The 70,983-nt window shown below is 44.1% G+C and overlaps 7 protein-coding genes across 11 annotated transcripts; 2 read left to right on the top strand and 5 right to left on the bottom strand.

Annotated features, from left to right (window-relative positions):
• Positions 1–689: 689 nt before the first annotated feature.
• Positions 690–1,275, top strand: LOC117847574 (uncharacterized). The gene has a single exon (XM_034728797.2). The coding sequence runs from the start codon at positions 804–806 to the stop codon at positions 1,059–1,061; it is 258 nt and encodes an 85-aa protein (XP_034584688.1). The 5' UTR covers positions 690–803; the 3' UTR covers positions 1,062–1,275.
• Positions 1,276–5,540: 4,265 nt separating this feature from the next.
• Positions 5,541–16,424, top strand: LOC117849955 (metal tolerance protein 5). Of its 5 annotated transcripts, none has more exons than XR_011897774.1 (8): positions 5,562–6,147; positions 7,291–7,406; positions 7,549–7,794; positions 8,407–8,487; positions 8,688–8,921; positions 11,704–12,229; positions 12,356–12,922; positions 15,968–16,424. XR_011897774.1 is itself a non-coding variant. In XM_034731708.2 (6 exons), exons 1-6 carry the CDS (start codon positions 5,952–5,954, stop codon positions 11,834–11,836), a joined length of 1,029 nt encoding a protein of 342 aa, XP_034587599.1. In that variant the 5' UTR covers positions 5,541–5,951; the 3' UTR covers positions 11,837–11,986. The 5 variants fall into 5 exon arrangements, 3 of the variants coding, with proteins under 3 accessions (XP_034587599.1, XP_034587598.1, XP_034587597.1); XR_011897775.1 differs by having other exon boundaries at positions 12,356–15,171; XM_034731708.2 differs by lacking the exons at positions 12,356–12,922; positions 15,968–16,424 and having other exon boundaries at positions 5,541–6,147; positions 11,681–11,986.
• On the bottom strand, positions 9,145–9,984 carry LOC117849958 (uncharacterized). The gene has a single exon (XM_034731711.2). It carries the CDS (start codon positions 9,940–9,942, stop codon positions 9,364–9,366), a length of 579 nt encoding a protein of 192 aa, XP_034587602.1. The 5' UTR covers positions 9,943–9,984; the 3' UTR covers positions 9,145–9,363.
• LOC117849957 (uncharacterized) lies at positions 13,246–14,003 on the bottom strand. Its single transcript, XM_034731709.2, has one exon. It carries the CDS (start codon positions 13,959–13,961, stop codon positions 13,383–13,385), a length of 579 nt encoding a protein of 192 aa, XP_034587600.1. The 5' UTR covers positions 13,962–14,003; the 3' UTR covers positions 13,246–13,382.
• Positions 16,425–17,358: 934 nt separating the features above from the next.
• On the bottom strand, positions 17,359–18,151 carry LOC117850134 (uncharacterized). The gene has a single exon (XM_034731939.2). The coding sequence runs from the start codon at positions 18,106–18,108 to the stop codon at positions 17,530–17,532; it is 579 nt and encodes a 192-aa protein (XP_034587830.1). The 5' UTR covers positions 18,109–18,151; the 3' UTR covers positions 17,359–17,529.
• Positions 18,152–24,083: 5,932 nt separating this feature from the next.
• Positions 24,084–24,912, bottom strand: LOC117850142 (uncharacterized). The gene has a single exon (XM_034731945.2). It carries the CDS (start codon positions 24,863–24,865, stop codon positions 24,287–24,289), a length of 579 nt encoding a protein of 192 aa, XP_034587836.1. The 5' UTR covers positions 24,866–24,912; the 3' UTR covers positions 24,084–24,286.
• A 27,766-nt stretch (positions 24,913–52,678) lies between these two features.
• On the bottom strand, positions 52,679–57,751 carry LOC117850483 (uncharacterized). The gene is made up of 3 exons (XM_034732303.2): positions 53,461–57,751; positions 53,267–53,372; positions 52,679–53,147 (listed from the first exon to the last, which is right to left on the bottom strand). Exons 1-3 carry the CDS (start codon positions 53,500–53,502, stop codon positions 52,993–52,995), a joined length of 303 nt encoding a protein of 100 aa, XP_034588194.1. The 5' UTR covers positions 53,503–57,751; the 3' UTR covers positions 52,679–52,992.
• Between the last annotated feature and the right edge of the window lie 13,232 nt (positions 57,752–70,983).

The raw sequence follows: 70,983 nt of genomic DNA, 5'->3' as shown, positions 1-70,983 counted from the left end.
ACGTCTGTCAGTCCATGCACGAAATTAAAGATGCTGGCATTTGTTCGATTCCTGCAGCAATATCTCTTTGCGCACCAAATTCCTCCTTTTTCTCTTCGTTGTGATAATTCTTCATGTTTTTCGGGCTACTTTTGTGAACCGTAGGTTTAGCTTTCATGCTAGTGATTCTCGATCAGTTTCTCACTAGAGTGGACTGGAACGTTATCTCTAATTTGAGTTGGTGGTAATGGTGTGTGTCATCACCGCAACTCTATCTACTTCTAAGCTTTGCTATGTTTACAACACTGTAACCTCTTCCACAACTTAGATTCCGTTTAGGAGAGCTTCTTTCAAAATAGCTTCACTCGGTGAAACTAAAAATATTGACTTCTATTTTATTTTAGCATCGGCTTAAAAATAATTTCACGCTATTATGTTTCGTTTTGCATAAAACAGATGAAGCTGAAGTCAACATAAATTCTACACCACGGATCTTATCCTAACCTAAGAGGGTGAAACCGGCGCCATTCCGTCCATTTTTCACATCAATGCATGCCGTAAATTGTGCCGTTGCGCGTTGCAGCACAGATCCATTTAACTGGTGTTAAAAATGATCCTTAACTTGAAAAGATATTGAAAAGTAATGCAGGCCGGCTGGCCACAGCACAGCAGAGCGTAAGACCCGTCCTATATAAAGCCGTGACTCTTCCAGCTCTCTTCTCAAACCAGACACACACCACCGAAGCCCAAGTGACCAGCCTCTGCTCACTCACTCGTCACTCCGTACCCACCCCGTCTGCCCGCGACCCCCCGAGCAAAGGCCGATGTCGTCGCAGCGGCCGGGCCGGCACCAGCGCCGGGCGTCGCAGAGCGTGTTCGTGCTCCCGGAGAACCTCGCCACCCTAGACGTCGACGCGGCGGCCGAGGCCGGCGGGAAGGCCGGTTCCGACGGCGCCGGTGCCGAGCAGCAGGCAGCGAGGCCGCCGGCGGGGCGCCACCGCAGGGCGATGTCGGTGGCCGTGGCGTCCAGGGACCTTGAGCTGATCAAGGAGGACCTCGGCAGCTACAAGCTCGGCGCTTGATGAGCATGCCATGGGTCATGGGTGTGGGTTCTCGTTGCGTCATGTGTATATAGCCCTGTGGGTTAACCGTACCCGAAGCTGGCTTTGATCGACGCTTAATAGAGGCTCAAGTTTAAGGTCGTCTCAGTTGCTCTCTTTTTTTCCCGCTCACGCATGTAAAATATTACTACTGTGTAACTTTTCATCACGAAGAAGAAAGTATTTGAACTTTTAATCGCGTACGGAGATCGGTGCCTCTGCTCCGTGACAGCAGGACTGCAGGAGAACTTGTCTTCCTTGTAGATTGTAGTTTGATAGCCGGAACGGCCGTGATGATCACCAGCTATCATTTTTCGCATAAAAAGAGATGGTATCTGTGTTGAGTTGCAAATGGGCTTCAGATTTTAGATGCAGTAATCGATCTTGTCCTGCTTGCTAAAACTCGTGTCAGTTCTTCAAAATCTGCTAGCTGAAGCTTGTGTTATTTCTGGTACTCCTTTTCTCTTTGAAATTAATTTTTGTGTTCCTCTTTTTTCTGATGACGAGAGCTGGCAACACGCCCGGCATAAGCTCCGTACCTCGAGCACATTCGTGTCGCTTTGCAAAAGCGGCCAGTGCATGTCGTTGTATACTTGGACAGCGGCGTCTGCAACCGCATCGAAATCTCGAGAGGTTCTCGCCTTCTCGGAGCAATCTCCTCGGCCGTGCTACTCTCCCATTATCCCATATCGATACGTACGAGCAAGAGCAAAGAAAGATTAAAGTAGCGTGCCCTGTCCCTCCCTCGAGAAACAGGGGCACGTTCGTGGCATTTTGGCTCTTTCCTCTCGCCCATGCCGTGCATGTCGTTCCAGCTTCTCCTCATCACAATTATACAGGTAAACTGCAAGCGTTGTTGGGTTCAGTACGTATGTTGTTCGCGACGGACGCATTGTGGCTACGGAATATTGAATATCGCTAGTACCACAGGGGCAAGTACCTAACCGGACGGATCGTCTGTACGTACGTACCTGCACTCGGGGCTGCACGTACGATCGATTATTGTAACAGGCCATATGAATCCTATAATTGCGCTGCGCCCTCGGAAATTATTGCTTCTCGTGTCTCGCTGTCGATTTCGGGTGGTTTTCCTGCCGTATCTGGGCGCCCAGATCTCGATCTGGACTGGAGCAGGAGCACCTCCACATGACGGAGCATGCACGCAGCGACGGCTTGATAGCTAAGCTAACCATCCTGATTTGACAGCACGGCCTTGGATCGACGCTCGTGTGTCGTGTCCGCGCTCCGCCGGACGCCTGTACGGTACGGTGGCAAACCGCTTTGATGCCGTGGTGGCGACTGGTCACGCGTAGCATCTTGGAGGAGGATATATAGGTTGCTGCTGAACAGCTGTGTGGAGTGTGGGCTCTGCAAGTTTAGAAACCAACTCAAATGGGGGCTTTAAAAGAACTGAAATGGGCCTCCTAACAATGAGCTTGGAATGCACATGGGCCTCCTTATTTGCTCCTTTCTTCGTACAGGCTTTCGCTTCCTTCGTGGGCCTTAAACGGGGTCCATGTTGGCCGTTTGGCCAGCCCATCCAGCGACTGCAATCTCCAATTGGCCCAGTCCAACAACTTGCAAACCACGCTTAAGCAAAAATAGCCCGGTAGGTCACAGATTAAGCCTGGAACCTGGAAAACATGGCTGCAGCACTGGAGTTCTGATGGGTGTTTGATCCTTGAGGTAAAGTCTAGTCCATGTTATATCGAATCTTTGGAGGCTAATTAGGAGGACTAAACATGAGTTAATTATAAAACTAATTATATAGATGGAAGCTAATTTGCAAGATGAATTTATTAAGCCTAATTAATTCATGATTAGCACATGTTTACTATAAGATCACATTGTAAAATTATGGATTAATTAGGTTTAATAGATTCGTCTCACAAATTAGCCTCCATCTGTGCAATTGGTTTTGTAATTAGTTTATATTTAATACTCCATATAAATATTCGATGTGACAGGAACTTTAGTCTAAACTAAATAATCAAACACTCCCTGAGTTTCTTCGCCTACAACTCTACATGTTCCTTTCGTGCCCGTGCTCTTGGTTCGATGACATAAAACAATATAAAATCTTTTTCATGCAATCGGATAATTGTTTCAATCAATCTTGTACTGTTTGGTTTGGGTTCAGTCAATCCGAAGCCTACGAAACTGAATGAGTACCTTACCATAGTTTTCGATACCTTCTGTTAAGTTGCTCAAGTTTTTGACTTTTGAGACCCGAGGATTGTTCTTGCCATCTTTGCCACCCACAAGATATGCTCCTTTTTTCAGAAAAAGCTGAACATTTCTTTGTAATTTTGGTTTTCAATAAAACTGCATCTAAAGAAATCGGAAATTCTCGCGATCCATGACTTTTTTTTATACGCTGCCTCTCGTACTTTTTTTAAGGCAAACTGTGGGGGAGTTCCCCACAACACTTCGATTTTATATAAAAAAAGTAAAAAATGGACATACTTACGGATGATAACAGATGATAGAGATGGGGGGATCAGGGAGAAATTACAAAAAATGAGTATAGCCATTGTATAAATAGCAATCTACGGTCTTCACGAAAGCGCAAGACTCGGAGAAGGCATTGCTCCCTAAACTTCATTGCCCATATTCTGATGCTGGGCCTTGCTTGCTCAAAAATGACTGCATTGCGCATCTTCCGTAATTCCCAGGATGCTATAATGAAGACTTCAATGAAAATGTTACGCTGGGCTGAGTGTCCTCTCGTCATAGATTACCTATTGTGTATGCCAGCCTCATTTGACCAATCGATTTGAGGTTTGGACCAGCATTGAGTATGAAAGCATCTAGGCCCCATACTTGTGTTTTGGTAATTAATGACGGTCTTAGTGGACTAACAATTTCTTTGAGAATATGAATATAGGTTAGTCCCGGAGTTGAAGTGAGCGTCAAAGAATGCTATGGTGATAACTTGGATGGTTTGTACGTCGGAAAGCTCAAGGCAAAGGTATACGATAGGGTTTTCTATTTTACCGGTCAAGAGGTGCTTAGCGGATGTAAATTGACCAGATTAATAGGCTAGATAGCCATACTATCAAGAGGGGGCAATTCATTTACTTGACGGTTCTATAGTGCTACTTTGCTCAAATAATTGCATTGCATGCATATGGACTAACATAGTTTGAGAAAGTGAAAGAAATAAGAAGAAAAACAAGTTCTAAAAGAATGTTGACTGCATAAAGGCGGACGGTCAGTCTAACTTAGACAGAAACATGTTTGGAACACTAGTGGAATCGAGGTTTGGAGAGGTTCTTTGTTTCAAGCCGGCTCAAACATCAAGTGGTATCTTGATAGAGGAGCGGTTGAAGCATTGAATCCACCTCAACGTGGATTAGGGGTGACCGGCAAGTCAACGATACCACGGGAAAAATTCGTCTCTTGTGTTCGGTTATTTCTTTGCTTAATTTCATTATTGCAATTTACTTTGAACAATTACATTCTTAGAGATTGAATTATTTCTTGTCACCCTAGGTGGCAAACCCTTACATAGTTGTAAAGTAGCTAGAAATAGTTTTCATCTTGTGTTACTAATTAAATTTATTTAGTGCTGTGATTTTAGTTGAAACCGCCTATTCACCCCCGTCTAGTTGGTATCCTAGATCCTACAAGTGGTATTAGAGCCGTGGTCTCCATGATTTAACCATCTCGGAGTAGGATAAATGGCTAATGATAGCAATGTTCATGTGAGAAACCACCATTCTTTGATGGGAACAATTATGATTATTGGAAGATAAGAATGATGGTTCATCTTAAGGCAATGGGCAAGAAGATATGGGGGATTGTGAATGAGGGATTTATTATTCTTGATGAGAAGAATATAAGTGAAACCGATGAAACAAATGAGCTACTCAATGATCAAGTCATGAATGTGCTATATGGTGCTCTTGACATTAGTAAGTTCAATCGGGTCAAGAATCTCACAACCGCATATAATATTTGGAATAAGCTTATGGAAATTCATAAGAGGACATTCACCGTGAAGGAAACTAAACTTTATGTATACAAGGGAAAGTTTAGTGATTTCTTAATGAAGAAGGAAGAAAATATTTTCTCGATGTTCAACCGGTTGAATGATACAGTGAATGAGCTCAAGGATCTTCTAATGAAATTCCATTCTGTACTGTATAAAGGTCTACATTCTTCTAATGAATCCAGGAAGAAGATGCCCTAGGATTACAACCGTTTCTATTTGTTTACTACGAACAATATTTAATTTGTCACCTGAACTGTCACCGACGTGACCCACCAGTACTCCTCCTTTTAGAACTTTACCACAGTATGCTCGGTTCATCTTTTTGGTAGTGTTGCCGAAAAGCAGGCGAGCACCAGATTCGGATGGGCACGCACGTCGACTTCACACACCTGGGATTAGATGCAGAGCACACCATTCTTCAGCTAGTCAACAATGCCCACGCCACGCTCGGCGCATCGCCTTGGCTCCGCGCCCTCCTGCGCAGGATCAAATCCGTCTCGATTCCCAGGCCCCCGGCTCCCCGCGCCGCTCGCTGCACCGTCTAGGGAACCGGTGCACGGTGCACCGGCTCCCCGCACCGCTCGCTGCACCGAGTCCAGCGACGCCCGCGCCATCCCGCGCGTCCACCGCGATCCCGACGCCGCAGCCGCCCCCGGCTCACCGCGAGTGTTCGCACCCCTCCTTCCTCTATTCTTACGGCGGCGGCGGCGGAGGAAGACGAGGCGAAGATGCAAAGGCCCGCCGCCCGGCGCCCATTTCCATCATCGCGGCTGCTCCTCTAGCTCTACTCCTCATCGCTCTTCCTTGTCGCGGCTTGCGGGAGGCCCGTGTCGTCGACCACGAGGGTTCGGGAGAGAGGGGCAGGCGCGGAGGGAATGGCGGCGGCTGGAGCGAGGGGTGGCGAAGAGGGCGAGGAGCTGCTCCTCCGTGCCGTGGATGCCGGGGACGACGTGAGCGGCGGCTTGTGCTTGGGGGAGAGGCCCTGGCGGCTCAACTTCGACCGGTTCCGCCGCCCGGAGGCGGAGCAGGAGAAGCCGGCGCGCGGGCTCCACGACTGCCTCGGCGTGCTAGGTCTGTCTTGCCTCTCCGATGAACGCTCTCGCTAGCGATGGCTACTAGTTCTGTCACGGTTTTGTATGCACGTGTGTTTGGAGTAGGACTTTTGTTTGTTTGTTGATCTGGAGTTGTGTTTGACTAACAGCTCACTAGTCACTGTCAATTTGTCATATTTGGCACGGCGATTTATTAAAGTAATCGAGGAGATAGTGTACGAATAGATGGTTTGCAGCAGTGTTTTTTACTTTGTCCGTGCAGCAGCGCACTCCACGTGTTTTTCTGTTGAAATGGTAGAATTTTCATCGAGTAGTTCACTGATAAGAGCCATTAGATTTGGTCAGGAGAGTAATTATGGGATGATGTATGCTCGTTGGAGTTGGTAATTTGGTATCTTAGTGTGTGTTTTTTTCTCATGTTCAGATGCCATGAACCTGTTTGAAAATGTTGGTGAATTTTATTAGTCCGTGGTTGTGTTCCAGATTCAAAATTGAGTTTCTTTTTTATTTGGAAATCAGTAAGAGAGATCCATCAAATCTCGGAACCACTGCATGCTGATTTTTCTTTAATCGTATTCTTTTGCGCATTGACTTCTAGTTGAAAAACATCATGGTTCTATTTTCTGTTGAAATTGCTTTACCTTTTTGTAATTGGTTCAGTAAGTCAAAGGTTTTATTATGAACTATTGAACTGAAGATCCTACTGCCACTTTTTCCATTTTGCATTTGAATCTGTCCACTAGATTTATCTTTGTTCCATTTGATTATATGTTTTCTTGTCACCTGTCTATTGTTTGTCTCTTTGAGGATTTCCTGATGTAGAAGGTTTGGGAACTTGTATTTTCTAAAATACTATACATTCCATGCAGAGATGAAATCTGGAAACCATTAATCAGAACTTCAAAGTTCTCATTGTTCATAAGGATAAAGATTCTGTATGGATGGTGGAAGTTCACATTTTGTGCATGCAAGATGTCTGACACACAAACGATGAAACGAAATCCAACAAATTGGATCCTTTGATATAGTTGCATATATTTCTATCTGCTCCACAAATATTATTCTTGTGGATTGAGTTCCTCTGAGAGTAATGCATACAATTGTTTGGATCCTGTTGATATAGTTCAGTCTCCTAATGCACCATTTTTAACTATATCTGCAGCTCAAGGCTCTGCTGATGATGTTGCAGAATACTACCAACAACAGTTGGAAATGCTGGAAGGTTTTAATGAAATGGATACACTGGCAGATCGTGGTTTCCTTCCTGGAATGTCTAAGGTTTGTTGTGTACTCTTCCTCTGAGTCATGAAAAAAGGGAAAGAGAAAACACTTCCTTGCAGATAAAATGTCCAGCATTTTTTTCTTTCCAATATGAAGCAATTCTTTTTTACCTGTAGATTATCCTACTTTATACTTGCAGGAAGAGCGAGAGACGGTTGCCCAAAAAGAGACATGGGCCATCCGATTATCTAACATTGCAAACATGGTTCTTTTTGCGGCAAAAGTTTATGCCTCAGTAAGGAGTGGCTCCCTAGCTATTGTTGCTTCCACCTTGGATTCTCTACTCGACTTGTTATCTGGTTTTATATTGTGGTTTACTGCCTTTTCTATGCAAACACCAAACCCATACAGATACCCAATTGGTAAAAGGCGCATGCAACCTCTGGTGAGTTCCACATCAATTAGAATATGCTTGTTATTTACTTTTATTTCTTGCATTCAATTCAGTTTGAATAGAATGATCGAAGCATTTTCATTTTACATTTCTTTCTTCAATAGTCCTTGTCTATTGTTACTAGAAATGATGTGTTGTCTCCTAGATATTAATTCAGCAAAGCAAATTAGCACAAAACGTAAAAGGAAAAAAAGGATAGAAGAAATGGCCTTCTGTTCCTCTTTCTGGTCTTTAACTGTTCTTGAGAGACTGGATGTTAGGGCACAATTATGCTCACATGTGATGTTATTTATGCAAACTCGAATTACAATAGGTCCTATTACTTGCAAAGCTGCAAGTTTTAAAACCGAAATTGACACCTCTAGCAAAATTTTGCAAAACTACACATTGAACGATCGCGGACAATACCAGAATTTCAGCATGAAAGCTCATCTGACAGTTTGAGGCCTTGAGCCTTGTAACCAAAATCACAGTTTAACTCTGTTTCATGAATTTTTTTTTACCTTTTTGCTTTTTTTTCAGATTAAGTGTACAAATGATTTTTTAATTGTCCTTAGTTTCCAATTTATCTTTTTGACTAGTTTACCACAATCTGTGATGCAGGGAATACTAGTTTTCGCTTCTGTCATGGCTACGCTTGGTCTTCAAATTATCATAGAATCTACACACTCACTGGTATCCGATGTAAGTTCACTTCTCGTGTTTATCCTATTGGTGCAATTCTGCTTGACGCAGACTTATCCTCCCTGCCTATCTGGCACAGTTGACATAGCGAATGGATCAAGCAATCAGTTTCATGAAAAGTGATTTTGTAAAAGCAACTTCTACTTCTGAATATTTTCTGTAACTTGTACTGCCGATATTGAATACTTTTGCTTTATCAGGGCGATGAATTCCGCTTGACAAAAGAGCAGGAAAAGTGGGTTGTCGATATTATGCTCTCAGTGACACTGGTGAAGCTTCTCCTGGTTATATATTGCCGAACATTCACCAATGAAATAGTGAAGGCCTGTGCACAGGATCACTTTTTTGATGTCATCACCAATGTTATTGGGCTTGTGGCTGCACTTCTTGCTAATTATGTTCAAGGCTGGATTGACCCAGTTGGAGCTATCATTGTAAGTAACACTAATCCAATCTCTATTTACTTCTGTATAATATGACGTAAACTACTCTAGTAATTTCATTGATATATATATCATAATAACCAAGTTGCTTAGAGACTTTAATATGTTTTAGTTAGTAACTTAGATATGTGAATGTACATGGTGTAGGTATCTAAACTAAATAATTCCAAAGACAAAACAGTTCCTTATGAAATTTCTTCAGACAGTGACCAAATGACAAAGGAGTATTTATTTTGTAAACTGACATGGTTACAACATCTTTTCATTAGCTGCACCTTACACTAGACTGCTACTGTTACCAGAACAGGTGGACCCTTTATTAATTTGATTCTAACAAAAGCATAACACAAGTACAGAGAAACCAAAATAATCCTACTGACATCAAACAAGAAAGGAAGGTGGGCTCCAACTTTGGATTGAGTTGATACAGAAATCAGGGGTTGGCATTGCCGTACCCAGATCCAGCACCTTGACCGCCGCCACCCCCACCGTTTTGACTGCTCCCGCTGCCACCACCATTGCCATTAGCATTTGCACCTGCATAACTAGGTCCGTACCAATACCTATTAGAATAGCTAGAGCCAGATCCAGTGCCGCTACCAGATCCCTGTGCACTAGATCCCCAATGGCCTCCAGCTTGTCCACCACCACCACCGCCACCGGAACCACCAGCATTGGAAAATTCTCCATAGCCTGAATACGGTCCTTGACTGTATGTACCAGACCCTGAACCTGACCCAGACCCTCCACCGTAACCAGACCCACCGTATTGGCTAGTCCCACCACCTCCACCACCCCCTCCAGCAGTTGCATGGACACCGTTTGAACCGCTCTCACCTGCGCCAGTGCCGGACCCTGACCCTGATCCTGCACCATTCACATATCCACCACCCCCTCCCCCTCCAGTGCCCGTCCCATCAGCACTAGAGTATCTAGCTACCCTCACAGCATTGGCTAATCCCATGCTCATGAGGACAATGAACCCCAGTGATATTAGCTTTGTGCCTGCCATTGTGAGCTACTACTAGGGAGTATTTTAGTTGAGATGAGTTCTCAGTGAATGCTGCATGGGTATTTATAGACTTATAGTGCTTGAGGCCATGCAGTGGTTCTTTATCGTAATAGCATGCATGTTAACGGTAGTGGTGTTTCGATATGAGACCAAGTGGAGGCTTTTAAAAGCCATTGGAGTTAATGGAGCTTCTTGACTTGACCATTGAGTACATGCAAGAAGAGAAGTGGCCACAATCTACGAATTTTCTTCTCACTAGTACTCGCTATGCTCTCCTCTCTAGATGATCTCCTAAGTGCTAGCTTCTTAAAGTCATCTCCATATATTATTGATGGCACGAAGTTTTAGCATTTGACATGGTCATTGGTGTTTGGAAGACCCATTCAAACTAAACCTAGCTGCTTGCTCCATTCTAAGTGTTAATAGTGAAGTTATTTATCAAGTTTTTTCAGTTTTTTGTACTTGTCACTGCTACTAAATCAGCAAAAGATTTTGGCACCAGACTGATTTGTCTAATAGGTGAAGCTAGGTCCCGTTCCATAAACTATCGCTTGCAATTTACTTACATGTTGTGTCTCTCCTTGATCTGTGCATTTATAGGGTTCTTGGATAAGGACCATACAGATCTGTATTTTTTTTCGAGAATACGCAGGAGAGCTGCGTATCTTTGTATTAAGAAGATATAACGAAGAATGTTTAGTTACAACGCGGGCCAACCGGGCACACGTATACGGATCAAAGGCTCACAAGACTGTTCCTAGTAAGAAACAACAACAACCAGATAGGAAGGAGGAGAGACCAGAGAGACTAAACGTGTAGCAAGCTTCCTGCCGTTGGCCATCCAAGCAGACACAAGTGCTTGGCGCCAGCAGAGCTCCAAAGATAGACCATACAGATCTGTAAAGTATATACTAGAAACTTCCAAACTCTTAACACATACTCTATTTTACCCGACCTGAGAACAAAAGCAAGTGTCTTACTTTCGCAAGGATTTTGTGCTCCCTTTGGAACATGAGATTTTGTCTTTGCTTTCTCTTGGAATAAATTGTTTGGTTGAAAAACCTGCAAAATTTATGCCAATACACTTAAATATGTATGCTCATGCCATGTCATTCCTTACACTGTATGCATTTGACCATTCTCTCCAGCACTGTGAAACATGTACAGCTGGTGAGACAACAATCAAAAGATAACGAGATCGCCCATAGTAATTAAACCCAGGGTTTATCTTTTGTTGTCAGATACTAGCATTATACTAACAGTGAAGCTAGTAAATGACAACCTGCATTAAGTCTGAACTGCTTGTTTGAAGATCAGCACAGGCATACGCTGAGCACCCAAACAATTCTTATTCCTCTTGCAGTGGTTGACATTGCAGAGGCGACCTCGAGATTTTCGTAACGACTTTGACAAATTCGGGCATGGACTAATCACTATGTGCACGTGGTGATCATGATAAGGGAGACAGATCACAAGGTTAATTAATTAGTACAATGCAAGCTGTATTAGTAGCAAAAGCAATAGACCGAGCTTCTCTTCTTGGCAGAAAGGATTTACCGATGACATTTTACTTCAGGCTCAGTAAAGGAACTATCTACTAGAAGTTTATTTTTCCTTAGCATGGCTTAATGCCCTTCGTTAATTTTTTCCTCTCCCTTTTGGACAACTTTCTTTACCGCAGTAGGGTTTCCCCTACTGTTCTTGCTAAAAAAAGAAGGAAAAGATGACATGTTTGAAGTTATCTCCCTTGTTCCTTTGCAGCTCGCGATCTACACAATCAGGATGTGGTCGATCACGGTGCTGGACAATGTCCACTCTCTGGTCGGCCAGTCGGCACCACCAGCATTTCTCCAGAAGCTCACCTACCTATGCTGGAACCACCACAAGGCCGTGAGGCACATTGACACGGTGCGGGCGTACACATTTGGTTCCCACTACTTCGTGGAGGTGGATATCGTCCTTCCCTGCGCCATGCCCCTGCGAGAGGCCCATGACATCGGCGAGGCCCTGCAGGAGAAGCTGGAGCGCCTGCCTGAGATTGAGCGGGCCTTCGTCCACCTCGACTATGAGTTCACCCACCAGCCCGAGCATGCTCGGTCGCATGACACATAGCTGACTGAAATCCAACACGGTTCAGAATGATCTGAAACTAATGGGATCAGCACAACTTGAGAATCCTGTTTGGGTGCCAAAGCAGATTGCATGTGAGTACGTGACAGCAGGCTGTGATTATGTTGTGCATATTTTATTTGATTGCCTGCTGAACTGTAGCAGGCAGTTACTACTGGTGGGTAATCTTCTAAAGAATAGATAGCTGTTGTATACGTGTTGTATACGTATATGAATCTTGTGCCTTAAGTTATTATTACTGCATCTTCAGTGCTTACAATTTTAGATTCATGTATGCTGCCAGATCCTCTGAGCCTTGCTCTATCGTCATTCCACAGAAGCCTACAGGCCACAGCGATCAACAATGGCCATTCTGCTTGATATTTGTCACTCTTGGACGTACTTCTGTTCGTACCTGCATTAAACTTGACTTGATTTTTCTATAGTGCTTTATAGAAGCCAGATGAACTGTGGGTCACACCAAAAAAGCTAACATGGCATATATTTATGAAATGTTGACATTGGAATTGGAACTGTTTCTTTTGAAATATTTTTGGTTCCTAGTACACTACCGATATTGATTATTTATTTTTGGTTCATAGTACACCACCATTATGGATAGTTTTTGCTCCAGGGAGATGAATTCTGCTTGACAAAAAGAGCAGGAAATGTGGGTTGTGGACATTATGCTCTGTGACATTGGTGAAGCTTCTCCTGGTCATATATTGCCGCTCATTCACCAATGAAATTGTGAAGGCCTATGCACAGGAACTGTTTTGACACCATCACTAATGTTATTGGGCTTGTGGCAGCACTTTTTGCCAACTAGGTCCAAGTCCAAGGCTTGATCGATCCAGTTGGTGCTATCATTGTAAGTAAAAATAATCCGATCTCTGCTTACTTCTGTAATATGCCATGAGCCCATGAACCACTCTAGTACTTCCATTGATGTTAGATTACAATAACCGAGTTGCTTAGAACCTTTAATTAATGTCTTTAATTAGTACTGTTGGTAGAACACAACCATGTGATAAGCACCGTGTAGGCATCTGAACTTAATAACTCCCAAGACAAAACAGTTTCTAATGAAATTTCTCCAGATATAGTGACAAAATGACAGGAGTATTATTTTATCGATAAACTGACATGGTCAGTATATTTCTCATAAGCTGCACCTTAAATCAGGCTGCTGCATTTACTAGAATAGTTGGGCCCTTTATTAATTTGATTCTAACAAAAGCATAACACAAGCACAAAGAAACCAAAATAATCCGAAGACTTCTAACAACAAAGGATGATGGGCACCAACTTAGATTGAGTTGATGCAGAAATTAGGGGTTGGCATTGCCGTATCCGGATCCAGCACCTGAACCGCCGCCACCCCCACCGTTTTGACTGCTCCCAGTGCCACCACCATTGCCATTAGCATTTGCACCTGCATAACTAGGTCCGTACCAATACCTGTTAGAATAGCTAGAGCCAGATCCAGTGCCACTGCCAGACCCCTGTGCACTAGATCCCCAATGACCTCCAGCTTGTCCACCACCACCACCGCCACCGGAACCACCAGCATTGGAAGATTCTCCATAGCCTGAATACGGTCCTTGACTGTATGTACCAGACCCTGAACCTGACCCAGACCCTCCACCGTAACCAGACCCACCGTATTGGCTGGTCCCACCACCTCCACCACCCCCTCCAGCAGTTGCATGGACACCGTTTGAACCGCTCTCACCTGCGCCAGTGCCGGACCCTGATCCTGATCCTGCACCATTCACATATCCACCACCCCCTCCCCCTCCGGTGCCCGTCCCATCAGCACTAGAGTATCTAGCTACCCTCACAGCATTGGCTAATCCCATGCTCATGAGGACAATGAACCCCAGTGATATTAGCTTTGTGCCTGCCATTGCGAGTTACTACTGGTGAGTATGGGTTGTGATGAGTTCCAAGTGAAGGCTGCATGGGTATTTATAGTGCTTGAGGCCACGTAGTGGTTCTTTATCTTAATATCATGCAAGTTAACGGCAGTGTGTTCCCATAGGAGACCAAGTGGAGGCTTTTAAAGCCAATGGAATTAATGGAGCTTCTTGACTTGACCATTAGCCACATGCAAGTAGCGAAGTGGTTGCAATTTACAACTTGTCTTCACGCTAGTGCTTGGTATGCTCTCCTGTCTGGATGGTCTGCTAAGTCCTAGGCTCCTAGCTTCTGAAAAGTCATCTCCATGACTCCATAGATTATCACTGCGGCAAGAGTTTAGCATTTGATATGATCATTTGTGTCTAGAAGGCCCATTGAAACCAAACCTAACTGTTTGCTCTGTTCTAAGTAGGCAGTTAATTTGTATTCTTCGTCTCAAAGGTGAAGTTATGCATACTACTGTTTTTTGTACTTGCCGCTGCTACTAAATATGTGAAAGGCTTTGGTGGCTGAACTGCTTTGTCTAATTGTTGAGAGCGGGTTCGGGTCCATAACCTGTCGCTTTAAATGCTGTCTCTCCTTGATGTGTGCATAAATCTATAGGGTTCTTGTACAAGTATGACTGAACTGACAAGGATAGTGCTAGTAACTTCCAATCTGTGACAAATACTCCAATTTCATCCGGCCTGAGAACAAAGTGTCTTACTTTTAAGGATTATATGCCCTCTTTGGAACATGAACAATTTTATTGACTTCTGCATGAGATAAATTGTTTTGGGTGAAATACCTGCAAATTCATGTGTTCTACAATAGATAGATTCCATATATGAATGCATATGACTCTGCATGGCTTACATATACATTTGACCAGACTCCAAAGCTGTAAAACGTGAACAACTGGTGACACAACAATCCAAAGATAATGAGATCACCCGCTGTAATTAAACTTAGGGTTTATTTTATTATTGATCAGGCTTTAGTATTATAATAACAGCAAAGCTAGTAAACGATGACCCGTATTAATTCTTAACTGCATGTTTGAAGATCAACGCAGCTCAGGCATCCACTGATCACTCGAACAATTCTATTCCTCTTGCAATGGTTGACATTGCAGAGGCGACCTCAAGGTTTTCATAACGACTTTGACAAAATCAGATGTGGCCTTAAGAACTATATGCATGTGGTGATCATGATAAGGTAGGCACCTTACAAGGTTAATTAATACAGTGCAAGCTGTATTAGTAGCAAAATAGATTTTGAACCTAAGTATCCACTTGCAGTAGTTGGATCAAAGTCGACCCAAGGCAGGCAGATCGTCTGGTTTACCATAGCAGCAACATTTAACAGAGTGTTATGTCTTGCAGTCACTTCGTAGCTGTCAGATAGTATTGTAAAAGAAAATGCTTATACCACGTCCTTGCTAATGTAACGAAACTTTACTACTACCTCCCTTCCGAAATTGATATAATCTTGGAATGCTGGGATCCTGCTTATAGTTTTTTTTTTGCGTACATGCATTGCTGGTTGCTTAATTACTATGAAATGACACTGGGTGAGTTGATTTCATTGGTCTAAATCAATTGCAACACACAGCATTGATAACTTAACATAAAACATTGGGCGGATCAATGTGAGGCCATGGGCCCATTACCCATAATTTGCCTGCTTTGATGCAAATGGCATAGCACAGACCATAGATTGATTTCAGGATCAATTTAACCGTAGGTTCTCTTTTCTGGATTTAGAATCTAGGATTGGTAAATGAAGGTAGATAGTAGAAACAGGGGCTACCTACATTGAGAACAACTGTAACAAATAAAAGACGAGATGTTTCATTTGGAAGTAACGAAAATAGTTGACCCAGCTGCTCTCATTGGAGGAAAATGATTTACTGATGTCATTCTACTTCAGTGTCATAGAGTAAAGGCACCAGCTAGGAGTTTTTCTTAGCAATGGCTCAATCTGCTTGGTTAATTTTCCTTTCCTTGTGCAGCTTCCCTTTTAGGTGGCTTTAAGCCCCTGTACACCAGCCTGAGCACACCTCCATGCGGTTTGCAGAACTTCAGAGCGATCTGAGACTAGCGGGATCAGCACAGCATGAGAATCCTGGGAGTAACGTGTTTTGGGTGCCGAGGCAGATCGAAGCGTGAGTACCTGACAGCAGGCTGGAATTATGTTGTGCATGATTGCCTGCTGAGCTTTAGCAGGAAGTTACTAATGGTGGGTATAAGTCTACTACAGAGAGTCGATAGGCTTTGTCTACGTATATGAATCTTGCGCCTTAAGTTATCATTACTGCCTCTTATGTGCTTGCAATTTTAGATTCGTGTTAGTGTGTACGCCGCTGCTTCTGTCATCATTCCAGTGAAGCCTACACTCAACCAGGCCATTCAGATTGACACTTGTCACTCGTATTCCCCTTTGAAATGTGAGATCTGGTAGTAACTCCACTAGGAGATTGACTGACACAAGTTACAATTACAACTAGAGCAGGTCAAAGCAAATCAGCCGCACCGGGAGCAAGTAACAAAGCTTCAGTAATTTGTGATGGACATTATCCGGACATCCTGTCTCACTTCTGCATGGGTGAAAATTCTGATGCTCTTCGTTGGGCAAGATTACCGTAACGGACGAGTCGTCTGTATGCAAAATTGTACTAAACCTTCCCCTACCTGTTTGGTGTACTTGTTCATACCTGCATCAGACTTGACTATTGATTTTTCTATAGCGCTTTATAGAAGCCAGATGAACTGTGTGTCACACCAAAAGAACTAACATATCATATAAACATGAAAAGTTGACATTGGAATTGCAACTGTTCATTGTGAAATGTTTTTGGTTCCTAATACACTCCAGGGTTATGAATTCCGCGTGACAAAAAAAAGCAGGAAATGTGGGCTATGGATATTATGCTGTCAGTGACATTGGTGAAGCTTCTCCTGGTCATATATTGCCGTTTATTCAACAATGAAATTGTGAAGGCCTACGCACAGGATCACTTTTTTGATGTCATCACTAACGTTTTGGGGCTTGTGGCAGCACTTGTTGCCAACTATGTCCAAGGCTGGATGAATCCAATTAGTTGGTGGTACCATTGAAATATGACATGGACTACTCTCCATTGATAATCGAGTCACTTGGAGCCTTTAATGTCTTCAATTAGTATTAGAGGCATCCCTCTGTTTTTTAAAATATGATGTTTAGGATAAGCTAACTAGTAACTTTTTTTTACCAATTTGCCATGTCCTAAACATCATTTTTTTTAAAAAAACAACTGATGGAGTAGAACACAACCTTCTGCTGTTCTGGGTGTAGGCATCCAAATCTAACAACTCCCAATACAAAACAGTTCCTCATGAAATTTCTCAAGATACAGTGACCAAATGAAAAAAAAAGGAGTAATTATTTTATTGATAAACTTACATGGTTACAACTTAGATTATACTGCTACAGTTGGACACCCTTTATTAATTTGATTCTAACAAAAGCATAACCTACAGACTTGAAACAAGAAAGGAGGATGGGCTCCAACTTTAGATTGAGTTGATACAGAAATCAGGGATTGGCATTGCCGTACCCAGATCCAGCTCCTTGACCACCACCACCCCCACCGTTTTGACTGCTCCCGCTGCCACCACCATTGCCATTAGCATTTGCACCTGCATAACTAGGTCCATACCAATACCTATTAGAATAGCTAGAGCCAGATCCAGTGCCGCTACCAGATCCCTGTGCACTAGATCCCCAATGGCCTCCAGCTTGTCCACCACCACCACCGCCACCGGAACCACCAGCATTGGAAGATTCTCCATAACCTGAATACGGTCCTTGACTGTATGTACCAGACCCTGAACCTGACCCAGACCCTCCACCGTAACCAGACCCACCGTATTGGCTAGTCCCACCACCTCCACCACCCCCTCCAGCAGTTGCATGGACACCGTTTGAACCGCTCTCACCTGCGCCAGTGCCGGACCCTGACCCTGATCCTGCACCATTCACATATCCACCACCCCCTCCCCCTCCAGTGCCCGTCCCATCAGCACTAGAGTATCTAGCCACCCTCACAGCATTGGCTAATCCCATGCTCATGAGGACAATGAACCCCAGTGATATTAGCTTTGTGCCTGCCATTGCGAGTTACTACTGGTGAGTATGGGTTGTGATGAGTTCCAAGTGAAGGCTGCATGGGTATTTATAGTGCTTCAGATCGTGTAGTGGTTCTTTATCTTAATAGCATGCACGTTAACGGTAATGGTGTTCCCATTGGAGACCAAGTGGAGTCTTTAAAGGCCACTGGAATCAATGGAGCTTCTTGACTTGACCTTAGCCAAATGCAAGTAGCGAAGTGGTTGTAATTTACAACTTGTGTCTTCACGCCAGTAGTTTGTTAATTATGCTCTCCTGTCTACCTAGATGCTCTGCTAAGTCCTAGCTTCTTAAAAGTCATCTCCATATAGATTATCATTGGCACAAAATTTTAGTTTTTGATATGATCACCGGTGTCCAAAAGGCCCATTGAAACTAAATCTAACTGTTTGCTCCGTTCTAAGTAGGCAGTTTACTTGTATTCTTTGTCTCAATGGCGAAGTTATCCATATAATTTTCACTGCTACTGGATACGTAAAAGGTTTCAGTGACCGAACTGCTTTGTCTATAGTTGAAAGCTGGGTGCTGTAGGTCCATAAATTGCTTGGAATTTACTAAAAATGTCGTCTCCTTGATGTGTGCGTATATAGGGTTCTTGGACAAGTACTATACTGAACTGACAAATAAAGGTAGCACTAGTAACTTCCAATCTGTAACGAATACTTCAATTTCAACCGACCTGAGAACAAAATGGCTTATTACTTTGTAGGATTTATATGCCCCTCTTTGGAGCATGGAATTTTTTCTTGACTTCTACATGAGAAAAATTGTTTTGGGTGCAATACCTGCAAAATTCATGTTTACTACAATAGATTCATATATGAATGGTCATGACTTTGCATTGCTTAAAGATCTACATTTGACCATACTCTCCAGCTAGCACTGTGAAACGTGAACTGGTGACACGACAGTCAAAAGGCAATGAGATCGCCCGCAGCATTTAAACCCAGGGCTTATTTTTTGTGATCAGGCCAGGCATTACTATTATACTAACAGCAAAGCTAGTAAACGACGACCTATGTATATTAACTCTGCATGTTTGAAGATACACACAGACACAGGCCTCCGCTGATCACCCAAATAATACTATTAATTCCTCTTGCAGTTGTTGACATCGCAGAGGCGACCTCGAGGTTTTCATAACGACTTTGACAAAGTCAGATGTGGACTTAAGAAATAAATGCATGTGGTGATCATGATAAGGTAGGCAGCTTACAAGCTAATAAGGTTAGTTAGTTAGCACAGTGCAAGCTGTATTATTAGTAGCAAACGAAATTTTGAACCCTAAGTATCCACTTGCAGTAGTTGGATCAAAGTGGACAGAAAGCATGCAGGCAGATCGTCTGGTTACCATAGCAACAACATTAACGGAGGGTTATGTGTTGCAGTCCCCTCTTAGCCGTCAGATATTATTGTGAAAGAAAATGCTTATACCACCATTATTGTGTAACAAAACTTCACTATTTTCATGCATGTATTGTTGGCTGCTTAATACTTAATAACTATGAAATGACGCTGGGCGAGTTGATTCCATTAGTCTAAATCAATTGCAACAACAATGTTATATAACTACTTAACATAAACACATTGGGCTGATCAATGTGAGGTCCATGGGCCAATGCCCAATGACCCATAGTTGCCCTGCTTTGATGCAAATGGCATAACGCACGCCATAGATTGATTTCAGAATCAATTTAATCGTAGGTTTTAGAATTGGTAAATGAAGGTAGATGTTACAAACCAGGACCTGGATTGAGAATAATAACTGCTCCTCCATTCAAAATTGTAGATCGTTTTGACTTTTCTAGGTGCATAATTTTTACTATGCACTTATATATAGTGTATGTCTAGATGCATAATAATATCTATAAATCTAGAAAAGCCAAAACGACGTACAATTTGAAATGGAGGGAGTATGATAACAAATTAAAAGATGACATGTCGTTCGGAAGGAACGAAAATACTTGACCCAGATGCTCTCCTTGGAAGAAAGGATTTATTGATGTTATTGTACTTCAGGCTCGCAATTCTTTTGTTCCTAGCAATGGCTCAATCCGCTTGGCTAATTTTCCTCTCCTTTTCGTACAGCTTCTTTTTTAGGTGGCTTTGAGCCCCTGTACAATTCGCTTTTTCTTTCCTACATTATACTTCTGGACAGCAGGGTTTCCCTACTGTTTTTCTTGTGCTCCAGAAAAGAAAGAGAAAAATACAACATGCCTGAGACCTTGTTTAGATACACCCATCTAAAATTTAGCTACCTAAACTTTAGTACGTCTTTTTAGCTAAAAGCTTTTTTTTTGAAAAAGAACTGGCAGGAATTCTGCCATTCATATATTAATAAAGGAGAATAGCAATGTCCAAACAAAATACAGGAGAACCTAAGCTCGGCAACAAGCCCAAGAGAATATAAAACTAGTCACCAGCCCAAAAAAATTCTGAAACATCTAGCACCTGCTACGCACCAAGCGCGGACCTCCTCCTTGATTTTCTCTTTTTAGCTAAATGTCAGCTAGTTAAACTTAAACTTTAGTACTTCCTCCGTCCCAAAATATAACTACTTCTAAAATTTTTCAGACAGATTAAAGATGTAGATCAAAAATCTATATTACACCTCATTAGAATAATTATACCTATCATATTTAATTGGTAGCAGGCTTGCATATAGATCTGCATGTCATAATTGATTTGCATGCATGGAGGGCATTTTAGAACTCTTATGCCAAATAATCCACTTGGAAACTCAAAAATAGCTATATTATGAGATAAAATTTGAATGTTAGAAATAGATATATTCTAGGATGGAGATAGTATCTCTTTTTAGCTAAAGGTTAGATAGCTAAATTTTAGCTAAATGATTGTTGAAAAGATACTTGTTTATCCTACCCTTCCTCCAACACCTCTCATCAATCTTCTTGATTTTTCGAGGAAAGGTGGAGAGGCAATTCGATCTTTTATCATTTTAGCTAAGTTTAACTGGGTTGAACCAGCTAAAATTTGGTTGGGTTCTGTTTGGATTCATTGGTTGGGTTCTGTTTGGATTCATAACAGCTAAAATTAGCTAGTGGATCAAAACTTAAATTTATTTCATTTGCTTTATTTCAGCTCGCGGTCTACATGTACGATCAGGAGTTCAGGACGGATCGACGACGGTGCTGGAACACGTCTACTCCCTGCTAGCCCAGTCGGCAGCACCGGAATTTCTCCACAAGCTCACCTACCTCTAGCTCTGCCGGAACCACCGCTTAGGCCACGAGGCACATCGACACGGTGCGTTCGGTTCTCACTACTTCGTGGAGGTGGAAATCGTCCTTCCCTGCCCCCATGAGATGTCTTCTTGATACTTGCATTGCCTACTCTTATTTCCATTGAAATGCGACATCTGGTCCTAATTCCACTAGGACATCGACTGTCACAAGTTACGACTAGAGCAACTCAAAGCAAGTCAGCCACGCTGGGAGATTAGCACCAGGAGCAAGTAACAAAAAGCTTCATTATTTGTGATGGATCTCATACTTCTGAGTGCTTCTGAAAGGGTGAAAAATTCCATGTTCTTCAATGGGGAAGAGTACCGTAATAGATGCGTCTGCCTGTATGCAAATTTGTGTACTAGCCTCTTTCCCTGCCTGTTTGACGTACTTCTGCTCGTACCGTGCATTAGACTTGACTGTTGATTTTCCTATAGCGCTTTATATCGAAGCCAGATGATGAACCGGAAAAATTTAGATTTTTAACACCCCAAACATTGGCTTCGCAAATTTGACATTACAATAAGGAATCGGTGCTCATAGCCTAAGAGGGGGGAGGGGGTGAATTAGACAAACTAAAAACCTTAACCTACGGCTTCCACTACTTTTGCATAAAACATAAACTAGATCATGCTATCAAGATGTGCAACAGTTGATCTAGTGTGAAACTCTCATCCCAAAACAAGTTTTGCGACCTAGAGCCAATCCTAGCAAGATACTACGCTAAGAATGTAAAGGCACACAAGTTGTAAGAATGTAACGTGGAAAGTCTTGACACGATGATTTATACCATGGTATCGGTAGGCACTAAGTCACCACTAGTCCACGTCGTTGAAGCACTCACACAAGAGTATTGCTTCCTGATCACCAAGTCTTTTTCGGGATACCTCTTGACCTACCACAAAGGCTTGGCCGCTAAGGCTCACACCAAGTTCCCCGGTCACCTTGATGCCATCTCTACTAGGGAGCTTCTCCATGAAGGAAGGGTGTTTCCACATCCCCGCACACAGTCGTCGACGCCGCTCCACACCAAGCTGGAGGGTCGAAGACTTGCCGGCAAGCCACCAAGGCTCCAAGACGCCGGCACACCTTGTACAACTGTGGTTCACTCCTTGAACCGATTACAAGGTAGGCACACCTTACACTCACTCTTCTCTAGGTCTATCCTAGCACTAATCACTATTCTAAACTTGTGCTAAGCCTTTGACAAATCATTTAAGCACTTTTGGTGGCTTGGATGTGTTCTTGATGGGTCTTGATCTCCAAGCACTTCCTGCGCCCAAGTTCAAATAGCCGTTGGCCTCCCTGCGATGGTTTCATTTTGGTAGCATCGGAACATCCGGTGCAAATAGCCATTGGCCTCCCCACGCCCAAGTTCTTTACTGACACATAAAAAATTCATCCGATGCTTCATCCAATGTTTGGTGATGAAGAGTTTCTGACCAAAACCTCTCTAGAACTTCGCAAAGTAAATATGGTTCGTCCGACGCTCCCCTTGGCCGACTATCGGATCATCCGGTGCTATAGGGTTTTCTTTGTCTTTGTTTTCTTCACCCCAAAATTCATCCGACGCTACTAGAAAACCTACCATCGGAACTCCGATGGTCTTGACTCTTTTTTCTATTTTTCCATTGTATCAATTGATCCGACGGTTGCTCCAACACTTCTCAGATAGGGCATCGGAATATCTGATGGTGCCATTTTCCTCTAGATTTTCTCTATCATTTGGATGCTTCAATAACATAGAATAATCCTAGATACTATGGCTTGATCACTTAAATATTATAGCTTGGATACTTGAATACCGTGATTTGGATATCAAGAATACCATGATTTGGACCTTGCCATGATTTGGTTTACATTCTTGGGACTTAGAAAACCTACAAGATACATGCTAGACAAATCATTAGTCCGAATGACTATATTGTCACTCAATTACCAAAATCACAAACTATGACCTAATGAGCCATGTTTGCTACAGTTACAAAGACGGACTTCGCAAATTTGACACTTACATAGTTGACACATTGATTTACTTGACATTTTACCTCTTTAATGATTTTTGTTTCTCATTTTTCCATTTTCTAGATTGTGAAATGCCAAAAATGTTCATCACCGGGAGTCACACCAAAAGATTAACATTGGAATGCAACTGTTTGTTCTGAAGTGGTTTTGGTTCCTAGTACCGCCAATATTGATTATTTTTGCTCCATGGAGATGAATTCCGCTTGACAAAAACAGAGCAGGAAAAGTGAGTTGTAGATATTATGCTCTCAGTGACGTTGGTGAAGCTTCTCAATATGGTCGTATATTGCCAATCATTCAGCAATGGAATTGTGAAGGCCTATGCACAGGATCACTTTTTTGACGTCATCAATAACTTCATTGGGCTTGTACGTAACAGCACTTATAGCCAACTATATAACTAGGCTGGATCGATAAACATAACATGAATTACTCTAGTACTTGATATCAGATTACAATAACCGAGTCGCTTAGAGTCTTTAATATCTTTAATTAATTGGTAATATATGTACTCCGATCCCTCTGTTTTTAACATATATGTTAAGCTAATTAGCTCATTTTACACTAATTAGTTTATCCTAAAAACCATATATTTAAAAACGGATGGAACAATAAGCATGATGTGTAGGCATGTGAACTTTAATAACTTCCAAGACAAAGCAGTTCCTCATGAAATTTCTCCAGATACAGTGACAAAATAACAGCAATATTATTTTATCCATGAACTGACATGGCATGGACATCTTCCCATAGGCTGCAACATTTACTAGCACAGTTGGGGCCTTTATTAATTTGCAAAAACATAACACAATTACAAAGAAATTAAAATAATCCCACGACATGAAACAACAAAGTACAATGGCCTCCAACTTTAGATTGACTTGGTATGGAAATCAAGGATTGGCGTTGCCGTACCCCGACCCAGCACCTGCACCGCCACCACTTCCACCGTTCTGACTATTCCCGTTGCCACCACCGTTGCCATTTGCATTTGCACCTGCATAGCTGGGCCCGTACCAATACCTGTTAGAATAGCTAGAGCCAGATCCAGTGCCACTACCAGACCCCTGTCCACTAGATCCCCAGTAACCTCCGGCCTGTCCTCCTCCTCCACCACCACCGGTACCACCGGCATTGGAAGATTCTCCATAGCCAGAATACCTTCCTTGGTTATATGTTCCGGAACCAGAACCTGACCCAGACCCTCCACCATATCCAGACCCACCATACTGGCTACTTCCACCACCACCACCACCCCCTCCAGCACTTGCGTGGACACCATTTGAACCACTCCCACCTGCACCAGTGCCGGACCCAGACCCTGATCCTGCACCGTTCACATATCCACCACCCCCTCCCCCTCCTGTGCCAGTTCCATCAGCACTAGAGTATCTAGCCACCCTCACAGCATTGGCTAACCCCATGCTCACGAGGACAACGAAACCCAATGCTATTAGCTTGGTGCCTGCCATTGTGAGCTGCTACTAGTGAGTATGGGTTGTGATGAGTTCTGAGAGGCGGTATGGATATTTATAGTGCTTGAGGCCATGCAGTGGTTCGTTATCTTAATAGCATGCACGTTAACGGTAGTGGGTGTTCCCATAGGAGGCCAAGTGGAGGCTGTCAAAGGGGGCACTGGAATTAATGGTGCTTCTTGACTTGACCTTAACCACATACAAGTAACGAATTGGTTGCAGTTTACAACTTGTCTTCACGCTGGTACTTGTTATGCTCTCGTGGCTAGATGCTCTGCTAAGTCCTAGCTTCTTAAAAGTCATCTCCATCTTCTTAGAAGTCATCTCCATAGATTAACATTGGCGCAAAGGTTGAGCATTTGCTGTGATCAATGATGTCTAGAAGGCCCATGCATTGAAACTAAATCTGACTGTTTGCTCCGTTCTAATAAGTAGGCAGTTATTTATTTGTATTATTTGTCTGAATGGTGATGTAATCAATATAACTATATATTATGGTTTTTTTGACTTGTCACTGCTATAAAATACGTGAAAGATTTTAGTGACTGAACTGCTATTGTTTAATAGTTGAAAGCTGGGTCCAAGTGCCTGAAGAAACACTGAAACTCGTCCAGTTCAAATCCTTTTAAGTTTCGAACTTTTTCATTATTCTTCTAGGCTTCAATTGAGCTACTTATAGTTCTAGAATTTCACAAGTGTGCACTAAACTATACTCTGGACTCGTCTAGGTCAAGCTACAACTCTTGGCCCCAATAATAGTATGGCCAAAGGAAAAATAAAGATCTACATTACTCCAAGTATCTCTCAATGCCAAATGACACTTGGAAATGGTTCATCCTCAGTCTTCGCGCATATCCTTTGTACTAATATAATAAAAACAAATGATGGGAGCCAAATCATGAAAACCTATCATTGCACTAACTTATTGCCGTTGTAAAACACATGTTAGTTGTAATTATTATGTTGTCATTAATCATGAAAACCAAACTAGGGGTCCAGATGCTCTGGAAAGATTAATATGCCCCCTTTGGAAGAGTTTTTCTTTACGTCTGTATGAGACAAATTATTTTGGGTATAATATTCCTGCAAAATTCATGTATACTGAAATAGACTCGAATATGAATGTTCATGAGTTCATGACTTTGCATTACTTACGAATACATCTGACAATACCCTCCAGCATTGTGAAAATTGAACAACTGGAGACACGATAATCAAAAGATAATGAGATCGCCCACAGTACGTAATTAAATGCATGGTTTATTTTTCGTGATCAGGCATCAGTATTATACTGACAGCAAAGCTAGTAAACGACGACCTGCATTAATACTCTTAACTGCATGTTTGAAGATCAATACAGGCATCCTCTGATCACCCGAACAATTCTAATCGCTTGCAGTGGTTGACATTGCAGAGGTGACCTCGAGGTTTTCATAACGACTCTGACAGACTCGGGTGTGGACTTAAAGAACTATGGCGGCAGTTTGATTCCCAAGACTAAACTTTAACCCCCTGTCACATCGAATATTTAGATACTAATTAGGAGTATTAAACATAGGCTATTTACAAAACGCATTGCACAGGTGGAGGCTAAACGGCGAGACGAATCTATTAAGCCTAATTAGTCCATGCACAGGTGGAGGCTAAACGGCGAGACGAATCTATTAAGCCTAATTAGTCATGAATCTATTTAGCCTCCACCTGTGCATGGACTAATTAGGCTTAATAGATTCGTCTCGCCGTTTAGCCTCCACCTGTGCATGGACTAATTAGGCTTAATAGATTCGTCTCGCTGTTTAGCCTCCACCTGTGCAATTAGTTTTATAATTAACTCATATTTAGTCCTCCTAATTAACGTTTGAATATTCAATGTGATACAGACTAAACTTTAGCTCAAGGATCCAAACGCCCCTATATGCATGTGCCACGTGGTGATCGTGATAAGGTAGGAATCTTACAAGATTAATTAATTAGTGCAATGCAAGCTGTATTAGTAGCAAAAGAGATTTTGAACCCTAAGACTTTCAGTGTTATCTTACAAGGGATCGGAGGCCGATCGCTGGTTGACCATAGCAACAACATTTAACCGTGTTATGTCTTCCAGGCCCTCTTATCCGTCAGATAGTATATATTGTAAAACAAAATGCTTATACCACAATCATTGTAATGTAACAAAACTTTACTATCAGTGGCGGGCGCAGGATCTGGAGTATGGGTATTTAAAATTAGAGATGGCAAGAAATTTTTTTTGACAGAATAAATTATAGTTTTATAACACAGAATTAAGTGGTAGCATCATTGATTAATAAAATTGATCACAAATTGAAATTGTCCAGCTACTAATGATCAACATATCAAACTGGCAACATGTGAAATAAATAGAGGCTAAAACAGCAAAATGGTAATAAAGATTACAACTTACAAGCTATAAGACAACTTTCCGTTCTGCAATGCTTTGAAAATGAACGATGATGTCCTTGGAATAACACTAGTTGCATTTGGCTTTCATTGCAAGATTGATTAACATTCTCCGGTTCAGGTTGTCTCTTCTTTGGAGCAGCCCTCGCCATGAAAATCCTCAAATCAGTAGCGGCACTACCCTTCCTCTTCATGGTTCAAATCTAAAAGTTACACAATTTCAAGTTATCGGATATTTACAATTTCACATTGAACTAAATTCATGAGCATCCACATTTTGCAAGTTGATGTGCTATCCCAATTTGACAAACAATTGAAAATTCTCACCTCAATTTCACAAACAATTAGGAATAGCAGCTCACAAAATCCTCAAATCAGTAGACAGTAGGGGCCTTGGGGGCTTGGGCCGGCCGTCGCCGCGTGCCCGCGTCGGCTGACTGGACTCGCGGAGGGCGGAGCCGGCGAGTCGTGGTGCCGAAGCCTGGCGCGCCCAGCCGCCCACGGCGGCCAGTAGCGCGTTGCGCGCCCGCCGCCGCCGGTCCGTCGGCCGCCGCGGCGCCGCCGCTCTGGCTCCGCGCCGCGCAGGCCGCCCGCCACCGCTTATCACCGCCCAGTAGCGCGCAGGCCGCCCGCCGCCGCCGGCCCGTCAGCCGCTGCGGCGCCGCCGCTCCGGCTCCGCGCGACCGCGCCGCGCAGGCGCCAACCGCGCAGCAGCGCGGGCCGCCCGCCGCCGCTTACCGCCGGGCGCCCTCCCAGTCCCAGCCCGCCAGCCGCCGCTTGCTGCCGGGCGCCGCCACCGCCGATCCGCCGCCGCCGCCGCCGGACGCCGCCTAGGGTTCGAGCGCGCTGGCCGTGGTGCGTGATTCTGGCGTGTGCGTGGTCACGCGTGGGGGTGGGGGGCAATCGAGTGGCCGGATGGGCCAGTTGGGCCAGTCGAGGGAGAGCGAGGTTGGCCTCCGGTGGGCCTTTTTGAGTGAAATGTCTATGCTAGTTTCTGTATTTTTATTTTTTTTCATACATATATCTAAAATACACTATGTATATGATTTTTTTTTGCAAAAATAATAGGTATTCAATTGAATACCATTGAATCTAAGTGGGCCCGTCACCGTGAATTACTATTGCCACCCTTCTGAAAGAGATATCATCTTGGAATGCTGGGATCGTGCTTCTAATTTTCTTCATACATTCAGTGTCGGCTGCTTATCAATATTATCTACGAAATGACGCTGGCCGAGTTGATTTCATTGGGCTGATCAATGTGAGGTCCATGGGCCAATGGCCCATAGTTGGCCGCCTTTGATGCAAATGGCATAGGGCATAGATTGATTTCAGAATCATTTTAACGTAGGTTCTATATTATTCTGGTTTTAGAATTGGTATAAATGAAGGTGGCCGACACAAACATGGGCTACTTGGATTGAGAATAAGGATAACAAATAAAAGACGACATGTTTCGTTTGGAAGTAGTAGGTACAAAAATAGTTGACGCAGCTGCTCTCCTTGTAAGAAAGGATTTGTTGATGTCATTCCACTTGAGGCTCATGGGGTAAAAGCACTAGCTGGGAGTCTTTTCTTAGCAATGGCGCATTATTCTAGCATTACACGCAGTTGCATCACAGTGAAGAACTAAGCGCGTCGAACTTTGGAATCATCAACGCTGCGCTTCTTTACCTTGGAGTACACATTCGGTTCCCTTGCGCCATGTCCAAGCGAGAAACCCATGACATCGACGGCGGGGGCTCCTATCTGGCTTCTACAAGCCAGATAACTACATGACTTTAGCCCATCAAGAACTCACAAATCGGAGCTTCTTCCTTCTCGGTTGTTTTCTACCTCCACCTCCTCAGTCCACCGCCCCAGCTGTCGGCGCTAGCACACCGCCCGCCCACAAACCACCGCCCCTCCCTTCCTAATCTGGCAGTCCCCCTCACCCCCGCCCCAACCACCGGCCAAATCACCACCTCCGTCAAGCCTGCTTGTAAGGTGTGGCAGAACCATCCAGTTTAAACTGACTCAAGTACGCCGGTTAGGCTTTGCGTGTCTAACACGCTGCGTACTTGAATCAGTATAAACCCGGTAGTCCATCGGGCGTCCTCAACTCACCCGAAGACTCCACGTTACCGATTCATTCATACATCCAAGATCTCACACGCAGGAGCTTGTTACAGACATTACAGCTTTAAACAAATAATTTACAGCAGTGGATTATTACAAATCATAAGAGAGTTGCCTTAACATACAATACCAGTACCTAAGAGTGTTTAAAAACAAACCACTTCACTTCAAGTCAGGGACGGTAACATTATAAAGGCTTATTCAAACGAACGAGACTAAAAAGAAACACGTCGTGCCCACAACGTATTTCTCGTCTTCTGGAGTCCTCCTACAACCTTAGGACATCTAATGACCTTCTTCAATTGCAACAAAATTACACAAATCCTAAGTACTAAAGTACTTAGCAAGACTAACCCGTCAACGGAAAAGAGTCAAAGGATATGCAAGGCTTTCTTTGGGTTTCTTGCTGACTTGGGATAAGCTAGCAAAGCATACTAAGAGTAGATCCTTAGAACATATTTTATTACATGTTAGTTGCTAGACGGCTTATATTTCAAAGTTTGGACTCCAAGCCAATACAAGCATACTAACATCATACAACATTTATAAACATCATTAGCGAGCAACTTTATGATGGTGGTCAGAGATCAAGCGGTATTCATATCCAAGAAGTGCGACGATTTGAACCGATTTACATCCTGCAGGAGATGGAGCTAATCACACAACACGTGCGCAACCCGTCGGATCGCACGTGGCAACTTTCCCCTCCTTGGCTTCCGTCGCCTGAACTGAGCTCGCATAGCACGAGGTCGTGTCCTCATGTACATCATTGTCTGGTCAAAGGTCCCATGAGTTAATGCCCACGACCCCGCCCACCGATCCACGTCAAGCACGGCGAGTCACAATTCAAACTTCGGCACCTCAGAAGTACGTCAGTTTATCGGGTCCCACATATCGGCATGTGATTAGTGCGTTCAAAGCTTGACCTAAAGGCCACCAATCAAACAGGCCTTAGATCCATTATCTAGGTAGGACCAAACTTTCAACTTCTTTATCAACATCCAACATCCCCTTTTATCATGAGGCCAATGTCCTACCCGGCCTGTAACATCCCGTATTTTTACGTGATGTTAATATGTGTGAAAAAGTGAATTTGAAAATTTTTATTGAGATGGTGTGAATTTTTCCCAACAATAAGAGTGCCTTCATTTAATCTCACCTAAATTCCTAGAATAAATTTGAATTAAATCTGAAAACTTAGGTTGAATAAATACTAGTGTGCCATTTGGATTTTAATTTGAGTGGATTCAAATTTGAATTCCAAATGAAAATTTGAATTGAAACTAACACTCCTAACCACCCCAACCTACCTTGGGCCAAAACCCCGTCACTGGCCCACACCACACACAAGGCTCGCCAGGCCACAGGCCTGCGCCACCCCGCTAGCCACTTGGGCCGCTTAGACGTCCAGCCCACCTAAGCCCAATGGCTCTGCCAGGCCTGCTGGGCCGCTTCGCCGCACGCTGGCCTATTTCGCCTGCCCGCCCGCACCGCGCTTCTGCCACGCTGGTCCCACGTGTCAGCCCACACTGTGCTTCTTCTCCATCACCGCCTCAGGCGCGCGGCGCGTGACTGTGGACAGCGACAGTCGCGCGCTGCCACTGCCGCTCCGTCGCGCGCTACCTTTTGCACTGGCTCGTCCGGATCGCCACAACGCCGCTTGCCTCCATCCCCACTGTCCACGCAGCCCGCAAACCCTAGCCGCCACCCATAAATACTGTTGTGCCGGTCGTCCCCTTGTCCGAGCCGCAATTGGGGTTCCTCCCTTGTCCGCCACCAGTCTTGGAGGAGAAGGAGAGGGAGAGGGGGGTGCTGGAGCTGGAGGAGAAGAGGGAGAGGGAGAAGGTCCGCCATGGGAAGGAGACGCCGTCCGCGCCCAGAGCTTTGCCGTGCCCCGGACCCTTCTGCCTCACCACGCCGTCCGCGCCGTCTTACCATCACCTTGCGCCGCCGGTGAGCCCCGCTACCATCCCCGCGCCTTTACTTTCGTAGCTGTAGCCTAGGATGCCACTGCCGCCGCCGAGGGGGGGGGAGGGACGGGGGAGGGGGCGGAGAGGGATGTTTGTCGCGAGCGCGGTCACCGCACACGCGCGCGCCACACCACGGCCGGGACGCGTTCCCGAGCCCGCGCGCTGCTCCTTGCTGCTGCCTTGCCGCCATTCCATGCTGCTTCTGTGGCCCGGCCATGGAGCCGTGGCTCTCCTACAGGTGCTCGTCGCCGCCGCCGCGGCCAAGGCCGAGCCTTGGCCCGCGCGTGAGCGTATGGCCACCCTTAGGGCCAAAGGCCAGGCCTTTAGGCTGTAATGTAGACACTGTTAGGCCAGCCAAGCCAAGCCACCGCCTTTTTCACCGCCGGACGCCGGAGCCAGCGCCACCGCGAACTGTCGCTGAGGCAATTCGTCAAACACTTGGCGAGCACCCCCTTCTAGCCAATAGGAATAGGCCACACAGATGGCCACACGAAGGTGATGCCACAAGAACCGCGGAAGATCCCGTAGAGTGGTCGGGAGGGCCAGCCACGTCACCCGCCACCTGGCGCGCCGTGTCACTCCTATAGCCAGCCAGTAGTCGACTAAAGCCAGCTTATAGCCTCCACGTGGACGCTGATGCAACCGGCGGTATAGCTAGCTATAGCTGCCACTTAGGACTAATAGTTAGACTATAGCCAGCCTAACGATAACCTACAGCTACTCTGTAGCTAGCAGGGTGCCACGTCAGCACGTGGGGCCTATTGATCGTTGACCAATTGACTGGGTCAACGCTGACATCATCAGGGCCCACTGAAAATGATAGCAAGATGCGTGCCACGCCTTGGTGCTGCCACATGTCACACCCATGATTTTTCTTACTTTTGTGAATTATTTAAAAATCTATAAATTGATTTAAACTTCAAAAATTCATAACTAATTCATCTTAACTCCAAAAATTATGAAACCAGTTTCATAATTTTTCTAAAATGATGAAGAACAAGATAGGCTAGTCCTTGTGATTATTTGGGTCTTCTTTGGATCTCTTTTGGTTCTTCTTTGCAAATAGGCCTCGGTATTTATAATAATTGCGTAAATTAGGAGTTGCCGAAGACACGGAGGTGAACCACTTTATTTGCTCTCAATGTGATGATGAACCCTGCATAGCCTATTTTTATGCCTTGATTCCTTGTGTGACCTATTACCATGCTACTTATATATGCTTTGTGTGCTGCTTGCATGTGTATGGGATATCGTGATTAGGATTCTTGGTGTGAGTGGGGACAAAACCGACAGGAGAAGGTGTTTTTGGGATATTTGATGAGGATGAGCTTTACACAACCCAATCGTTAGATTGGGAGCTGGGGTTCATTCTCGAACGTTCCCTGTTTGGTACTTGTTGCGAGTACATGGTTGAGGAGCATGGGAGTTGGAGGTGATACCTGTTATGGGTATTGTTGCACTCCACTGCGGGAAGACGCTTTTGTGGGAGATTAGGAGCTCGCCCTGGTCTGAAACCAAGTGAGTCGCCATGCTTCACGGGAATATGTTAAACGTGCACGCCACTCGCCGAATTATGGGTTTAGTCCCGAGTCGAGACTGGCAAGTGTGGTACCATACCTACTGTAGGATAAATTATTAGTGTTAGGGAGGAGAGGTGTTGACCTATAGCCTCCTGATTTGCTATTGCCCTCGATTAGCCCTGGTGGGAGAGTTTCACGCTACCGGGGTGTTCCACTGCGGGGGATCGCATCCAAGCCCGGTTGCAGGATGGTATCATACCTCCCAGGTTCTTCACTCGGTAGGTATGGTTCAGTCGACTAGCTATCGGCTGTGCTCACCCCGAGATGGGTCCAGGTGTACAACTCTACAGAGTTAAAACTATACGTATAACCGCGTCCTTGGTCATGGACAACCCTGTGTCGCGATGACTCTCCATTATTTTGGGATTCTCTACCTTCCCCATTAGCTACCTATGTATGATGTGAGCCACAATTGCAGTTGAGGAGAGTAGAAGTTGCTCCCTTTTGCCTTGTGGATCCGGCTGTAATAGTTGAGAGGCGAAGAGAGGAGTCTTCACCTCGAACCTAGTTTGGAGATAGGATGTTGGTGATGGGGACCCTGTCGAGGCAGGTGGGCCCGATGTGCTGAGAGAATTGGGATGATGGATATGGAGTTTATCTTTATGCTTGCTGCAGCTTAGGAAACTCGAGCCTACTCCTTGTCTACTTTTTGACCCTTAGCAATAAGCTTGCATACGGATGGTGACGTGGACCTGTCTCATTCATTGGGGACTGCTCGTGAGTTTGCAGGTTACGAGTCTGACTTCGATAACAACTTTGATGGATGGTACGATTGAGGGTTGTGTGCTACGCTCAAGGAAACCTGTGGAGGAGATCGTGAAGATGGAGGCATTGTCAGAAGCTAGATTCCGCTGTGATGGTTTTATGTGTGTTATTTAGCCCCAGGGGCATGTACCAGATCGTACTCTCATATTCTGGGATGTAATAAATAAATATGTACTGTTATCGTGGTATGGATGTGATATTTATGCTGAAATGAGTTCTATATGTGAAAGCTACTGATCTAGGGACTATCATGAGGATACAGGGAGTTGGGCTTTCAGGAATGAAAACCCGGTTCGTTTCATGGCCCTTCATTAAACAAATTGTTTTGCAATCTAACAAATTTTAGATGTTGTCCTTATGCAAGTAACGGGGAATTACTTGACTTCCGCGGCACTAGCAGATTAGACTTAACCTTCTATTCTTTTTGAACAGTTGGCAAAGATGTCCTTAAAACAAGGAAGGTAAAATGCTTAAAATGACTCCACTCAACTCCTAGACTTAATGCACAATCATGAAATATAACAATTTGGACTCGAATTAGCAAGGTTAAATAGGATTAATGCACCGGGGCTTGCATTGCTGCTCCTCGGGGTCAGTGGTCCCGACGACGAGTTCCAGGGCAGCTTCGGGGACTTGCTCTACCACGATCACGTCCTCACCTTCTAGGGCTGGCTCGAATGGGATTTCCACGTACTCCACTTCCAGTGGCTCTAAATCTATACGGAAAGATGCAATGAATGATAAGCAAAAAAAAATAACCATCCTCTTAATTTTATAAAGGCTAACCTATTCAAATAAGAGCTCCTTATATTTTTCCTAGAACAAGGGTTATTTAAATAATCAATAAATAAATATAAATCAATTAAATAGGATTTATCCTAATTTTTAACAGAGGTTTGAATAAAGGAAAAATAAAATATTTTCCTATGACATTTATGATTTTTATTGCATCACACATGAAAATATGAACTCAACAAAGTTGATTTCAGCAATTTTGGAGTTTTCTACAAATAGTTATGAATTATGGAAGTTCAAACCTATTGAAATGCATTTTTAAAATAAAACAGCCAAAACTTTGCACAAAACCCCCTGGCCTTCTTCTAATTCACGCTCGCAGTTCTTGGGCTTCACAAAACAGGGCGCCCGGCCTTGACCGTGGCTTGGCGGGGTTGATCGGTGGCGAACTCGCCGGCGGCGAGCTTCCCCCACCGCAAGAAGCACTGCACCTGGTGGGGAGAAGTTTGAGGTGCACGCAGCAACGGGGCACGTCGCGTTCCTCGTACTCATGTCCTGTGTAGCGGGGAGGGTTCGTGTATCCCACCGAGCTCAAGATGCCCCACAAAAGGGGAGGAAGGCCCTCCTAGTGTAGACAGTCAGAGTGAACTCGCCCGTCCATATCCACCACAATGTAGACGGAGTTAGCCAACAAAAACCGAGGGAGTGTGTAAGAGCTAGATCACTTATCCAAGAATGATAAATAGATTTCTGGACAGTTAGAGAAATGATCGTAACTCAAAAAGTATCCATCCAAAATTTCTCAAAATTTACCAGAATGTTCCTCAAGTAACTAGCCACAACTTTGTTATTCAAAATTTTAGCTTAAACAGCATCTAAGAAGGTCATAGACTTAGATTTTACTACTGGGGTCTAGTCTGAAATTTTTTTGTAATGATGCACGGTTGCAGCATCACAAATCTGACATTAACTCTTAGAACACTCACCCAAAAATTTTGAAATTTTACCAGAAGGTGCTCTGCTATGTTGCCTACAAGTTTGTTTTGATGACACGGGAAAGAAACTGATCTTAAGAGGGTCTAAAAATTTAATCTCTATGAGTTGTGCATTCTGGAATTTACAGCAAGCAGTAGGTTACTAATTTGATCATAACTCAAGTTCCACTTGGCCAAATTTTATGAAATTTTTACAGAACCTTTCTTAACAAATTTTGAACAACTTACTTATAGAATGTTTTTGGAGCAAAGACATTTTACTACCCCGAGAAACTCTGACAGTGAACAGCTGAAGTTTAAGGCAGCTAGATAATCCTTAGCGCCCAGTAAGAAATTTTGTGAGAAATTTATAAGTTAACATGCCATTCATGCAAAGGTTGTTTTACATTTTCATTTTGCAAGTTTTAATATGATGCATGCATGACCTATTCGTCCTCACTAATTACTTGGACTTACAGGGTTAGTGCCGGTGGCAAGGCAACAATTTACGCCTCTCCCTATAATAACTAGTCGATCCTCTAACCATTCGTTAACGTAACGTAATTACAGTTAGTGTACCTACAGAAGATCATGTGTACAACTTAACCTTTCGTGCCAGCACTCACAAAAGCGTCCACAATCATTACCGTTCACTATAGGAATAGCACTCGTACGATTTTCATTGTACAGGCAATGCTCATACGCTATTCGGCGTATTCACTTTTTATGTGCCGCCATCATATTTGCATATGATGCCGGGGGCACGTTACGGAATCGCCGTACCCCTACATCAACCGTTGTGTGAGAAAGTAAGTTTTGACACAATGTAAATGTGCTGGGAGTCAGTATAAGATAACCGATAGTTAATTAGCCACCTAAAACAACACAAAAATCCCCTAGGGCTTCTCGTACTAACTTTATCATTAACGAACTTACGCATTTTTCAAACCAAGTTTCTTGCAAGTTTTATTAGAAAAGGTGTTTAGGGCTTGTTGCTTTCCCTGGGATATGCTTTTCCGGCTCTGATACCAGCTGTGGCAGAACCACCCAAATTAACCTGGCTAAAGTGTACTCAACATCGTCTCATATGTGAACGGACACTTTAATTGAATTAAGATGGTAATCTGTCAGGTTTCACCTGATAAAACCACGTGTCTCGGATTGAAACAAAGGATACTCTCATGAAGACGAGTCCAGAAATTACAACATCTAGATAAATTATTACAGATCCCACATTCAGTTATTACAACTCAAGAGTTCAAAAACATAAGTAGTTTTCAAAGTTCAAAAGCAACGGAAAAAAACCTGGAGATATGTAGTGTCAACCTTTCCAATTTTGAAGCCCTTAGAAATGAGAAAGTCTCTAACCCTCTCATACCAAGCACGGGGAGCTTGCTTTAGACCATCGAGAGCTTTAGAGAGTTTATACACATGATTTGGCTTCTTAGGATCCTCAAAACCAGGAGGTTGCTCAACATAGACTAGTTCACTAATTTTACCATTTAAGAAAGCACTTTTAACATCCATTTGGTATTGTTTTATATTATGTGAGCATGCATAGACTAACAAAATTCTTATAGCTTCTAGTCTACCAACGGGAGCAAAAGTTTCACCGAAATCCAAACCTTCGACTTGAGTGTAGCCTTGAGCAACTAGTTTTGCTTTGTTTCTCACAACAATACCATCTTCATTTTGCCTATTGCGAAAGACCTATTTTGTACCAATAACATTATAGTTCTTGGGCCTCTCAATCAATTCCCAAACTTGATTTCGGGTAAAATTATTTAATTCTTCAAGCATAGCATTCACCCAATCTGGATCTTGAAGTGCTTCATTTACACGGTTAGGTTAAACAGAATATACAAAAGAGTAATATTGATAAAAAGAAGCAACATGAGATCGAGTTTGAACACCCTTACTAATGTCACCTACAATTTGGTCAATGGGGTGATCTTTGGCAACATTATGATGAATTATTTGTTGAACAACCGGCTCTTGTGTTGATGTAGAAGGAGTAGTGGAGGCCAATTGCTCATTGTCTTGATGAATGTCATCATTTCTTACTTCATTATTTTGTTGATCTTGATCATTTATAGTAGAAGTAGATGGGTTCACTCTAATGGAAATTGATGGACCATCATCCTCATCTTCTTCTCTAGGCTTAATATCCCCAATAGACATAGTCTTCATTGCATTGTTCAAGCCTTCATTTCTCACATCATCCAAGTTTTTTTTTTCATCTTGAGAGCCATTTGTCTCATCAAATTCAACATCATATGTTCCTCAACAAAACCTTTTGATTTGTTGTATACTCTATAAGCCTTGCTACAAGATGAATATCCAAGAAGAAATCATTCATCACATTTACTTTGGAACTCTGATAGTCAGGTACCCTTTCTTAGAATATAGCATTTGCAACCAAAGACCCAAAAATAGGAAATATTTGGTTTCCTTCCAATAAGAAGCTCATAAGGTGTCTTGTTGAAGAATCTATGACAATAGAGCCTATTTGATGCATGACAAGTAGTGTTGATTGCTTCGTCTCAAAAAAAATCTGAAACATGATATTCCAAGAGCATTGATCTTGTCATGTCAATGAAAGTTCTATTTTTCCTCTCAACTAGACCATTTTGTTCTGGTGTATACTTCGTTTAGAATTCATGTTTGATGCCCCTCTCGTCACAAAATTCCTCAACTCTTGTGTTGTTGAATTCACTACCATTGTCACTTTTTACTTTCTTCAATTTAAGATCAAACTCATTTTCGGCCCTTGTCACAAACTTCTTGAAAATATCACAAGTATCAGCCTTGTCATGAAGAAAGAATACCCATGTGTATCTTGAATAGTCATCAACAATCACAAGACAATAACAATTTCCACCAATGCTTCTATATGTAGTTGGACCTAATAAATCTATGGGCAATAATTCCAAACAAGATTGACATAATACTCTTAGATGGATGAGAGTTAACCACTTGTTTTCCGGCTTGACAAGCACTACACAACTTGTCCTTCTCAAATTTCACATCTTTCAAGCCAACAACTAGATCATGTTTTAATAACCAATTTAATTGTTTCATTCCAACATGAGCTAGCCTTCTATGCCATAACCAACCCATAGATGATTTTGAGAATAAGCATGTTGTCAACTTGGCATGACTAGAAGAGAAATCCACAAGATATAAACTTTCATACCTAAAGCCCTTGAATATACAAACTTTTTCATCTCTACTAGTAACCTCAAAACCATCGCTAGTGAAAATGCATTGATAACCAAGATCACAAAGTTGAGCGACCGATAGTAAATTAAACTTAAGTGAATTAACCAATAGCACATTTGAGAGTGAATGATCATTGGAGATAGTAATTTTACCCAATCCTTTCACTTCACCCTTACCATTATCATAAAAAGTGATGTTATCATATCCGGATGTTTCATCATCAATAGAGGAAAATATTTTTGCTTAACCGGTCATATGTTGAGAACAACCACTATCAACCACCCAATGTCTTCCTCCGGCCTTGTAATCCACCTACAAAAGAAAATTAAGTTTTTTTAGGTACCCAAACTTGTTTGGGTCCTTGGATGTTAGTGACCAAGACCTTTGGCACCAAAATAGCATTCTTTTTAGCACCAAAGGTAGGTAACCCAACATATTTTGCAACAACATTTCTATTTGTATTTTTCTTAAGAACATAGCTAGAATCAAAGGATACGGCTTGCTTCTTTCTACACTAATTTACAACGTAACCAACACTTTTGTATTTTTCACAATATTTGCCTTCATTCTTAACAAAAGTGGTCTTCTTAGGAACAAAAGCTTTCTCCCTTTCTTATGAATGTAGCCAAGACCTTCACGATTCAAGGTGAATTTTTAGCTTGACCATATATGTTTGAATTGAGCTCTACTATCATAACATTTTTCAATTCTTTGACCAAACAATCCACTTCCTTCTTTAACTTCTCATTTTCCATGATAAGAGAAGAATCGTATGAAGAGCCATCACTCATGCAAGATACGTCACTTGAGCAACAATGAGTATTAGATGAACTAGGAAGGCAAGATTTATTATTAAGCATATCACAATCAACATCCATGCTCATTTTTCCTTTGGCTTCATGCGCAAGAAGAGAATTTTGAGCTTCCTCAAGCTTCTCATGAGTTTCTTTTAGATTCTCATAAGAAATCTTTAGCTCCTCATAGGATTCTTAAAGTGATTGGTATTTCAACTTCAAGTCCTTAAATTTTTTCTTTTCTTTGCGCATGTAGTCATCATTGGTTTCATCGAGCATGTTCACAAGATTATGATAAGTAAGCTCACTATCATCATCATTATCATTATCATCACTTTTTTTGCTCTTATTCTTCTTGTTTGGACAATTTGCAGCAATGTCTCCAAATTCACCACACTCTAAGCATTTCTTGTCTTCAAATAGATTTTTCTTTGATGATTGATCCTTCTTGAAGTTCTTGTTCCTCATGATTCTTTTGAGCCTTCTCACAAAGAGAGCCATTTCTTCATTGGAATCATCATCATTATCACTTTCATCATTGTTCTTCTCCTCTGAAGATTGAGCCTTGAGAGCAATGCTTTTCTTTTCTTCTTCCTTTGCTACACCATGTGCTTCATTTTGTGATTGCTTGAAGATGTCATGAGTGAGCACTTCTCCTAGCACTTGTGTAGCTGTCATGGTCTTCAAGTTTGATCTCACTAGCAATATCACAATTGTATCATTGAAGCCAAGACCCTTGAGCTCATTCACTATATCATTCAACTGGTTGAACATCGAGAAAACATCTTCATCCTTCTTCATTGAGAAATCACTAAAATTTTCCTTGTATACATAAAGTTTAGCTTCCTTCACGGTGGATGTTCCCTCATGAATTTCCATAAGCTTATTCCAAATATCATATATGGTTGTGAGATTCTTGACCCGATTGAACTTACTAATGTCAAAAGCATCATATAGCACATTCATGGCTTGATTATTGAGTAGCTCATTTGCTTCATCGACTTCACTCATATTCTTCTCATCAAGAATAATAAATCCCTCATTCACAATCCCCCATATCTTCTTGCCCATTGCCTTAAGATGAACCATCATTCTTGTCTTCCAATAATCATAATTGTTCCATCAAAGAATGGTGGTTTTCCCACATGAACATTGCTATCATAAGCCATTTATCCTACACCGGGATGGTTAAATCCTTGAAATACGGAGACCACAGCTCTGATACCACTTGTAGGATCTAGGATACCAACTAGAGGGAGGTGAATAGGCAGTTTCAACTAAAATCACAATACTAAATAAATTTAATTAGTAACACAAGATGAAAACTATTTCTAGCTAGATTACAACTATGTGAGGGTTTGCAACCTAGGGTGACAAGGAATAATTCAATCTCTAAGAATGTAATTGCTCAAATTGCAATAATGAAATTGAGCAAAGAAATTACCGAACACAAAAGATGAATTTTTCCTGTGGTATCGATGACTTGCCGGTCACCCCTAATCCATGTTGAGGTGGATTCAATGCTTCAACCGCTCCTCTATCAAGACACCGTTTGATGTTTGAGCCGGCTTAAATCAAAGAACCTCTCCAAACCTCGATTCCACTAGTGTTGCTCTTCACGCTCCGACGAGGTGAGCACAAACCCCTTACAAGAATAGCCGGGGCTCCTTCATAATCTTCCCTGAAGGGCTCAACGGCTCCACAATCTCCAAGCCATCTAGGAGGCGGCAACCTCCAAGAGTATTAAGCCAATAACACTTGCTCGAAGACTCCCTAGTGCCACAAAGCTCAAACTCTTGATGCAATGCACAAGGATGCTCTCACTCTCACAAGAATGCAATCTCTAAGCAAAGTGAGTGAGTGAGAGGTGGAAGAAGGCTTAAGGATGTCACAAATGCGTTCCAAAGTGCCAAGAGGGCTCACCCATGCCCGAGGGTGAAGTATATAAAGGCCCTCTTCCAAAAGCTAGCCATTAGGTAAAAAACTCATGAAAACAAGGGACTTGCAGACCGTCCGCCTCACATGGGCCGGACCATCTGCTGTTCAAGTTCAACAGCTACTTCAGCATTTAATGCGTGTCAGACTTGACCGTTACAGAAGGTGGCGAACCGTCCGCCCCATGCAGACAGGCTGCCCAAAACACTTGCGGATAGTCCACCTTTAAGAAAAGGCCCCTAAGCCTGAAAACATGTTTCTGTCTAAGTTAGGCTGACTGTCCGCCCATATAGGGCCGGACCGTCCATCTTTATGCAGTCAGCACTCTTTTAGAACATGTTTTTCTTCTTATTTCTTTCACTTTCTCAAACTATGTTAGTCCATATGCATGCAATGCAATTGTTTGAGCAAAGTGGCACTATAGAACCGTCGAGTAAATGAAATTGACCCCTCTTGACAGTACGGCTATTTAGCCTATTAATCTGGTCAATTTACATCCGCTAAGCACCTCTTGACCGGTAAAATAGAAAACCCTATCGTATACCTTTGCCTTGAGCTTTCCAATGTACAAACCATCCAAGTTATCACCATAGCGTCCTTTGACGCTCACTTCAACTCCGGGACTAATCTATACTCATATTCTCAAAGAAATTGTTAGTCCACTAAGGCCGTCATTAATTACCAAAACACAAGTTAGGGGCCTAGATGCTTTCAGTGCCAAGACATTGCCGAAGATGCTGCAGTTATCACGCCCAGTAACACGGATGCCAATGTCGAGGTCCAGATGGGGGAAGACCCTAGGGGGGTGCCGGTTGATTCTGGGGAAATGGGCCATGAGGTCAACATCAATGCCCACGAAGAAGACGATCGCTCCACACTGGACTTCTTTGGGATGGTTCTTGTGTGAGAGGCTGCCGAGGACAAGAAAGACCTTGCCGAGCTGAAGCAGGCTTCCGGCAAGGTCGTGGAGCTGTTATACGTAAGTTAGCTGACCTGATTCGATGTAATCGTCATTCCTGGTTTCCTTCTCTGATTAGTTGGGATGATTTTTGCCTAGAACCTAGCCGAGCGCACGCACAAGAGGGCGGACACCATCCACCGTGCCAAGGAGTATCTTCTCAAGGCCGAGCACCTGGAGGCCGAGCTCTGGAAGGCCAAGGAGGATGCCGCAGAGCAGATTCGACAAAAGGACCGGGAGATTGCGAACAAGAAACTGATAACCAAGGACGTTCAGAGTGACCTCGACACCATGCTGAATAGCAACTGCTTCAATCCTTGTTGTGAGTCCAGATCCTCTAGATGCGACCAATGCCTATTCTTGAATCCCATTGCTTTGTAGATGCCCAGAAGAAATAAGAGACCCTCAAGAGAGACCTCAAAGAGTGCAAAGCAGCCAAGGCCCGACTCCAACAAGATCATGGTATTGCCGTGCACCATGAGTATGCCGTGTCACAAAAACTTGCCTATGAGGCCGACTTGCACAAGGATATGGATTGGTGCTTGATTGCAATGATCCATCATCTTCAGCATGATCAGGTGGTGATTGCAGGGCTGGAGGTAGAGCTGGAGGACTTGAGGTCGGCCGTGGGCTACGTGATGGACATGATCCAGCCTGAGGCCAACCCTAACGAGCCAACACCACTACTGGACCGCCTGAAGAGTGCGACAAGTCAGCTGAAGGCCTTGATGAAGAAGATCGCCATGGAGTGCGCCAAGAATGTCATGGCTCTTTTGAAGATGCAGTTCCCTCGGTTGGTCGTGGAGCATGTCAGAATGGGTGTTGCCGAGGACTTTGATGCTGATAACCTCCCAGAGCTAGTCGAGCAATATCAACAAGCCGCAGAAACATAGTTAAGGAACCAGACCTCTAATGAAAAAACTGTAAAATGTATCAATCTGTGTCATGGGGCAAGAAAAATTGTTGATTAACTAATGTAAAGGTAGAACTCCTTCCCTCCCTTGGTATGTTTGACAGGACACCGTGTGGCCTAGGCCTGTAGCCGCTAAGTGCCTAGCCTTGCCTAGCCAGCACTCTGCTGAGAGCGGATCTCGAGCTTGTAAAGGGGGCGAACACAAGGTTGTCTAGGTTTCGCATGCTAGGACGCCGTCCACATGAGTTATTCGCACAACCTATAAAGGGGTAGGAGAAAAATTGGGACACAAAGGTCAGCGCATAGTGGGGGAAGCCCCCGAGCGTAAATGCGAGGGTGTGGTCCGTCGAACAAGTCGGACAACCCCCAAGCATGATTAAGAGCTCGGATAAGAAAGCGAGAAGGTAGTAGGTACGCAAAGAACCTCTTAGGTTTTATTTATTCAATATGAGAAAGTTGAAAGAGTACATAGCTTTTATATCCTAAGGGTAGAAGCATCGTGGGTGCTGGATGTTCCATGGGTTGGGGATGCCTGAGCCGTTCGCCCACTACAGCCGGTATGTACCAGGTTGAATGACCTCTTTGACGATGCAGGGGCCCTCCCAGGGGGCCGACAGCTTGTGCATGTCTTTGGTGGATTGCATCCGGTGGAGCACCAGGTCACCGACGTTGAACGAGCATTCCTGGACATTGCTATCCTGGTAGTGTCGAATCTGCTGTTCATGTCACGCGTGCTGGATGAGAGCCGCTACACGGTGTTCTTCTATGTTGTCGATGTCGACCTGCTGACTCTTTTCTACTTTCCTTCCTCGTAGTATTGAATCCGAAGGGCACGACAGGCTACATTTGTTGGCGGTACAGCCTTTGACTTGTAGACGAGGAACAATGGGGTGTAGCCGGTGGCCTAACTCTTTTAGGTGCGAAGACCCCAAACGACATGGGGTAGCTCGTGGAGCCATTTGGTGGCGTACTTGGATGCGTCATCAAAGATGCAAGACTTGAGGGATTGGAGGACTACCCCATTTGCACGTTCGACCTGGCCGTTGCATCGTGGGTGAGTTACTAAGGAGTAGTATACGTCAATAAGGTTGTCCTAGCAAAAATCCCAGAACTCGGATCATGTGAATTGTTTGCCCAGGTCGGTGATAGTCCTATTGGGGACCCCAAAGCAATGTGTGAGCTCTTCGACAAATTGAGCGGCTTTGGCCGACTCTATGCTGGTGACAGCCTTAACTTTGATCACTTGGTGCATTTGTCAACTGCCACGAAGATATGGGTGCATCCGCCAGAAGCGCTCTTGAAAGAGCTGACCATATCCAGCCTCCAGCATGTGAAGGAAGGATGGTGGGATGGTGTGCAAGGCCTGCGCTAGGAGGTGCTGCTGCTTGGAGAAAAATTGGCAGCCTTTACACCTCTGGACGAGCTTTTTTGTGTCGGCGATAGCAGTTTGCCAATAAAAGCCAAAGCGGAATGCTTTCCCGACCAGATTGCCCGAGGCGACATGGTTCCCGCACGAACCTGAGTGGATTTCATGGAGGAGTTCGACGCCTTCATTGTGGAGGGTGCACTTCATTTGCCGGTAGATGCGGCCTTCCTATACAACACTTTACGGATCACAATGTAGTTGGTCCTGTGTCATTCGAGCTTTTCATGCTCGGCTTTTTCTTCTAGGGACATGTTGTCGCTGATGAATGCGATCATCAGGACATCCGCGGACATTGGGTTGGCCTGAGCCTAGGCGTTGCTGTCAGCTTGGTCTAGGTCTAGAATCTTAATGGATGGTTTTCTCAAGTCCTGGATGAACATGCCGACTGGGACTTGGGTGCATTTCGAGCCGAGCTTGGATAGGACATTGGCGGCGACGTTGTGTTCCCTGGGGACATGATGAAACTCGAGACCATTGAAGTGAGCCTCGAGTTTGGAAAACTCGGTGCAGTAGGCATCCATGGTTTCCTTGGTGCACTCCCAGGACTTGTTGACTTGCTCAATGACAACCTTGGAGTCTCCAAACATGAGGATGCGCTTAATGCTGAGCAAGGCGGTGATGCGGAGCCACTGTTGGTATCATTGTAGTGGATCTAGAGGACGTACTTAAGCTTCTCGCCTTTCGGGGATATGAAGAGGACCCCTGCGCTAGCTCCTTCGAGGTTGAGGGTGCCGTCGAAGTACATCGTCCACTGATCCTGCCTCTCTAAGGAGGGTGGCTCTTGGATCTCCATCCATTCAGCGACAAAGTTGGCCAAGATCTGGGACTTGATCGCATGACGTGGGTAGAAGTCGATGTCAAATTCGTCAAGCTACATGGATCATTTGATGACTCGGCCGTGGACGTCCCAGTTGTGCAGGATTTCGCCGATTGGGTAAGAGGAGACCACTCGGATCTTGTACGCTTGGAAGTAATGATGCAGCTTACGAGAGGTGATCAGGATTGCGTAGAGCAATTTCTAGACTTGTGTGTAGTGGACCTTGCAGTCGCTCAGGACCTCGCTGACGTAATATACCAGCCTTTGCACCATGTGGGCGTGGCTGGGTTCCTCTCGTTCTACAACTAGCACCGTGCTCACAACATGTGTTGTCACGGAGATATATAGTTGCAACATTTCTTGGTCGGCCGGGGCTGTTAGAATGGGAGGGGTGGAGAGGAATGTTTTGAGTTCCTCGAGGGCCTTGCGGGCCTCGTCGTCCCACTCGAACTTGTCTACCTTCTTGAGCAGCTCGAAGAAGGGGAGTCCCTTTTCAACGAAGTTGCTGATGTAATGGCTAAGGGCCGCCATCATGCCTATGAGCTTCATGACATCCTTTTTCCTGGGCGGCTGCACCATGTTCCTGATGGTGTCCACTTTGATGGGGTTGGCTTTGATACCGTTTTGGCTGACCATGAAGCCAGGAGCTTTCCGGACGGGATGCCGAAGACACATTTGCCCGGGTTAAGTTTCCATTGATAGGTCCGAAGGCTGTTGAAGGTTTGGGCAAGGTCGGTGATGAAGTTCTCTTTGTTTTTGGTCTTGACAACCACATCGCCGACGTAAGCCTCTACGTTTTTGCCGAGTTGTTTCGCGAGGCAAGTCTGGATTGCCTTCTTGTAGGTGGTGTTGGTGTTTTTTAACCTAAAGGTCATGGTGTTGTAGTAGTAGATGTCGTAGAGCGTTATGAATGTGGTCTTTTCATGGTCGGCGGGGTTGAGGGTGATCCGGTGATAGCCCGAGTAGCAATCAAGGAAGCACAATAGGGTGCAACCGGCTGTGGAGTTCACGACTTGGTTGATGCGAGGAAGAGGGAGGAGGTCTTTAGGGTAGTGCCTATTGAGATCGGTGTAGTCGATACACATTCTCCATTCACCAATTTTCTTCTTTATAAGGACTGGATTTGCTAACCAATCGGGGTGCTTACATTCACAGATGAAACCGGCATCTAAGAGCTTATTTATGTCTACCCTAATGGCCTCCTTGCGATCTTGAGCGAAACGACGAAGCTTCTGCTTAACCGGCCTTGCTCTCTTGCTTAGCTACAAGGAGTGCTCAGCCAGCTCCTACGGGACACCGGGCATATCGGATGGTTTCCACACGAATATGTCGAGTTGTCTCGGAGGAAACTGGTGAGCGCGTCTTCCTATGTGGGGGTGAGGCCGACCTTGATGAGGACCGTCTTGGAGGGGTCTTCCAGGCTGAGGCTGATCTTCTTGACTTGCGGGTTGGGTTGCAGCGTCATGGGTGTCGGCTCTACCTCTGGGGTTGTTAGCTGACTCTGGTCCACCTTCTTGGACTCGGCGAGCATCATGGTGGTGTAGGCCGAGTACTCCAGGGTCTCGACGAGCTGCACAACTTCCGCGTCACACTTCTAGGACGTTTCAACATCGCCGAAGATAGAGAGGGTGCTGTTTGGAGCTAGCATCTTGAGGACAAGGTAGGTATGGTTGGGGATTGCCATGAACCTTGCCAGGATTGGCCTGCCAAAGATGGCATGGTAGGAGATCTCAAAGTTGGCAACCTCGAAGGTGAGGTTCTCGGTGCGGTAGTTGTCGGGGGTGCCGAACGTGACCGGTAGGACGACTCTCCCGATAGGATAGGATCCTTTGCCGAGTATTATGCCGTAGAACGGGTCTTCGCAGGGAAGGAGCCGCTCGAAGTTGAAGTCCATGCGCTTTAGGGTTTCGGTGAAGATGATGTTGAGGCTGTTGCCGCCGTCAATTAGCACCTTGGTGAGGACTCTGTCTTTGGTGGGGCACACCACCAACGGGTAAGACCTGGGGTCCGGGAGGTGCACCCAGTGATCTTCCCTAGAAAGGTTATGGGCATCTCTGACCAGCGCAGATACTGGACTGGTGTGACAGAGATGAAGTGCACTTCCCGTCTTTGCAACTTGTGCTTGTGATTACTGCAGAAAGCTTTAGGACTGTCGATGATGATGTTCACCTTTCGCTCGGCACGCTGGAACTCACCGTTGTCGTTGCTAGCGCCCTCGATGGCGTCGAGGTTAGGCTGGTCATGGTGCTCTTCTCTGCGGCGGTTGTCAGGTCGTCGCGTTGGCGGTTGTCATGGTCGTCGCGGCCATGATTGTCATGGCAGATGTCTTCTTTGCAGTAGTCGTTTCGGAGAGGCCGCTTGTATTCCACCAGGGCGCCGAGCTCTTTCTTGAGGACCGTGCAGTCCCAAAGATTGTGGAGTGCATCCTTGTGGAAGGGGCACGGGGCGTTCAATGTATCATCAAACTCCTATTGGAGGAAGGTTGTCTACCTCACAGGGTCGGCTTCAGCAGCGAGGACCTCAGGGGCCCTCTTTCGAGATCAGGAGGGCTCCGGATGGGGTTGGGGCTAATGGTCTTGATGGGTCGGCGGTTTGTAGTCATCGTTGTGGCGGTGCTTGTTGTCCTAGAATTAGACGTTCTCGGCCTCGTCTGTGTTGGCGTGAAGGTTGACGATCTGCATCATGTGTCCGACCATCTTGGGAGCAACCTAGAACATGGTGCGGAACATTGAGTGGTTCTTCAGGCTGGTATGGAAGTACTAGATGACATCATGGTCTTCAATGCCGACCAGCCTTTTGCGGTTGTCGAAGAAGCGGTTGACGTACTCGCAGAGAGTTTCATTCTTCCGCTGACGGACTTAGCCAAGGTTTCTTGTGTTTCTGGGTCGGGTGTAAGTGGCCTGATAGTTCTGGGTAAAGGCTCTGGCGAGCTGACCCCAAGTGTCGATGCAGCCTTGTGGGAGGTTCTCGAGCCATAGGAGAGGCGCGCTTCCCATAACCACCGGGAAGTAGGTGGCCATCTGGTCGTAGGTGCCATTCGCAGCCTTGACCGTGGTGCAGTACGTCTTCAGCCAGATCGTTAGGTCGAAACGACCATCGTACTTGTCGTTGATGGCTGGCTTGAAGGTGGACAGCCACTGGACAGCCCTGAGGCGGGAGGTGAATGTGGCGAACCCATCGATGTTCATGTCGTCGTCTTCCATGAGGCGGTATTGTACCAGCGGGATCTTGGGGTGTGCGCCGTTGTCATGCTGGGGTGGATTGTAGGCTTCGCCGAGGGCGCTGTAGCGACGGTTATACTCATCACGGTGATGCAGCTCCTCCTCCCGGCTATTGCGGGCCTCCCACTCCATGTCACGATTTGGCTCGTTGCCGACCCATGCAGCGCTGAAGTCGCGGTTGTACTGGGGGCACTAGCGGAGCTCCACCTCGTCCCGTTCTTGGTGATGGTTGTTGAGCTAACCACGGAGGTCGCGGCGGTCACGCAGGCTGTCCTGGAGGTTGCGGTTAGGTTGCCGACCAGGCCGGCCGCAGCGTTCACCGTCTCCTCGTTCATCGCGGCAACGGTTGTCACGGTGGTGGTTATCTGGTCGGCGATCGTCGTCATTGGGGTGGTGGTCGTTGCTTAGAGACTGGTCCACCTCCTCCTGTGAAATGGGTTACAGCCTACCTCTCCTGTGGCGGCCGTGATCGGCTCGGCTATGATCGGATCTACTCTAGGTAGATCAGCTTTGGGAGTGCAGGGTAGATGTAGATCTAGAGTGCGATGACCGGCTTCTTGAGTATTCCGGGGCCTCGGCCCTTTCCTCGATTTGGGTGTTAGCAACACAGAGTCGCGCCTGGATCCGCTGCAGTTGCTCTGAATCTGGAAGGTTTTCCAGATCGGTAAAGATAGCCCCCAGGTTGGCTTGGGGTGTAGCGAAGACGTCGTGAACGGCTTATTCTAAGTCGGCCTATAGATTGTGAGCACACATGGGGTTAGGACGCCTCTGCCAACCTCCTGCATCATCCTGGCCACCGTTGACAACGTCGTTGGGTGCCGGCGGGACGGGTGGTGTGCCGACCACTACTGGGGCGGCAGGCGGCTGACGAGCTTGCTTGGCTCGTTCCTATTGGTGACGCCTGCCGCGGTCTCGATTCCTCTCATTGCGCCCTTCTTCCTGGGAGGAAGTTTCGCCATCACGAGGGGGTTCGTCGATATAGACAGCGAAGACTTCCCGATCTTGTGATGTAGAGCTTCCATCATCGCCCTTACCATAAGGGTTTGAGGTTAGGGCAAGGCAAGGGACCTGGAAACCACCTTAGTCCATAAATTGGGTGGGTTCGGGTGGGTCATCAGATCGGATCTGGAAAGACCGCATGAGTTTTTCAGAAAATACTGTAGCCGAGTTCTTAATGCCAAAAGGGGAGCGAGGAGAGCCCTGCGCCGACCTTCTGGGCCGTAGTGCCGCCTTAGAGAGGTTGATGCACTCAGCAATGATGTTGTTGATGCGATCTAGCCCCACGATTAGATCGGAGGGCGTCAATGGGCGGGTTGCCGCGAGGATGTGTGGGACCCTCTCTGAGATTGAGGGACCCGTGGGTACCCTTATCCCTCAATCCCCTTTTCCTTTTTTTATTATTATATTTATACAATGCTAGTGTGGTTTAGTACCCTACTGTTTGCCGCTAAAAACGTACAAGTAGTATAGGGGTATTATGGTAAAAAATATAAATGGCATCATAGATTTTTTTTCACACTAGGTAGAGTCTAAAGACCATTCCATTTGAAATATCATATTTTACAATATAATAATTACTAAATTATTCATAATAATGAACTGTTAGATCTTATATGTACTATATACCACTAAGTAGTACTCCCTCGGTATCAAAATATTTATCGTTGTTGACTTTTTCTTGCAATGTTTGACCATTCATCATATTTAAAAGCTTATTGCAAATGTACGAAAAGATAAGTCATGCTCAAAAGACCTATGATGGTAAAGTAAGCCATAAACAAAATAAAGGTACTTACATAATTATTTCATAATTTTTTAAATAAGACGAATGGTCAAACGTCGTGATCAAAATTAAAGTAAACAGTGATAAATATTGTGATACGAAGGTAGTGGTATTGTGTACCGTAAAAGAGCTCATTAATTAATAGATGACATATTTCTCTCACCTCCACTTACGGATAAAATCATGTATAGTGCTTCTTCTAGACGGCTGACATCACCTCTAAACATGTATCGGAAGGGACCCTATCGGGGCAAGGCCACACCGGTGTGCCCTCTCACGCCATGAAAACAAGAGAAGTACGTGGGTTGTAAAAGTAGGGTAAAGTGGAAAACATAAAAATAGATCAATTTGTATTGATTGGATACCCTAAATCGGTCATGTTTACAAGGTGAGGGAGATCTTGCCCCATGCATAGAGAGTCCAACTACATCACAAAATGATTAATTCTGACTCAAATCCTATATCACAAGTAAAAAACTAGACCCTCCGTTTTCTGGTTTTCTAAATAACCATAACTTTCTCATGCAGAATTTAATTTAGATAATCTATATATGCATTTCGATCTTATAGCGAGGTACGCAATAATGGAGTCCAATTTATAATTTGAGACAATGAGACTTCCCCAAAACTTAAAATTAAAAGAGTCCAATTTGTAATTTGAGATAATGAGACTTCGTCAAAAAGGGGTTTTTCCTTTGCTAGATCTCGCGGAAATTGAACCGGTTCCAAAGTCTGTTCCAAACCAAAAAGTGATCTCCCTCATTTTTCCTCTCTTTCTTGCACTTGCAATTGAACTCATATATATTCACGTCATATATTTTACACTAGTAGAGAACTAATCTTTCGTCCAACCTTCTTTAGTCCCGGATAAAATCGAACTCGTGACTAAAGAGACTTTAGTCCCGGGTCAAATACCAACTGGGACTAAAGCCCCCCTTTAGTCCCGGTCAAAAATCAGCCACCCATGGGAGACCCTTTAGTCCCAGATGAAAAAATCAGCCACCCGTGGGGACCCTTTAGTCCTTTAGTCCCGGGTGGTGTTACCACCCGGGACTAAAGGGTCCCCACGGGTGGCTGAAAAAGACTAAAGCCCTCGAACCCTTTAGTCTTGGTTTGTGTTACCAACTGGAACTAATGTCTTTACTTCCGGTTGGTAACACAAACCAAGACTAATGGGTTCCCCACAAATTAATACAAAAGGATTGCATCCCCTATATAGTCAGATGTGCTATGTAGGTGGGATGGTAAGGAAGCTACGCGTGAGGCTTAGGTCGTGGGTTCGAATCCCACGCACCGCGCACGCGCATATTTCACGTGAAAATCGCGTGACTTGTGACTTGCGACGTGCCTATATAGGTATTACCAACCAGGACTAAAGGGGGTGGTGGTTGTGCCTAGCGTGGCAACCGGTACCAACCGGGACTAAAGACACCCTTGGTTCCGGTACAGCGACCTGGGACTAGATACCCCCTTTCGTCTCGATTACCCGGATGAATTTTCGGAAGAATTGCCTCCTAATAACCGGGACTAAAAAGCTGAGTTTTGTACAAGTAATTATATTCCCTACCACATTCCTCTCCTTGTGACGGGCCGATGAGTCACGAGATGGATTGCGACCTGCAAAACTTAAAAGCCTTTTTGTGCTGCGCCATTAATACCGGCCGGCCCTTCCTGCGCTGTACTGTGTAGCCCGAGCGAGACAGCGGTGGCGTGACTGGCGTCGCCCTCACGAGCAGCCGGTCGGCTGGCCTCGACGTACACCTGTGACCTGTGGAGAGGTCACCGCAGACGTCCAGCTCAACAAGCAGGCCGGCCGGGTCACCCGGCCTCGCGCGAGCCGCCGATGGGGGCCCGCCCCCGTAACGACGACGAGGAACCCTACAGATGGGGACCCAGAAAGACGACGGCGCGCGCGAGAAACCCTACAGATCCAGCCGATCGCGCGCGCCCCTGCCTCGTCACGTGAAAAAACCGGTACGAGCGTTAGCTGCTTTGGTGATCTGGAACAGGACAAGGCGAGCAGCGCCGGGCTATCCCCTCGAGTGGAACTCGTCATCACTGACGGATGCGCGCGCCAGCCGCCACGTGTCTGAAAAGGATTACCGGCAATGATAAGCCTAGCTACTGCTTTGCTTACATCACCCCCCTGCAGGCTCTTGTAGATAGATCCTCATGGCCTCATGGGTTGAATATTCATCGTCTTCTGTACATAAAATAGATATATACATATACATACATGAATTAAACATAGTTTGATCTTGATGACCTCCTAATTAATATAATCTTAAGCATTTTTCGACACATGCATGCATGGTGTTCTCGCAAAAGGCATATTATTATTGGCAGCTAATAAGTAAGCTAATAGCTAGCTATTAAGCTATATATAGAATGGTCTCAACTCTCACGTGAGGTACGGTGTGTAAGCTTTGTCCCACATGGATGGATGGAGCTAATGGAGGAGCTATCTATAGCCCTAGTTTAGCTGACCACAGCTACTAGCCCTCGTCGTCGTCGGAGGTCTTGGAGGCCGCCGCCTCGGCGAGCATCTTCTGGATCCGCTGCATCGTCTCCGCCTCGATGTTCCGCTCCACGCGGTCCTTGTTGTACGTCTCGAAGAACTCCTTGTTCTCCTTCTCCAGCTCCTTCCACACTGCGAACATATGCATATATATAGGAAAAATGTTCAGATCACATGAAATGACAATAGAAGAGCAAGACACAAAGGGTACAGCCATGATCGACAGCATGCATGTAGACAGTGAGCAGTACCGGTGGAAGTGATTACAGGGTTGACGTTGGCATGCTTCTCCAGCGCGTCCATGCACTCTTCCTTGTTCAGGTTGAAGCAGATGCACTTCTCTATCAGATGGTGAACCTGAAACAGCACCAAAAACAACCAAAGCTATATCATTTGATGCATCCATGTATAGAAATGATATAGAGAAGTTCTATATCACACATACCATTCTGATGTAAGATGCTGATGAGGATGAGGAATCGCCCATGGTGAGAGCTGAGTAGGACACTACCAGCTAGGGCTTTACTTGAAGAAAAGCTTCCGATCAGTTAAGCTGCTGTTGAGCTAGCACCCAGTCGCCGAGGGGTAGAAGAAGGCCTGTGTGTGTACTGTCTGTGTGTGTCCCTGCAAAGCTGCAACGACCACCGGCGAGGCGATAGAAATAGGGGAATGGGGGGAGGGGGACGTGGAGCAAGCCACGTGGGCACCGCCTCCTCATTGGCCGGGAGGTGGCTGGGGAGATTTTTCCGGGCCCACGCCTCGCTCTCCGGGCTCTCGGCTGATCGGCTCTAGCCTGCTTTTCTGTGGCTGGAGTGTGTGGGCGGCCCAAGCGGCAAGCTTGCATGGACGGCCAGCTAGGCGGAATTCACTGTGCTTGGGCCTTCGTGTTTTGGCGTGTTGCTCGCTGGACATATATACTAGCCTGGTCGTCTTTTACTTTTACACGACGTTGAGTGTGTGTTCTTCTTTTCATTCTATCTGCTGAAAGACGTAACAAAAGAATTTAACTTTCCCTGTAGTCCTTGTATATTCTGTGGCCAGCTTTTGTTGTCGTAATAGCTTTTCCTTTGGTGATGCATATGTACATTGCTGCAAAATTGCAGGTATTTCCCTTGGACTTTGCAATAATTCTACTTTATTACCCTCCTAAGTTAGAACTTAGACCTAATTTAAGGTAGTAGTGGTTTTGGAGGGGACGATGTGCTAATCATCGTAGCCTTAGATGTTGCCGGTCTTGCATTACTACAGCACACTATTCAACCTCAGTGTGTAAGTTACTTTGTAGCCCGGGCCCATTATGATTGCAAAACACCGTAATGCATGTGAAAGACTTTTCTACGTACATACCAAAATGTCTGCCATCTAGCAGGCTAGACGATGACACGTGCCTTAGTCCAAGTGCACGCCACATATTATTACCATGTGCCACTTACATGTGGACAGCCTTCATTGCTATAGTGTGATATGTATATGGAAGTTTACTCCCTCCAGTAAAAAAATAAATGCCATTTGTGTTGGGTTTGGATATTTAAACATGATACATCATCGGTCCGTAGATTTGTCTTAAAAGGTAGTTTAATACTACTTTTGTCGTACTTACAAATATATTAAGATAAAATGTTCAAATGGCACTTATTTGTGACTAGAGACAGTAGTTTGCTCAACATGCATACAAAGTCTTTTAATCTGTTTTTACAATGCACATATGCATGAATTCAACCAAATATTAGGACTAACTACAGCACTAAGAATATAATAGTTATGTTTACATATAATTGGATAGCCATCACTTTCCATGGAGTGTCTTGGTATGCATGCTATATAAATTAAATGGCGCACATACAATAGTGGCATAGCAGAAGTATATGATACTCCTTTTTTGTAGGAGAAGTATATGATACTCTAGAGAGCACGAATCAGCTTATGAATTATTGCAGTGGGCGCCCTCGGTTCAGCACTATAGGATGGTCCATAGCTAAGGCTAGATCTAGCAGTGATGGAAGAACCACATGTGGTGGTCAAGCCGCAGAAGAACCGAATCGTTCCTTTGTATGCAGATATCATGGCCCACATTGCGGTGACCAACGATCAAGTCCCATAAGATCGCGTGGTGGCCCATCTAACCAAAATTTGGCTAATCGCTCTGTCCCAAAGCCGATCCAGGATCTGTATGAACGAGCCAAAATGTAACGGTCCTATATGTGTCACTTGGAGTAATCATAAATAATGGAGAATGGTTTAATTTGCATCATATAGGCTGTGCACTGAGACAAGATTTGTCTCGAGAGTGAAGACGACCCCACCAAAACAAGAATAAATGTTGACCAAGTATAGTGTGTACATAAAAGATTCTTACATTTGTAGAAACAAGCATACTTGGTATAAGAATCTTGTAGGAATCAGGCATTAACGTCATGTGTATCTCAATAATATAACTACTTATTTCAGCGACAAGTGACATGCCCATTAATATCTCGGGATGTTCATGGTGACTTTGTTAATCTAAGATTTGATGCATGGCTACATAGTCGACCCCTTCTTTAATTTTCAAGCAAAAATGGACTCATCAACGACCGTTGATGTTGACGAAGGCGCTGCCGGCTGTCACGCATGCATTTTAATTTAGGAAAACCCCAAGTCATAATTTTGCACAGAAATATTTCAGGAGTGCACTGCTTGCTCCGATCTGTCATGATGTAATCGTCTACGGGTGGAAATGTGGAATTAGACCTGGAATTTACTTGGTTACGAGCGATCCTGAGTTCTGATGACTACCTGCACTCGAAAGCAATGTACGGAAAGGTAATCCGCATCGGGCATGGCTAGCTCTCCCGGCCACGTGACGTGGCACTGGCTGATTGGCTCCCTAAATTTCATTGGGGGAATCTAGTGATTGACCCTCGACACGGTACAGGAGCAATGTACCATAGCACACATCGCTTGAAAATAGGCACCTAGCTATTTGGCTGGTTCCATAGATTCGATTCACACACATGCAGTGATCGACAGGAATTAACACACGAGTTCCAGAGTATTGTTTTGGGTAAAAGCTTGTGTTTGTCTTCAGTTCAATCTAAAGATCGACCTATTTTTCCCTTTCTACAGTCTATTTTCTACGGCTGCATATGCATGTTTTGTTTAATTTGTAGAGGACAGGATGCCGCTATTCCATTATTAAAAAATAGTTTATTCTAGAATTACAACAATGGAGGTCTTCGCCAGCCATGAACTGAATTTTAGCAATAGATTATGCTAAGGACGTTGATCTCTACTTTAAGCATTTTGTTCTTGTTATTAACTAAGAGGTTGTACTACTAGACAATCGACCTTTCATCAGCCTGTTAGTACCAACCGCTTTTTGACCCGGTACTAGTGCAAGCATTAGTACCGACCCTAACAGCTATTACCCCAGATGACCTATTATTTGCATTAGTACCGACCCTAACAGCTATTACCCCAGGCGACCCATTAGTACTGGTTAATGGCTACAAATGGTACTAATGGGTCACATTTAGGGTGCGTTTGGCTAGCAGAAACATTTTTATTTCTATTGAGAATCACTATGCCAAATGGTGAAAAGGTGAAACGTTTCACCCATGAATCACTTGAGATGTTTCTCCTTTTTCTTGCCTAGGAGCGTGAAACGGCCACAGACCAGTTTCGCATGATTTTGATTCACCGTTTCCAACCATCTCTCTAGTCTGGTAGCAGTCCTCTTTTACTATTTATTCTTTACAAGTGAAACTATAATCAAAATGGATCTTATTTGAGATGCTCCTCACACACAAAAAGTTTTGATATTTTTTGTGAAGCCTATTTATTTCTATGAATTTTCTAAGAAAATGAGGTTATTTTTACTTCCCTTTCAAGAACAAGAATCTTTCTAATCAGCCAAGCAATTTCACAAAGTGATTCTGATCCACTAGAGAAACACTTCTAAAGAGAAATTAAATCTGAAACGTTTCTCAATGAAACTGGAACCATACGAAACGGGCTTTTAATACATGTTAGAGTTTTCAACCGGTATATGTCCGGTGTTCAAATAGCACTAGGAGAGAGAGAGGGGGTATCCTCCAATCCTTTCTTGTATAATTAAGTAAAGAAAACAAACATGAGAGATCATATGTATGTATGTATGTGTGTGTGTGTGTGTGTGTATATATATATATATATATATGCATGCGAAAGGGGATGAAGAAGAAGCCAAAACTATCCGAATTTCTGGGAGACAAGAAGCTTCATCATTATTAGCATGCATGGTGCAACTCTCAGTGCACAGTTGAACTTGGCCCGGGAGCCCAAGAACCACATGATAATAAAAACTACTAAAATTACTGCGAGCAGCCCTCCAAAGCAGGGTCCGACCGGGCCGGCCGGGAGGAATTATTACTCAAGAAAAGGTTCATGTATGTTCCCCTACGCATAAGAATCAATGGAATGGACTTTTCACCTACTTGGCACGAGGCATGTCGTCGCCTTTCGTCGTCGTCTGCGAGCTCCCGACTCCCGACCGCGCGCGATCCACCGGAAACTGTACGATGTGCCGGGCGCCGTGCCGGCTCGTGATCGGTCGCCGCCGACGATTCATCCACCTGATCGTGTACCTCATCCGATCCTATCCCATCGCAGCGGATGATGCGGCGCGTTCCGACGCAACCTGGATCACAGGTTGCCGATAGATCGGCGTCGTCTCCCCGGACAGGCCGGGGGAGCGGCCAGATATATATCTTTGCAACGTCCAGACACACAGACGGACAGGAATAACATGAGGTCGGAGGAGCGTCCACCGCTGGGGAAAGCATTTTATTACAGTTGTGCAACCCGTATTACTAAGGAGCCTTTAGAACTGATCAAATGATCAAATAACGGATACTAAAGGTCTTTTTTCTTTCCTATTTTTTTTCTCATTTTCATTTCTATTTCTTTATTCTACATTAGTATTTCATATTTGTTTCCTTTACGTATATTAGTTCTAATACGCTAATATATTACGCAAATATATAAAGTTGTATTTATCTATAATATTACATTTTATATAATATTATATATAGGCATATTCTGCATTCACATTTATGAATAATATTACATTGCATCAACACTTGAAGTTCAACATTTGGATCAACTATTCTGAACCCGAGTCTTGACAGTGATGCAGATTTGATCCATCATTGTGGAACTACCCCACTGGATATACTATCTCGTCTAGAAGAAATCCACTGAGTTGTTCTTGAATTGTTTTGATTTTTTCCGTCTCGAGGAGTGCTTCTTCATATCTCTCATATGTGTCATTGGCAAAGGTTATTATATAGTAGATCAATGGGTCTGCATAATTAGAACTAATTTACTGTTAAGAAATTTGTATACATACTCTGAATTCGTGGTCAGTTATACGCTTGGGACCTACAAAACCACGAATGAACTTACATACGTAGTATCCGCATAAATTATTTCCCAGCTTCTGTCTCAAACACTATATATATGGCAAAAAAAGAGTTATGAAATATTTGTTATGTTCAAGGAAGTGTCACGAGATGTAGAAATTCAACACATACCGGGAATTCAAGCTTGAAATAGTTCCTCCTTGAATTCACCTGCGTGATGTTGACGGAAGCGAGCTCATGCTTTATTAAGAATGTCTATGAGGTTTTTTATTGATCTCTTAATTTCCTCAACGAGTATGATATAGACCGCGCTTCGATAACCCGCGATAACAAGGAGTATGCAGTGGAAGCTGTACGTATATGCATAGCCAAAGCTAGTTAGTCTTATGTTTAACTGCTAGTTCGAAAAAGAAAAGAGATGGGAAACACGCTCACTTGAAGTTGTTGTAATGTTGGTTGTCTAGGAACTAATATATGTTCTTTATTAGAACATGCATGTACCTTTTATACCTCCAAACCCAGAGGGCAAACAACCTTTTTTGCTTCGTATGTTGAAGACAGCAGTTCATTCATCTCGGGAAGCATGTTCTTTATGATTTTCATTAAGTCATCAAAACCCTTGTCAGAAACTCCATGTTTTGCCTTCCATTGCAGCATTTTCAGTGTGGTACCCAACTTTTTGTGCCCCTGTTTGCAATCTTGGTACAACAATTTCTTATGATCATCTAACATAGGCTCAAACTTCTTTGACTCCTTCACATTCTTGCAGTCTTCCTTTGCATCGCGAAACACCTGACCTAGATCATCGGTAGCACCTTCTTCTGCAACCGTCTCTTCTTCAGCCTCGCCCATTGTAGTATCTGCAAAGGCACCTCCTTGAGTCCAATCAGGAATGTAGTTACCATCTTCTTCTTCATCATCATCTTCCATCATAACTCCTCTTTCCCCATGCTTAGTCCAAATGAAATAGCTAGGCATGAATCTTGAACTGTATATGTGGGTGTGAATAGTCTTTCTGGATGAGTAATCCTTCTCATTTTTGCAAATTCAGCATGGACAACAAATGAAACTAGACGGCGGCTTGTTGAACTCTACCAGATCGAGAAAACCACGCAAACCATTAATATACTCCATGGAGCATTTGTCCACGCTATACATCCATTGTCAATCCATCTACAAAGTATTACCAAACTAAAGATATTCTGATCATCCATAGAATTATACATGAAATATAACAAACATGATACAATAGCACTAACTCAAATGTTGCTGAAAGTTTAAATAGAAATATAAAAACTTAAATTTCAGACCCAAACAACATGATACACTATGACAAACTGAAATGTTGCTGAAAGTTTAGATAGAAATACACAAATTTAAATTTTAGACCCAAACAACATGATACACTATGACAAACATCCACTAAGTACTATCTAGAAGGACTTTAAGCATCCTTGGGCAGCGAAGACGAAGGTTTCGCTGACCTAGCCTCATCCTGTGGTTTATTTGTGCCTCCTACAACGGTAGTACTAAGTGGACCTGAAATACCCGGGACTGGCGGTGAAGCATAATGACCACCAAAAGGAGGTTCTTGACCCGCCGTAACAACATCTTCATGACATCTTTGCAAATAACGAAGCATTGCTCTCTCCCACGTGCTCATTTTCTTCGGCTTATCATGAGGGCCAACTATGATTTTCCCCTTGCCGCGAGAGGAACGATGATCGCCCCCAACATCGTCACTACCTCCAGCAGCAGTAGCCATCTCTATGTACTACAATTTATTTATCTCATATTTGCAAATGACTAAATTATGAACAAATTATGTTTTTCCCCACAATTTATTTAGCTCAAACATAACATATAAATGGAAAGTTTCTCAATTGTAGCTTATTCTAAAAATGACTAATTACGTACCTCTATTTCATCTTATTATCTCTATGTACCACAATTTATCTCGCTCATATTTGCAAATGACTAAAATATGAGTAAATTATATTTTTTCCATAATTTATTTAGCTCGTATTTGTAAAAGACTAAATTATGAAATTATTCCTCTAACCTCATATCAATTTCTTTGACTAATATGAAACATAGCATCCAAAAAATTGTAGTTTATTCTAAAAATCACAAATATGAGCTCTAAATAACCCACACATATAAATGAAAATTTTCTCCATTGTACCTTATTGTAAAAATCACAAATTACTCTAGCTCTAAAGTATAAAACTTAGTATACTAACCATGTATCAAGGGATGATGAATTTTCTAACCTTTAGAACACTTGAATGAGTGAAATCCCCACGAAATGGTCAAAAGTCTGGCAGCACCTCCCCTATTTCGCCATGAATGGATGAAGTCCGAGCTGAAGGAAATAGCTCAAGCAGGAGGAACAAGACGCCTGATTTATAGAAGGGAAGTTAGTACTAGTTGGGAGCTCCACCCGGTACTAATGGTGTCCTTTAGTACCGGTTGGAGACCTTTAGTACCGGTTGGAGCTCCCAACCGGTACTAAAGGGGGTCACGGGGGGCTCCTGGGAACTAGCCATTAGATCCGATACTAATGTGGGTCAAAAACTAATCGGTACTAAGGGTTAGAACCAATGCTCAGTTTTCGGTAGCGGTCCCAGCAGCTATCCAAAAAAAAAGATTTTGCTAACGGCTACTCCAGCGCGATCTGGTAGTACTGCAGCGCGGCTCAGTTGCGTGCATGATGGCATATTGGCGGCTTCTGGCCGGCCAATGGCGCAGAGTAGAAGTTGCGCCTCTCCCTCTCCCTCTGCACTAGATCGCTGCCTGGGATAGATGATGAGCCAGAGCCGGCGGAGAGCTAGCCGAGCGGTGAGGATGATGTGTTAGTTACTTGTGTGGAGATGATCCGTCGATCCATGAATGCCTTGCCATCTCATTCTCATGTTTTTGTGCTGAAGCTTTGACGTGTCGCTAACAGCTGGCCCCAGTAATAGCATGCGACAGATAGTTGGTCCTATTGTGGTCTTGTCCTCTGGAGATTCGTATCTTTTTGTACGATTTACCAAGTGCGAGGATCTTATTTTTCTATTTCTTCTCTGGGGTCTGGACCAAAAACCTCCTTTTCCGAAGAAACTTTCACAATCGATCGATCCCCAGGAAAACTGTGGTAACTAATCACTGATTTCTGCAACCGATTGATCACTTCAGGTCCCATATGTAACAGACGAGTAGTGCAATAATAAAATCTCATTAGGTGTTGACACTGAAACATCACCATTCGTTCGTGGTTGCTGGGCCGTAACAACACAGTTGCTGCATTTCACATCATCACATGTGCAGACACTGACTTGACGCACTGTCGTCATCGATCGAGTCTGGAACTAGGCAAACCCTGCTTGTTTGGCACAGGCTCACAACAGTGCACTAGAAAACCCGGCATGTTTGGCACAGGCTCTCAGCAGTGCAGACGAAGTGCCCGTCGATCGATCCAGTACGCGCGTCTAATCTGAGAGCAGTATGTAACGCGAACCTGCAATCGCCCCAAATTGAGAACTGCACCTAACAAAGGCACAGCAGGACAACACTACTGTGCCTCTGTGAGGAAAGGTCATCTGCAAGAACGGTTACAGTACGCTGGTACTGCAAGAAGCCCCTCATCCATACCCATCAGCCATCAGTGTTTTCTTAATTAGAACCGAACGGACCTACACGAATAGCTAGGGTCCTACCTGTTAGATATATGAACCAAGTCTATATAAATATTTCTTAATTAATTTTAAAGACCAATTAGTCACTAAAAGAGGTACACCATCTACTAATACCATTTGCTAATGCACGAGAGTCATCCCAACTTAGCAAGGGGGGATGCAGACCTGCCCACTAGGGGGCTCTCCTCTCCTTCCTCCTCTCCCTTCACCTCATCTTCCTCTATTCTTCTTCTTCCTACTTTCTCCTCCCCCTCCAACCCTTGCTCCAATGGAGTTTCTAGGCTGTACAGAGGCTCCACCCCCCCCCCGCCCCCACGTTGGATCCGTTCCTACCTTCATATACTATAGGGGGAGTTCCCTAGATTTCGAAATCACTAACATAGTCTATACATGTTACGTTTTGCCTCATCTTCGTTGCTGCATTATCATTGTAGACTTCTCCATTCCATTGCGTCAGTGTGAGCATATTTTCAAAACCACTCGTTCCTGTGATCTTGAGTGGGCAAATAAGGTTTTAGAGAAGTGCTCCATGCAACTGTTCAAGTTTGTCACCACAACTTGGGTTCCTCCTGCATCGACTGTCACACGACCGCATCTGTTGACGGCAGTTAGCACGTCAATTTGTAAACCGCATGCGCACGGATCATAGTAGCTTTTCCCTTAGAGCATTCCTCCAAGGTTTATCAATCCATGGATCGGTAGTGAATTGACTAGGGTTGTTTATCTAGCTAAACGGATCTAATCCTATCATGAAGCACGAATTGCATATAAAGGTAAACCCAATCATGAGATAAGCATTATAGACAGGGTAAACAGATCACATCCATATATATGAGGTAACACAACAAAGGTACTATGAGCCTATTGTCTTCTTGTTGTAGTTCCAGCCAAAATGGTAACCAATCTATTTAGCACCTTGATAAAGATTCATCCCTCAGAAAGGTGGCTCGCAAGCAGCCTACTTTCTTGTGGTGACCACTGTGAGGTCCGTGTTAACGCCTTTGATTTCCCAAAACTTTACCTCAAATGACTCCCACAATACTCGCCATCGATCCTACTCAACATTACGCAATCGTTTGACCTTTTCCCTCTCACATGCTGTCACCACGCAAGGGTAATCACACCGACATCTTACGCACTACTAAGATGTATCCGCCAGACATAGACTAATCACCACGATTACATCTATTCCTACTAAGAATATATGCTAGCTAAACATATGAGAATAAGCATGCATCATAGTAGATCAAAGTAAGCACAAGATTAGATTGATATCACCATCATGTGTACATAAGCCTTGATGATCGCAAGGCTCGGCTCCAGAACTCCACCATGGCTTCTGGTGGCTAGGGTCTAGAATAATCCATCTCCTAGACAACCTCCAAGACTTGCAGCGACCCTCAGCTTCCTCTGGTGTGTGTCCCTCTATTCGTCGACTTCTGGTGGATGGATCTGCGTGTTCGATGAAATATCAGACTATTTATAGTCTGGAGAGCACGTGGCTAAAATTGGAAAGCGAGAGGAGCAAGGAAAACCCCAGGCCGATCGGCCTAGCCCTTCCTTGTGGCATCTTGTGCCCTCCTTCGTCCCCAAGTCTTCTTAGTTGTCCTGAAGTCTTATTTTTACTTGCATGTGGGCCTGGCACGTCGGTAGCTTCGGGATAAGATTGATCTTTAATAACTTTCCAAATCTACGCTTGATCCTCTTTGATCACAAACTCATCTTGCCATATCCTTGCAAACTTAGCCCTTAAGTAATCTTGGGGGAGTGTTTGCCAAAAATGAGCGTTGGAGGAAGCCAGAAGACCCCTGGCCAATCGGCTTGGGCTTCACCAGGCCGATCGGCATGGGTTCTTTTCTGAGCCTGCTGGCCTTCGTCTTTGACAGGTTCGTTGCTCGTTCAGGGCTTTATCCAAAAATATACTTTTAGATCCAATTTCCTGCAAAAACAGAATGTCCTCCAAAATACAATGCATATGCGAAAATGGGTTCATTTTAGGTGCCAAGTGGCGGGTTAGTATAAGAATATGTATGGAAACACCACTTAAATGGTACTAAAAGTGTGTCAGCTTGGGTGGAAAAAGATTTTGATAAAAACAACATGAAAATGCAACGCAACATGAGGTGGATAAACAAAACGATATGACATGATATGGAGGTGATCTAAAACAAAACAAAAATTATCCTAAATTAACTAGTCATAAGTTTAGAATTAAAGGGGTTGTGCCATGCTTCATATTTCTCTCTAAAAAGACACAAAGAAAAAGACTCTAAACACTAATATCACACAAAAAAGGATCTATGAGTTTTCCAAGATCAAGTAACAAAGTGCTCCCTCAATATTATTTAAAGTATACAACATGTGGTTGTAGAATTTATTAGAGCAACGGTACAATGTTACTTGATGGTTTCAATTAAAAAGCATAATATAGACCGTCATCTTAGTAAAGAAAATAAATAAAAAGACGGGTTGCCTCCCGAAAGCGCTTTAGTTAAAGTCATGTAGCTAGACTTCTCACTTCAATAATGTTCATGCGAAGCCATGGTCCTTTGCGTGAGAATCCAAAGTATCCATGCAGCTTGATGTCATCTTTTGTAATCCTTCGTGGTTCGCTTCTAGCACCTCTTTGTATTGGATGTAGCCTGCTTATGTCTTCATGTGCTAATGCTCTAGAGGTTTTTATTTTGTTCTAACCTTTTGAATTTGATCTTGTACGCTTGATTAAAGCATTGTCCAAGCTCCTCTTCATTGTTGTCATCCTCATCTCCTCCGTCTTGTTCTCATCGCCTTGCTGCTACCTCTTCTTCGTGGATTTTCCCCTGCGTCCAGAACAGAACATATACCGAAATATAGCTGTATTTTTATTAAATTATCTTTCCAATGAGTAGTCATTCATCTAAAATGGAGTTCAAGTGAGAGATTTAAGCCCGTTTTATTTTAGCGTTGCGTGCTGTCCAGAACTAATTTCAGGACGCGCGACCTTTGATGATTTGGCCATAACCGCTTGTAGGAATCTCCGATTGCCTTGATTCTTAATTTGTTGGAATATTTACTTCATGGGGCTTCTGAATATCTAAAAAATATTCTGTTATTATCTTCTAAGGTCAAGCAAAAATATTGATGACAACAGTAGCTTGTCGTGAATTAATCCGGAGATGTTAATGATCTTCATCTTGTGGTCTTTGGGGTATTATGTCTCACATCCTTTGGCTTCAAGGTCATCCTCATTGCTGTACCAGCTAGTAGCATGGGCGGCAATGATGCGCTTTCTCCATAATTCTTGCTTTAGCCAAGGTGACGGGAGTAGAGGACGCTCCTGCGCTCTGTGTCGATGATCTGAGCGGTTTTCTTCCTTGATTGCATCACTCAATTAGAAGCTTTTTGAGCATCCCACTGGAGAAGATTGGTAGTGTTATGGTTCTTCTAATCTTGTTGCCTCAAGTCTTGATCAACTTCTAGTCATCATATTTTCTGCAGAGAGGCCCTCCAATCATCCCTTAACATCATCACCACCTTCTTCGTCATTCGCTACTGCCTCTTCTCCATTGAATTCCTCTGCGTAAAGTACAGACCATGTACCAAACTTCCACTCCATGAAAAAGTGCATCAAATTCCATTTCCAACAACTAGTCATTCACCCAAAACGGATTCCGGATGAAAGAGTTACACCTGTTTTACTCCGGCACTATGTTCTGTCCCGAGCTGATTTCAGAACGCGCAGCGTTGAAAGATTTTATCATAACTCTTTGTACGGATCTCCAAAATTAGTAATTCTTGATAGTTGGAAAGAAGACTTGATGGAGCTTCTGAATATTTAATTTTTCTTTATTGTACATCTTTGATCATGGGTAGAAAATTGATCACAACAGCAATGTTTGAGATGTTGCTGATCCAGCTTGTAACTTTTTGGGCATGACCCAACACCTGTTACTTGAACAAACAAATCTCCAAGAAATATTAGTCTTTAAAAAATTAATTGACACAACATCATATCTTCTTTATCATCATTTGTATTGTCTTCATTTGTGTGGACTCCATAGCAGATGCTGGGCCAATAACAAAGTTAGCACCTACTACTAAAGAGTTGAGCTTGATGTTGTTATCATCTTAACGGGGTTAATCCAGACTTGATGAAAGTCCATATTCGATCATCTGGCATCTAACATTTACCTGCTTTTAAGGACGCAAACAAGAAAAATAGAGTATGTGCAATAAAAAAATAGGGTTAGTATGAAAAATTAGATAGATCGCCCCAGGATTCGAGTTGTCAATCCCTGGCAACGGCACCAGAAAAGCTTGTTGACGGCAGTTAGCACGCCAATTTGTGAACCGCAAGTGCACAGATCATCGTAGCTTTTTCCTTAGCGTATTTCCTCCAAGGTTTTTCAATTCGTGGATCGGCAGTGAACCAACTAGGGTTCTTTATCTAGCTAAACGGATCTAATCCTATCATGAAGCACGAGTTGCATATAAAGGTAAACCCAATCATGAGATAAGTATTATAGACAGGGTAAACAGATCACATCCGTATATATGAGATAACACAACCAAAGGTACCATGAGCCTATTGTCTTCTTGTTGTAGTTCCAGCGAAAGTAGTAACCAATCCATGTAGCACCTTGATAAAGAGTCATCCCTCAGAAAGGCGGCTCGCAAGCAGCCTACTTTCTTGTGGTCACCACTGTGAGGTGCGTATTAACGCCTCCGGTATCCCAAATCTTTACCTCAAACAACTCCCACAATACTCGCCATCGATCATACTCAACATTACGCAATCGCTCAGCCTTTTCCCTCCCACATGCTATCACCATGCAAGGGTAATCATACCGACTTCCTATGCACTACTAAGATGTATCCGCAAGACATAGACTAATCACCACGATTACATATATTCCTACTAAGAACATATGCTAGCTAAACATATGAGAATAAGCATGCATCATAATAGATCAAATGAAATAGAAGATTAGACTGATATCACCATCGTGTGTACATAAGCCTTGATGATCGCAAGGCTCGGCTCCAAAACTCCACCATGGCTTCTGGTGGCTAGGGTCTAGCCTAATCCATCTCCTAGACAACCTCGAAGACTTGTAGCAGCCCTCAGCTCCCTCTGGTATGTGTCCCTCTATTCATCGACTTCTGGTTGATGGATTTGCGTGCTCGATAAAATATCAGAGTATTTATAGTATGGAGAGCGGGTGGTTGAAATTGGAAGGCGAAAGGAGCGAGGAAAGCCCCAGGCCAATCGTCTGGGGGTCCAGGCCAATTGGACTGGCCCTTCCTTGTGGCCTCTCGCACCCTCCTTCATCCCCAAATCTTCTTAGGTGTCTTGAAGTCTTATTTTTACTTGCATGTGGACCTGGCACATTGATATCTTCGGGATAAGATTGATTTTTGATAATTTTCCAAATCTCCGCTTGATCCTCTTTGATCCTAAACTCATCTTGCCATATCCTTGCAAACTTAGCCCTTAAGTAATCTTGGAGGAGTGCTTGCAAAAAATGAGCGTCGGAGAAGGTCAGAAGACCCTTGGTTGATCGGCTTGGGCTTCACTAGGCCGATCAGCCTGGACTTTTTTTCTGAACCTGTTGGCCTTCGTTTTTAACAGGTTCGTTACTCGTTCGGGGCTGTATCCAAAAATATACTTTTAGGTCCAATTTCCTGCTAAAACAAAATATCCTCCAAAATACAATGCATATGCGAAAACAGGGTTATTTCAGGTGCCAAGTGGTGGGTTAGTATAAGAATATGTATGAAAACACCACTTAAATAGCATTAAAAGTGTGTCAATAACGAGCGTCACTGGCATCGTCATCATGAACGCATCTGCACCGGCCGTAGCGTCTTCATATAAAAAACTCAGTACGTGCTTCATGTTTTTTGAAATTATGATTGTGTTGTTCCTGAATCTAATATGATAAAGTTTGCATGCTAGTTTATGTGCTAATCATGTTTTATTATATTCAGAATTTAATATTGTAATTGCCTAATTTTTCAACATTACCACAATTTTGTTTCACTGGTATGTCATATCATAAGGTTGGAAAGTTAATTATAATTTATTTACAACTAAAACGTGAGGAAACTGAACTAGTAAATGTATACTACTATTACTTGCAATATGTATGTTTTGATGAAACTAAATTTAGTTGGTAAGGTTTCTTGTGGTTTGTGGTGGAACCGTTCGTCAGGATTTGAGTCCTCAACTCGGTACTGATGTTTGCAATTTTTTGAATTTATTTAAGGATTTAGTTTTTTTAGTAGTAGGCTAGTGGTGACTTCGTCAGTCTTGAGTATCTTACAGCTCAGTTTCTGGGAGGTACTCATAGAAGTAGATTTGCGTACGTGTATTCGTAAGTTTGAGTGTGCGTGTGTTTGTAATGTATTTTGTAAAAAATGTTTTGATGGAGGAGTTTCTTAAAAAATCTTTCTTCCCTTGTTATTAGTCCTTGTTATGATATTAGCAGCATCTATGAAAAAAAAAAGATTTTTCCTTCTATTCACATGCATTCTTTTCTTTCTTTTCCGGTGAGTGTTCAGTATCAGTCCGTGTCAAATAGTGAAACCGGCGATGCGGACTGGTGGCCGGCGAGATGCGCCGCTTCGTAGATGCGGGCCGCGCCGCCTCCTCTGCTGTTCCTCTTCCTCGTCAACCCCGCCCGCACGGCTGCAAGGATCGCGGTAGCGGCACGGGAAGAAGACATGAAAACAGGAGCGTTCCAGGTACTTAGATTTACCACACGGAATCGGTGTGATCCAGACATAATTTACCAGCAGAGGCCGATCGATAAGCAGGTGTCCGGAAACAAAATCATCGAGCGAGAAGGAACCAAAACCATCCATCCAGATTTGTTGGAGATCGACAAGCAGCTTCACTGTTGCTAGCATCGCGCGGCGGTCAAGGCATGGTCTCGCGCTCGGCCAAGGACCACAAGAGCCATCCAAACCAACCAATTAAACGAGTCCGAATTGGTAGAGGACTAAGCAGAGCACACTAGAAATTGGCTTAAGAAAAAAGGCTCCCAAAAACGTGACAGAGTGACCCCCACCTTGTTGCATTGCATACCAATTACCAACCTGCGTGCGCTTACAGTTGCAGGCACAGGGATTTCTACTTTGGAGCTAGCACATTGACCTTTGATTGACGCTTTGTAGCTCGAGTGCAGGTACATTGGGGAAGGGAGGCCGGGGGGACACATCAATCAGCGTCGTGATGCAAAACAAAAATGGCCATCGTTAACAGGGTCTAGTCGGAGAACAGCTCGTCGTGTGTCCCAGTGATATGATATGAAAGCTACGCGGCTGCATCAGATTGGAGGCACAAGATATGGCAACTTGCCAAGTGAACCAAGACCCTCCGAAAACAACATATATGTAATCAAGCGCCGAGCATCGATTTCCTTGTAATTTGCATTTGGGCGATCGACACATCGGTCGGCATTAACGACTCCTTTGGCGATCACTGGATTGTTTCTGGCTGCGATACCGCTTCTCAACTCGTGAGTGTTCCAGACGGCGATGGCCGCCGCGTGCCCGTGCCATCGTTCCGCCTAGCCGCTCCGGCTCGGGGAAACTTGTGGGAAAGGGAAACCGAGGAGGATTTGGAGCTGCACTCCGCTTTTTTTATTTTTAACTTTTTTTTATTTACTTTTAAAAATAACCTCACCGGGATTTTATTTGCGGAAAGAACCCTTTTGGCTGCACCAGACCGCATGGCACGGCAGGAAGCCGCTGCCGCGCCGCATGCACTGGCGCGGCGGGCCCCTGCCACGCTGGCGCGGCGAGTCGCGGCGCCAGGTGGGCGCTGACGTGGGCGGGCGCTCGCCGCGCCAGCCCTCCTGGCGCGGCAGCGGTGCCGCGCCAGCCTGCCTGGCGCGGCAAGGCCTACACTACAGCCACGCGCCGGCTCCCTCCCTCCTTTCTTCCTCCTCCAGACACACCAGCGCCCTTAGCTTGTTGCGCCGGCCCCCACCGCCCCACCCCCAAATCCACCCAAAATCCGGCGATTTGGGTGGGGAAAAGTAGTGGAAATCGATCCCTGCTTCGTGTGGAAGGTATTCCCCTACTTTTTCTCGTGTTTTACCGTTGCATTTGGTAGATCGGAGGATGTTTAGGTGACTTAGGGTTAGGTTGGTGATTTCAATTTTGAATGAAATGCAATGGTGTTTTGTGTTAGATGATACGTAGTTCATACGCAATTGAGTCTCTGCCCGCGATATTGACGTGTAGAACTTGTTGAATGCTTCGATTTAGGTATATATTCATCCAATTGTGTGGTTTACATGACATGTATTTTTTTTATATGTTCAATTAATTAGTCTCATATTTTTGTTCCTTAATATAGTTTCTATAGTTGATATGTTTCAGTGTTTGTATTTTGTAGATGGAGTGTTTACATTTTATCAAAATGATGTATATAGCTCGTATGGATTACGTGTGTAAAGTTTATTTGTTTATTAAATTTGTTGCACTTGATGTCCAGGTGAGACCACATCGTTTGGTTGTGAATACAAGCGGCGTAGGTGGTATGTGCGTTATGTGGGCGAGTCCAATGGTGCTGGTCCCGTACCTCCTGCCCTTCCAGTACCTCTTTGTAGATGTGGCGCGCAAGCAGAGGTGAAACAATCAAGGCATCCAAAGACAGGCGGAAGAGCCTTCTATGTATGCAAGTGGACTTTTGATCCAATGCCTGCCGCACCTTGTGATTTCTTTCAGTGGATCGATGGACCCGAAAAATATGATCCTAGGATCCGCCTATTCCCATATCATAGCACAGAGCTTAAACCATACCATCAGTTTAGGCGTTGGGTTCCTCCTCCACCAAACCCACCTAGGATGACCGAGGAGGAGAAGCAGGAGGCTGCTTGTAGGCTGTGAGGGATCCTCCCATGTGCAAGTGTGGTG

Source organism: Setaria viridis, chromosome 3 (genome assembly GCF_005286985.2).
Source record: "Setaria viridis chromosome 3, Setaria_viridis_v4.0, whole genome shotgun sequence".
Lineage (NCBI taxonomy): Eukaryota > Viridiplantae > Streptophyta > Magnoliopsida > Poales > Poaceae > Setaria > Setaria viridis.
Note: the sequence above shows the minus strand (reverse complement) of the source record. Positions and strands in the feature narration are given on the sequence as shown.

What these genes read in the sequence shown, in the direction of transcription:
- LOC117847574 (XM_034728797.2), top strand. Translation starts at nt 804, where the DNA reads ATGTCGTCGCAGCGGCCGGGCCGGCACCAGCGCCGGGCGTCGCAGAGC.
- LOC117849955 (XM_034731706.2), top strand. Translation starts at nt 5,952, where the DNA reads ATGGCGGCGGCTGGAGCGAGGGGTGGCGAAGAGGGCGAGGAGCTGCTC. An exon ending in TCCTTCCTGGAATGTCTAAG is followed by an intron (nt 7,407 to 7,548) that starts GTTTGTTGTGTA and finishes TTATACTTGCAG; the next exon opens with GAAGAGCGAGAGACGGTTGC. An exon ending in CACACTCACTGGTATCCGAT is followed by an intron (nt 8,488 to 8,687) that starts GTAAGTTCACTT and finishes TTGCTTTATCAG; the next exon opens with GGCGATGAATTCCGCTTGAC.
- LOC117849958 (XM_034731711.2), bottom strand. Translation starts at nt 9,942, where the DNA reads ATGGCAGGCACAAAGCTAATATCACTGGGGTTCATTGTCCTCATGAGC.
- LOC117849957 (XM_034731709.2), bottom strand. Translation starts at nt 13,961, where the DNA reads ATGGCAGGCACAAAGCTAATATCACTGGGGTTCATTGTCCTCATGAGC.
- LOC117850134 (XM_034731939.2), bottom strand. Translation starts at nt 18,108, where the DNA reads ATGGCAGGCACAAAGCTAATATCACTGGGGTTCATTGTCCTCATGAGC.
- LOC117850142 (XM_034731945.2), bottom strand. Translation starts at nt 24,865, where the DNA reads ATGGCAGGCACCAAGCTAATAGCATTGGGTTTCGTTGTCCTCGTGAGC.
- LOC117850483 (XM_034732303.2), bottom strand. Translation starts at nt 53,502, where the DNA reads ATGGGCGATTCCTCATCCTCATCAGCATCTTACATCAGAATG. An exon ending in CAGCATCTTACATCAGAATG is followed by an intron (nt 53,373 to 53,460) that starts GTATGTGTGATA and finishes GTGCTGTTTCAG; the next exon opens with GTTCACCATCTGATAGAGAA. An exon ending in CCCTGTAATCACTTCCACCG is followed by an intron (nt 53,148 to 53,266) that starts GTACTGCTCACT and finishes ATATGTTCGCAG; the next exon opens with TGTGGAAGGAGCTGGAGAAG.